Genomic DNA, 72,089 nt, shown 5'->3' with positions numbered 1-72,089 from the left:
ATCTCCTCAAAGATTCCTGTAGAAGCAGTGTGGTGTGATTTGTTAAATAAATATTAAGGTTTCCACTCTATTTCTATCAGCTCACGGTTTTGCCTTAAGGACTTTGTTTCTTTTTCTTTTTAATCTGTGAAATGGGAGTAATGCTGCTCATGCCCTAGATAAGACTGGGATTTTTCTCTTTGAAGACTTAATGTGGTAAAAGCATTCCTTTTCATGTTTATTTTCTACAACTAAAGAGGGCTAGTCTAAAAGAAATTCCTGATGCTTTGATCTTGTTCATTGACAAACTGGTTTTCAAGGCCTACATTGTTTTCTTTTTCTTTGTTTTTGTTCACAAAATTAAATTTGCTTTACTTGGAATTATTTGGGTTCACTGCTATTTTCACGACAGCTGAAGAACTGTGGTTGTGACCTCCCAATTTCACTGTGGCTTTAATAGCTTCCATTCTTTGTTTCCTGGGTCCGTCTCAGCAGTAATGCTGAAAGCAGTTTTAAGACCAGGCAGATTTCATTTCTTGGAAGGATTCCTGGGAACATTGTCGCATGAACTTTACCAAAGTCTGTATCTGATAAACAAGGATCTTATTCAGACTCAGGCAAGAGGGTGAGTAAGCTGGCACAGCTGGAAAACAGGCCAACATCGTACAATACGGTGTCTAGTTATTAGCCCTTCGCACTGGCTGATTAGTTTTCTTCCAGGAGTCATGCCAAATGTATCACTAGACTGAGGGTTAACCACCCAGTGGTGCTTAGATTTGGAGGTTTTTGTCTTTAAAGTAATATGTCTAACTTTTAAAATTGAGCCTAAATTTCAGTCAAAGATAGCTGCCTTTCTTTTATATCTGACAGGAGAGACAAAAACCTTAAAATCGGTAGAGACTCATTACTCTCACATTAATGGTTAGATTTACAACTGATAGTAATCTCAGTAACAGTTGGCTCATGGACATATAATATTATGCATTTTAAAAATCGAAATTTGTTGATGGTTAGGAAATTATACTACTTAAGATGTCAATAATTTACTTTATGTAAATGCCTTTCAAAGATATGTTGGAGAATTTTAGTTAATGCCAATGTTGAATACTAAAGTATTTTGCCAACATTTGTCCCTGGTTCCTGTAATTTCCCTAGTTATAGGAGTATCTTTGTTATTAATGGTGGACACCTGGGACCACAGTTGAGTTTATGCTAACAAGGTGATTCATGGTGGACCCCAGATAGTTTCATATGAGGGCTGGCATGGCTGTGCTAAGACCGACCAATCATGTGAGTAAAAGGTTTTCACCTTTCTTTTTCTTTTCCTTTTTTTTTTTTTTTAGAGACAGGGTCTCACTCTGTCACCCAGGCTGGTATGCAGTGGCACTATCATAGTTCACTGCCACCTTGAAGTTCTGGCCTTAAGTGACCTTCATATTTCAGCCTCCTGAATAGCTAAAACTATAAGCATGCACCACCATATCAGGCTAATATATTTATTTATTTATTTATTTTTTAGGACAGACAGGGTCTCACCATGTTGCCCAGAGTGGTCTCAAACTCCCGACCTCAAGTAATCCTCCTGCCTTGACCTTCCAAATTGTTAGGGTTACAGGCATGAACCACAATATCGAGCCTAAGGATTTGACTCTGAACCAAGTGCTGGAGGCCTGATATCCTTACCTCTGAGGAGTGAAGGGGAGCAGAGCTGGAGTCTGAGTTCAATCTTATGGCCAGTTATTCCATCAGTTATGCTTACATAATGGAACTTCAATAAAATTCTGGACATCTGAAGCTTGGGTCAGCTTCCTCGTTGGTGATATGCATGGTTGTACCAGTAGGATGACATCTCCTGAAGACACTGAAACTTTACATTTTCCATCCTCCTTCCCCTATGCATTACTTCCTTTGCCTGGTCCTGATTTGTATCCATTAGAAGACAACTGTAATCATAAGTATAGTGTTTCCCTGAGTTCTGTGAGTCATACCAGCAAATTATTGAATCTAAAGGCTGTAGTTGGAATCTCCAGATCTATATTCAGTTGGTCAGAAATGAAGGTACCTTGGGAACCCAAGACCTTGTGGCCAGTATCTGAAGTGAGAGATTTGTGGAGGACTGTGCCATTAACCTGTACAATTTGACTTAACTCCAAAAATTTAGTATCATAATTGCATTGTAGCTGATTAGCACTTTCATACATAGAAATCTGTATCTATCCATCTATCTGTCTATCTATATCTGAATCATAGAGTTCATTTTTCTATTTTAATTTATAATTTTCATGCATATTTTTATCCTGTTACATAATATACTGAAGTAACATATTTTAAAATCATTTTCATATCAATGAATTTCAAATATTTCTTCAGTGATAAGCCATATGAAAAGGAATTATCTTAGTCTTTGGATTAAATGAAAATTGTTTGTTCTTTGATTATCATCCAAATGCTCGCTTCCATTCAGTATAAAATTTGACTAAGAAGGCTAGGATGATTGCCTGATAATCCTAATAAAACACTGATATACATAGTATTGCTAGGTTAAGCAACCTACCTGATTATATTTTAGGTCAAATCTATATCTTGGACTCAGGAATTATTATGATGACAAAATTGTTTGTCCTTTGATTATCATTCAAATGCTTGCTACTTTTCATTTTAATAGCAATAATTAAGCACTAAAAATGTGTCTGTGCTCTTTAATTGAGACAAAATGTTCATGATGTAGGCACTAGTATTCCCTTTACTACTGATGAGGAAACTGAGGCATGGAAAGTTCATATAAATTGTGACAATTAGATAAGTAATTGTTGGCAGAGCCGGTAGTAATCCCAGCATTCCTTACCCTTGTACTAAATCACTAAATATAATCCATTCATCAATTGTGATTATGTCTCAATGTGAGGCATCACAGATGATGCTGATTCTCAGACATTGTTGTAATTAGAATACAATTGGATATACTGGATTTGGTATCAATTCATTTATGAGTGATATTTATAGAAGACTTATTATGTGACAAATACTAGGCAAAGTACTGGGGATACACCTCTCAATGAATATAATTGTTTTGCTTCATGTCAGGGCAGGGGCATCTGTTTTTATGGACCAACAAGGGTGAGGACAGATTCCCTGGAGCAGTGCCCAAGGGGCTCTTCTCAGTTCCAGCGTCTTCCAAAACACTCATTCACTGAGAAGACCATCCTGGGCTTGGCTTCTTGTGTGCACTCTGTGTCTGTGGGAAAGAGGCCTCAAGAGCTAAAAAGAGAAGCTGAAAGGAGCAAAATCAATTCAATGGGACTAGAAAAATAAAATAAATGCATAAAGCTGGTAACACTTTTTTGCTGTTTACATTTTCATGTCTTATTATTTTAATCATTTTCATTATAAAAATCTTAGCTATCTAAATTTGTATTTATTTATGTATTTTAGACAGAGTCTCGCTCTGTTGCCCAGGCTGGTTGGAGTGCAGTGGCGCAATCTCGGCTCACTGCAAGCTCTGCCCCCCGGGTTCACGCCATTCTCCTGCCTCAGCCTCCTGAGTAGCTGGGACTGCAGGTGCCCGCCACCACACCCAGCTCATTTATTGTATTTTTTTTTTTTAAAGTAGAGACAGGGTTTCACCATGTTAGCCAGGATGGTCTTGATCTCCTGACCTCAGGATCCACTTGCCTCGGCCTCCCAAACTGCTGGGATTACAGGCGTGAGCCACTGGGACTGGCCTATTTTTTTTAAGAAACAGAGTCTTGTGCTGTCACCCAGGCTGGAGTGTAGTGACGTGATCTCAGCTCACTGCAACCTCCACCTCCTGGGTTCAAGCGATTCTCGTGCCTCAGCTTCCCAGAGCAACTGGGCCTACAGGTATGCACAACCAAGCTGGGCTAATTTTTTGTATTTTAGTAGAGACAGGGTTTCACTATGTTGACCAGGCTAGTCTTGAACTCCTGAGCTCAGGCAATATGCCAGTCTCTGCCTCCCAAAGTGCTAGGATTGCAGGCATAAGCTACCATGCCCGGCTCTAGCTAAATTTAAATGAGATTTTACCACTTTGGGAGGCCGAGGTGGGTGGATCATTTGAGGTCAGGAGTTCGAGACCAGCCTGACCAACATGGTGAAACCCTGTCTCTACTAAAAACTATGAAAAAAAAAAAAATAGCTGAGTGTGGTGGCGTGCACCTGTAATCCCAGCTACTCAGGAGCCTGAGGCAGGAGAATCACTTTAACTCAGGAGCTGGAGGTTGCAGTGAGCTGAGATCACACCACTGTACTCCAGCCTAGGCAACAGAGCAAGACTCCGTCTCAAAATAAATAAATAAATAAATGAAATTTAAAAAATTGGGATTTTACAAATCTGAGATTCTTATCAGAACATTTTCCTATTGAAGATTCCTAAAATGTTAATTGCCTAGATAAAATTATTTCATATCTATTTATGTTTTCTTTCACTTGCCAGTTTAAAATTACTAAGGATCCAAATTCTGTTTTTGCTCTTCTGTCACCCCAAATTCCTTTTTGAATTACTATAATCTACTAGTTTTGACTTACAAACCCACAAACATACACAAAAATACACTGAAGAGAAACTGGTTTTCAGACAAGACAAACATATCTAGTTGCCCTTACTTCTCTACAAGAGCTTAATGTGAAATTTATGACAGAAAAACTTGAAAGTAAAAACCATACTATATTTAAATAATTATATAATAAATTATATGTAAGAATATGGGTCAATGTTATGTACATTCTCAAATTTTGTGCTTTCATATGAGATTAGGGCTTCCTTTCAATGTGAATACAGTAGTCATATGTGTGATAGTGATTATTATAACTATTTGACTAATGAGTTCAGTTTTTTAAATAGTATATTTAGTTAGAATTTGGGCAATTGCTCAGTGTTGGCATTGAGAAATTCGGCCATTAAATGGAGATTTAAAATAAATCACCAATTTTATCTAATGTATGTCAAGAATATCTGAAGATATTTTGTGATTATTAAGCTGGGATTGGCACATGTAAACTGAAGTGAATAATTAAGATAATTACCTGAATAATTTAAGAAAAGTATTTTTTATTATATTGTCTATTTTTTTCCATCCTTTTTACCTGTTTGACCCAATTGTTCTGAATATTTTTATTTATTTATTTATCATCAATCCTTATATATGTAAAAATATTTTTATATTAAATGGTACTGCATTTAACTATTAGTATGAAAAGAAATGAATTAATATTATCTTAAAGCTATAAATCAAATAGAAAGTGCTTTAGAAATATTGTACTTAAGCTTCCTTCTCTATATGTTTAATAGTAAAACTTTAGGAGGGGATTAAAGTGTTAAAACAGAATAAGTAGGAGGCTATTAGCATAAGTTTGTCTTTGTACTTACAGCCCCTTACATAAGCACCCTAAAAGATAGTTTGGAGGCATTTTCTATAACTGATTATAAAAACAAAACAAAACAAAAATTCTTGACCAATCACAAACATCCAGCCAGCTGACTGATCATATAACAAGGGACCTCCCATTGGTCTGTATTCAAATAAGGCAAATACCTAGCTTTTACCAGGAAAGTAGTTTCTTTACTTTACTTCCATTTTCAGCGTATAAAAATCTGCTGCTCATGCTGTTGGAATGCAGCTCTTCCTATTCTGACTGCTGCCTGATTCATGAATCCTTTAATACTCACTGTTAAATCTATTTTGACTAAAGCTTTTCTTTTAAAAATGTAAGATGTATTTCTTATTTCTGCTCCCTTCAACTTTCCTTTCATGTTAATAAAAACCAAGTATCTGTGTCCTGGTGGTGTGGGTGGGATGTGTTCATGGAACCTAGAAGACTTGCTCACTGCCTTGAAGTTAGGTAGCTCAGTCATTTGTGCTAGCAAAACTTACTACAGTGTTGAAAGAAACAATTTGTTTATATTATCTTTTCCTCCTCCCTCCAATTCTTGACTTTGGTCCCCTGAAAATTAAAATTCTTGGCTTTTTAAGCTGACATTGCAACGCTTTTAATACTTTAAACATTCCATGTCCACGATGTTTATATGTAGATACAAAGAATACATTCATTTTTTCCCTCATAACAAAATTATGTCTTTGTATCTTGAAATACGTCTTTCAAGAAACAAACAAAAAACACAAGGAGATATAACTACACAAAAATAACACAATCATCTCCTAGTTACTGACCCCAAAGAAATGGGGATATACAAAATACTTGACAAAATTTAAAATAATTGTTATAAAGGTGCTAAGTGAACTTCAGAAAATACAGAGAGACAATTCAATGAAATCATGAAAACAATACATGACAGAAACTAGAAATTTAACAGAGAGATGGAAATTATATAAAAAGCAAGTAGAAATTCTGAACTCAAAAATACAATGAATGAAATGAAAAGTGCATTAGCGAGCATCAACAGTAGAACTGATCAAGTAGAAGAATCTGTAAACTCAAAGACAGATTATTTGAAAGTATCTAGTCAGAGGAGAAAAAATAAAACAATGAAAAGAAATGAAGAAAGCTTACAAAATTTATGGGTTGGCATCAAAAGAGCAAATGTATGAGTTATAGACATTTGGGAAGGAGAAGAGAAAGACAATGAAGTATTTTTGTTTTTGTTTTTTTTTTTTTTTTTTTTTTTTTGAGACAGAGTCTGGCTCTGTCGCCCAGGCTGGAGTGCAGTGGCCGGATCTCAGCTCACTGCAAGCTCCGCCTCCCGGGTTTACGCCATTCTCCTGCCTCAGCCTCCGGAGTAGCTGGGACTACAGGCGCCCGCCACCTCGCCCGGCTAGTTTTTTGTATTTTTAGTAGAGACGGGCTTTCACCGTGTTCGCCAGGATGGTCTCGATCTCCTGACCTCGTGATCCGCCCGTCTCGGCCTCCCAAAGTGCTGGGATTACAGGCTTGAGCCACCGCGCCCGGCCGAAGTATTTTTATTATTACAAAAAATTGTAAAAATCTTTCCAAATTGGAGAAAGATATACATATCCAGGTATTGCAGGTTCAAAGATCCCTAATCAGATTCAATCCAAACAATACTACAGCAAGCGAAATTATAAGCAAACTCTTAAAAATCAAAGACAAAGAGCAGATCCTGTAACCAGCAAGAGAAATGAAACAAATAGCATATAACAGAGTTCCAATATTAGCAGATTTCTCAGCAAGGACCTTGTAAGAAGAGAGAGGCCAGGAGAGTGGGATGATATATTCAAAGTGCTGAAGGGAAAAAATGGTGATAATAATACTGTATGTGGCAAAGCTATCCTTCAGAAATAGAGAGGAGATATAAACTTTCAGACAAACCAAAACTGAATGAATTCATCAGCAACAAATTCACCTTACAAGGAATGCCAAGGGAGTTCTTCAAGCTTAAAAAAATGATGCTACTTTGTAACACAAAAACATGAACATACAAAACTTACTGGTCAAAGTAAGTACAGGTTCGTATTGAAAATACTTTCATGTTTTAACATTGGTGTGTAAATCATTTATATCTTTATTATGATAAAAGATAAAATTATTAAAATATCATAGCTACAATAATTTTTTAAGGGACATACAATACAAAAAATGTCAGTTGTGACACACAAAAAATAAAATGTGTATGGAGAGTTTGGAGTAAAATCATAGGTTAAGTTTTTATCAGCTTAAAATAGCCTATTATAATTATAAGCTGCTTTTTGTAAGTCTCATGGTAATCACAAAGCAAAATCCTATAGTAGATACACACAAGCTAAAAATTAAGGAATCATACTGCCATAGAAAGCATACCACTGAAGAAAATAATTTAGTCAAAAAAGAAGACAGCAAGAGAGGAAGAAAGGAACAAATAATCTACAAAATAATCAGAAAACAATGAACAAATGACAGTAGCAAGTCTTTATCAATAATTATCTTGAATGTAGATGGATTAAACTCTCCAATCAAAAGACAGAGAGTGGCTGAATGAATAAAACAAACAGACAAACAAACAACAAAAACAAGACCCAACTATATATTGCCCATGAGAGGTTCACTTCACCCGTAAGGGCAGAGCTAAACTGAAAATGAAAGCATGGAAAAATATATCCCATGCAAATGGAAACCAAAAGAGAAAAGTAGTAGCTATATTTATATCAAATAAAATAGACTTTAAGTCAAAAAGTGTAAAATGAGACTAAGAAGGTACAAATATAATGATAAAGGGGTCAATTCAGCAAGAAGATATAACAGTTGTAAATATATAAGCACCTCGGATTATAACACTTAAATATATCAAGCAAATAGTAATATATATGAAGAAAGAGATAGACTGTAATACAATAGTAGTATTTGACTTCAATACTCCACTTCTAGCGATGGAGATAATTCAGACAGAAAATCAGTAAGGAAACACCAGATTTAAACTATGTGTTAGATCAACTGGACCTATCAGACATAAGAGCATTCCATCCAACAGTAGCAGAATACACGTTCTCCTCATGTACACATAGAATGTTCTCCAGGATAGATCATATGTTAGGCCACAAAACAAAACTAAACAAATTAAAAAATATTGAAATGATATCAGGTATCTTTTTTGACCACATTGGGAAATGTGGGGATAAGTAAAAACATCTATTTTTCTAATGTTGAAATTGGTTTCTGACAATGAAAAGGATAGAATCCTCTACATTCAACAAATTGTGGGATTAAAGAAAAGCAAAACTGGCCGGGCGCGGTGGCTCAAGCCTGTAATCCCAGCACTTTGGGAGGCCGAGACGGGTGGATCACGAGGTCAGGAGATCGAGACCATCCTGGCTAACACGGTGCAACCCCCGTCTCTACTAAAAAATACAACAAACTAGCCGGGTGAGTTGGCGGGCGCCTGTAACCCCAGCTACTCGGGTGGCTGAGGGAGGAGAATGGTGTGAACCCGGGAGGCGGAGCTTGCAGTGAGCTGAGATCCGGCCACTGCACTCCAGCCCGGGTGACAGAGCGAGACTCCATCCCAAAAAAATAAATAAATAAAAATAAGAAAAGCAAAACTTTGGTGTGGTTGTTAACTAATTAACATCTAGGGGAAGAAGGAAGGATATGGTTGGAAAGAAACACATTGGAGGGAGAACTTTTATGTAATGGTAGTGTACTGTTTCTTGACCTAAATGGTAGTTACAAAGGTGATGAGGCTTTAGTTATTTATGACATCGTATATTTAAATATTGTTTACTTTTGTCTTCATGTCTTAGTTTTTCTTAATTTAGAAAAGAAAGCAAAATTGTAATCTTAATAAAGGACATAAAACAAGAACCAGCCAAATTGAGAGATGCTGATGGTCCTGGATCAGAAGACTTAGTATCATTAAAATAGCAATCTTTTAAAATTAATTTATATATTTATAGCAATTCCATGGAGAATATCAATGGTTTCAAATACTGAATAAAACTATTGATAAACAAGAAACATTTTTCTAAAGAAAAAAATGTCCTTGAATATTCAAGAAACAAATGAGAAAGGATATTAAATGGACACTTGCCTTGCCCAATACTGAAACTTACTACCAAAACATTGTTATGAAATCAGCATGGCACAGGTACAGGAATAGAAAAGCAGATTAGTTTAACACCTATGAGTCTAGACATAAAACCAGGATGCAAAGATTGTTAAAATAATCAAAACATGGTATTACAATGTAGTAGAGAAAGAATAGTTTATTCAATAAATGTGCTGACATAGTTGGTTATCCATCTGGAAAAGACTTTAACAAAGTTAGGATTTCAGATGATTGAAATTGAATCTAACAAAATAATAAATTGTATAACTGTTACCCCAACTTATAGGAAACCATTTTAAGCAAGATAGAAAACTCTGAGGCATAAAAAATAAGTATATTTGAGAATAAAAAGTAAAAGAGTAAAAAATTTGAATTACAAGACAATAAGCAAAGTTAAAAGACAGACTATTGTCTACAAAAAAATGAATTATCTATGACAGTCTGATAGTTAATATTTGCAATACATAAATAACTGTTGTAAATTGAAAAGATAAAAATCATAATTTTTAAAAAGATGCAATATGTGTATGCAATTTAGAGAAAGAAAATTCAAAGATCAAAAAAGTACAAAAATGTCATTCTTCTTCTTAATAAGAAGAGAAGTTTAATTAAACTATCAATGTGATACTGTTTACCTTCAATCGGATTGACAAAATTTAAAAGAATGTTGACATACCAGAATGTGGAGAAATGGGCTTCCTCATTAATTTTGGGGTACAAGTATGATTTACTGAATACTGTTTTGAGAAGTAAACTTCTCAAGACAATATAAATTACAATTACACAGGGTCTTTGTGCTCACAATCTGACTTTGGGAATCTATCTTCTAAATAAAAATAAACGTATTAGGCTGATAATACTATATGATGAGAGTGTTCAGTATTATTTGCAGTACATAAAAACTGGAACTAACTTAGATGTCAATAGGGAAATGCTGTAGAACTACTATAAAACAAACAATAATGTATGAATTAGACCTGTATCTTCCAACCTGGAAGGTATCTTTTTTGCCTTGTTTTATGTTATCGGAAGAGTGCAGTTTTCAGAGTTATGTGCACTTATGCTTGTATATTATGCTTGTATATTGTATATTGATCATTATCAGGTGTGAGAGGATAACGATAGAGTGTTTGCACCTGAGCACGATGAAAATTGAAGTTGGAGTGGTAGATGATTAACAACAGCAATGTAAAAGACAACTTTTTTAAATGCTTGAAATATTGATACATGTTTCTAGATTTGAGAAGTAGTTAGATTACTGTATTTTTGTTTTTATCAGTATGTTTTAGGATCATGTAGACTTGCAACTGACTTTTTTTTAAAGACAATTTTTTGCAGCAGTTTTGGGCAAAAATAAAGTTGAGAGGAAGGTGCAGCTATTTTCCATATACCCCCTATCTCTACAGTTGCATAGCCTTTCCCATTATCAAAATCTCCTATCAGAACAGTACATTTGTTTCAATTAATGAAACAACATCATCATTGTGACCAAAGTCCTTAATTTACATTAAGGTTCATGTTTGATGTTGTACATTCTATGGGATTAGACAAATGTATAATGATATGTATTCATCGTTATAATATTATGTGAAGCATTTTTACTTCCCCTAAAATCATCTGTGTTCTCTTTGGTCATCTCTCCACAATCTCTTCGCTCTCCCTAGAATCACAGATCTTTTTACCTTTAGTTTTGCTGTTTTAAGGATGTCATAGAGTTGGAATTATGCGCATTCACATACCAGGAAGGTGTCCGTCTCAACTCATGGAGACAGAAGCTCCTGTGCCCTGGGCTCTTCTAAATCTCACCATATATATCTCTTCCTCTGGCCACTCATCTATATCCTTTGTAATAAATGAGAAATAGTAAATAAACTGTTATCTTGGGTTCTGTAAGCTGCTTTAGCAGATTATCAAACCTAAGGAAGGGATCAAGGGAACCTCCAATCTTTAGCCATGTTGGACAAAAATTGTGGGATTTCTGGGATCACTTCAGGTGATTGATACTTGAAGTTGGGGACAGACTTGTGGACTGAGCCCTTAACCTGTGGAATCTGATGCTGTCTCTAGGCAGAGAGAGTCAGAATTGAGTTAAATTGTAGAACACCTAGCTGGTGCTGTAGAACTGGTCCATGTGATAAAAAATTCCACACATCTGGTCAGAGAAGTGTTGAGATTATAGTAGGGGAAACAGATGTTTTCCTAGTATATAGGAGTTTCTGTCAGTTAATGGGCATGGGCTAGGGACAATATATGTCCTATAATGCAGGCCAGAAAAACTATCCATTGTTGGACACAATTATGAACAACCTCAACTTGGTGGATATACTTTTTTTTGGAGTCTTGCCCTGTCACCCAAGCTAGAGTGCAGTGGAACGATCTGGGCTCACTACAACCTCCACCTCCTGAATTCAGGCAATTCTCTGCCTCAGCCTCCTGAGTAGCTGGTATTACAGATGCCTGCCACCATCCACAGCTAATTTTTATATTTTTATTAAAGACAGGGTTTCACCATCTTGGCCAGGCTGGTCTTGAACTCCTGACCTCATGATCTACCCACTTCAGCCTCCCAAAGTGCTGGGATTTCAGGTGTGAGCCACTGCGCCTGGCCTGGATATTCTTATAGATGAAATATTTGTTTATAGTTACCCAAACCTATAGCTAACCTCCATTTTACAAACAGAGCACAAAATATTGCTTGCACTAATTTAATATATGTTTGATTTTCTGAGAATGTGGCCATTTTGTGATTCAAAGAAAAGGTGTGTTTTCTGTTCAGAATCTTCTAAAAATTGTTCATCATATTGGAAGTCACATCATCATTTGATATTGAATTCTTGCATCGTTTTTCTGCCCTTTAAAAATGTTAACACTAGACGCTTTAGGAATTCATTACATTATACTTTGACAACATGTAATCTAAGGAATCAAAGTGCAAGATTCTAAAATAGGGGAAATTCTCAATTACATTTTTAAAATGTATGATTAACCGTTAGTTGATAGATTATTTTACGTACTGTACAATGTTTCATTCTGGACATAGTAGATAGCTCTTTAAAGTAAATCTTAAAAACATTTTAAAGTTTGTTAATACTTTCTGTTTATATTTAATTGATGACAAGAAAGTGAACATCATAATTGCTACTTTGGTGAAATTGTGAAAATAATTAGAAAGTTTTTGAATATATTTGGAAAGCTGCAAGGAAATGAGACTAATTTCTCTAAATGAAGGACATTTTATGACTTATGAAATATTAAGCAAGCAAACAAACTTGCTTACCAAGAATTTTCGATTTTCATATTTCTAGCAATTATGTAAAGATAGATTTAAAGATTTAGATTTGCAGGCCAGGTACAAGGACTCACAGCTGTTATCCCAGCACTTTGAAAGGCCAAGGCAGGCAGATCACCTGAGGTCAGGAGTTGGAAACTAGCCTGGCCAACATGGTGAAACCCCGTCTCTACCAAAACTTCAAAAATTAGCCAGTTGTGGTGGTGGGCGCCTGTAATCCCAGCTACTTGGGAAGCTGAAACACAAAAATCTCTTGAACCCAGGACATGTAGGTTGCAGTAAGCTGAGATCACGCCACTGCACTCCAGCCTGGGTGACAGAGTAAAACTCTGTCTCAGAAAAAAACAAAACAAAACAAAACAAAACAAAAAACAACCCAAAACAGATTTAGATTTGCAAATATATTGCTTTCACTTGCATACTCTTAAAAAGGTATGGTCAGGTTTACAAATCTCCACCTTAGCCTTTCCCAAATCGGTTGGTAACAATTCCACCCTTCCAGTTGCTCAAGCCAATAACTTTGGAGTCATTCTTGACACCTCTCTTCCTTTCAAATCTTATGATTGATACTTCAGGAAATCTTATGAGCTCTATGACTGGAATATGACCACTTCTCATCACCTCCACCACCACTGCTGTTTTGGTTTGTTTGGATTTTTGCAATAGACTTCTACTAGGTTGGTGCAAACTTAATTGTGTTTTTTGTCATTAAAATGAGTTTTGCCATTAAAAGTAATTAATGGATAATAACTGTCATCCCTTCTTTTACCCTGTTGCCTTGTTGACTTTCTCTATTCTTAATATAGGAGTCAAAATTACCCTGTGGTAAGCCATGTAAATCAGATAATACCTCTCTTCTGTGCAAAGCTTTGCAATGGCTTTTAATTTCACGCAAATAAAAATTCAAATTTCACTCAAAGAAAAATCCAAAAATCCGCCTGACCTTGTGTGATCTGGGCCCTCGTGTTAATTCTCTCACCTTCCATCCTATGCCCTCCTCTTGCTCACTCCAGTGCAGCCACACTAGCCTTTCTGCTGTTTCTCTAACAGACCTGATAGTCTCTTATCTTAGTGCCTTTTCTCTAACTATTCATTTTGATTGGGAAAAAAATCTTCCTTCACATACAGCTTCAACTTGTCCCTCATCTTCATCAAGCCTTTGTTCAATAACCTATTCAGACCACCTTATTTATTACAACTATCTCTCTTCCTTTCTGAATTACTTTTATAGTTTTATTTTTTTCCACGTATTTATTGACTTAAGAAACATATAATCATTTATTGTTTATTATTTGCTTTCTGTCTCTGTTTCCTAGAATGTAAGTTCCACCAGGTATGGGATGTTTCCCTGTTTTGTTCATCACAGCTTCAGCAAAATAATAACTGAAAACATGTAAAAAGATATTTGAGTCTTTTAAAAAATAAGATTAAAACAAAATATTAAGTAGAGATACTGGGATCTCATCACACTTGATAAGTAAATGTCATTTTAAAAGTATTTCATATTATTTTTATCTTGGAATATTTAATTTTTATGGTACAATACAACATTCATGTGAAAATTAGATATGGCAAAAATTTAATAATTTTTTAAAATCTTACTTTGATACTGTCCTCAGAGGTCTAACATATACCCTTTTATTTATCGGTTCTTTTTCTAATTCATTCTCTATTAATCTATCATTTATTGAAGCAGGCATTTTCCAAGCTCTTTTTAAGTGCTAGATTATGAGTATATGGGTTCAATTTCAAGGTAAGGATCTGTTTTCTGTGATTCTCAGTTGCTGCCCTTTCTCATGTTGTGTTGGTTTTTCTATTGCTGTGTAATATACTTAGTAGCTTAAAACACATTTATTGCCCCACAATTTACATGGGTGAGGAGTCCGTGTGCAACTTAGCTGGGTCCTCTGCTTAGTGCTTCACAAGACAATCCAAGTATTGGCTAGGGATACGATATTGTATGAAGCTTTGGGTTCTCTTTCAAGCCCATGCAGGTATTAGAAAATTCATTTCCCTGCAGCTCATAAAACTGATCAAGACTTGCTTCTTCAAGACCAGCAGAAGAATCTCTCTAACATCTATATTATTTTTGGAATAGCTCACCTGATTAGGTCAGTCCCACTCAGAGTAATTTTCTTCTCTACTAACTCTAACTAACTAGGGATCTCAGTTACATTTGCACAATTCTTTCTGTCATACAACAGAACAGGAAAGTAATAGCCCATCACCTTTCCTATATACTACTGGTTACAAGTAAATTACAGATATCACTCACACTTATGGAAAGGGAATTATACAAGGGTGTGGGCCATTATAGAATGTAGAATTCTATTTACTGCACATACCACTATATAGAAAATGTTTGGATACAAAACTGATAGATGAGGCCCAGTGACTTGCAATAATTTTATCTTTTCTTCAATCATTTTTCTTGTCACATCACTTCTATTTCTGTTTATTTCTCTGTTATGGTGATCTGTGATCAGTGATCTTTGATGTTACTATTGTAATTTTGGGGGGAAGGGGCACCACAAACTGTCCATGTAATATGACAACTTAATAAATGTTATGTGCTTCTGATTTTTCCAGCAACCAGCCATTCCTCCCATTGGGCCTGTCTATTCCCTGAGACACAGTGATACTGAAACTAGGCCAAATAATAACCCTACAAGGGCCCTTAAGTTTTCAAGTGCAAGGAAGATTTGTGCATCTCTCACTTTATTTATTTTTTGAGACGGAGTTTCACTCTTGTTACCCAGACTGCAGTGTAATGGCACGATCTCGTCTCATCACAACCTCCGCCTCCGGGGTTCAAGCAATTCTCCTGCCTCAGCCTCCCTAGTAGCTGGGATTACAGGTGCCTACCACCACACCCAGCTAATTTTTTTGTATTTTTTCATAGAGATAGAGTTTCACCATGTTGACCAGATTGGTCTCGAGCTCCTGACCTCAGATCTCACTTTAAATTAAAAGCTAGAAGAGACTAAGCTTAGTGAGAAAAGCATGTTGAAAGCTGAGATAGGCTGAAAGCTGAGATAGGCCAAAGCTAGGTCTCTTGTGCCAAATAGTCAAGTTATAAATACAAAGAAAAACTACTACTCTATGAATAATAAGAACGTGAAACAATCTTACTGTTGATATGGAGAAAGTTTTAGTCTTGTGAATAAAATATCAAACCAGCCACAGCATTCCCTTAAGACAAAGCCTAATTCACAACAAGGCCTTAACTCTCTTCAATTCTGTGAAGGTGAAGTGCATAAGAAAAATTGAAAGCTAGAGAGAGAGAGGTTTAAACCTGCTTTAAGTAAGGTTTAAAGAAACAAGTCATCTCCGTAACATGAAAGTGAAAGGTGAAGCAGCAAGTGCTAACATGGAAGCTGTGACAAGTTATCCAGAAGATCTAGATAAGATCATTGATTAAGGTAGCTACACTGAAAACAGGCTTCTACTGGGAGAAGATACCATCTAGGACTTTCATAGCCAGAGGGGAAAAATTAATGCCTGGTTTCAAAGCTTCAAAGGACAGGCTATCTCAGTAGGGGCTAATGAAGCTGATAAATTTAAGTAAAAGCCAATGCTATTGACCATTCTGAAAATCCTAGGGCCCTTAAGAATTATGCTAAATCTACTCCACCTCTGCTCCATAAATGGAAAAACAAAGCCTGGATGACAACACATCTGTTTATAGCATCATTTACTGAATAAGTTAAGCCCACTGTTGAGACCTTTTCAGAAAAAAAAAAAAAAAAATCCTTTTAAAATATTACTATTTCTTGATAATACATCTGTCACCAAAGATTTTTGACAGAGATGTTCCATAAGATTAATATTTTTGTGGCTGCTAACACAATATGCATTCTGCAGCCCATGTGTCAAGGAGCGATTTTGACTTTCAAGTGTTCTTTAAAAAATACCTTTTGTAAGCTGATAGCTCTCATAGATAGTCATTCCTCTGATGGACCTGGGCAAAGTAAATTGAAAACCTGGAAAGGATGTCATTTAGAACTTATTGATTTGTGGAAGGAAGTCAAAACATCAGTGTTAACAGAAGTTAAGAAGTTGATTCTAAGTTGTTACCAGAAATAACAGTAACATCGGCAGTTACTTCCTCCTCCTCTGCAGTTATAGGTGGAAATGACAACAGAACTAGAATTATAAGTGGAGCCTGAAGATGTGACTGAACTGCTTCAGCCTCATGATACAACTTTTACAGATGACGAGTTGCAAAGAAACATGCTCATCTATTGATGAACAAAGAAGGTGGTTTCTTGAGATGGAATCTACTATTCTGAACATTGTTGAGATGACAGCAAAGTGTTTGGAATATTACACAACTGATAAAGGAGTAGCAGGGTTTAAGAGGATTGATTCCAAATGTGAAACAAGCTCTACTGTAGGTAAAATGCTATCAAACAGCATCACATGCTGCTGAGAAATATCTTGTAAAAGAAAGAGTCAATCAATATGTCAAACTTCATTGTTGCCTTATTTTAAGAAATTGTCACAGCCACCCTCTCAGCATGTTTCGCCATCCTAATCAGTCAGCAGTCATCAACATCAAGGCAAAATCTTCCACCAGCCAAAAGATTATAACTCACTAAAGGCTCAGATGATCGTTAGCATTTTTAGCAATAAAGTATTTTTAATATATCCCTTGTTATTCTTAGACATAATGCTATTGCACACTTAATAGACCTCAGTATAGTGTAAACATAACCTTTATGTACATTAGGAAGCTGAAACAGTTGTATGACTTGCTGTACTGCAATATTAACTTTATTGCAGTAGTCTGGAACAGAATCCACACTATCTCTGAGGTATGCATGTACAAATAGATAGAATAATACAATTAATCTTTAGTTTTATTCTACTGTTCATCTATATTAGTGCTCTGTAATTCTTCCTAACTTCTTGTACAGAATGACTTTTCTTTTTCTTCTATTAATTATAATATTATTCACTTTAAGTAGGTGCAAGCACATAACTACTTCATGGTGCTGTCTAATATAGTCATTCTCAAACCTTTTCATATTCATATACTAAATTTATTATATATATTTTGTTTTTATTTCCCCTTTCTATTGCATTATGAGATTATATATGTGGGTAGTTGATATTATCTATTACTTTAATTTCAAAATGGCAAAATAATCATAACATTTAATTTCAGGATAGTGAAGGAGACATTACTATATATTTATAAGAAGAAGCAGGCACCTGGATTAATTTAAAATTTTTTAGGTTGGAGTGTAAATGGGACAGTTGAAAAAAATAGAACCAAGGACTAAACTGAATAAAACATACTAATCTGAAAGAAGCCTAAAAAAACTTCTTTAAAAATCAGAGAGAGATTAAAGAAAAAATATAGGAAATCATTGTAAACCAGGAATAAAATTCTTTCTTTGAGTACAAACAAGACTGAGATATCAGTTTGGATTCCTGATTAAGATAATTATCATATGCATATGCCAAATATGTATTGTAGAATATTGTTCGTCTTCCCCTCCTTTAGCAACCATGAGAATGTTCCATCCAGCTACAGGGAATATAATTGATAGAAGGTGTAGCTGCTCTGCCCTGAAATTTATCAAGGTATTTGCACTGAGGCCACACTTCCTATGGGCTACTTTTAACCTGTAACTGAGTGCAGCAGGAGCGCTAAGGCAGGCCATTTCCTGACAGAAGCACAACTCCTTGGATGAGTGACTGTGGTTCCAGGACTCCCTGACAGTTTTGCTGAAGCTTCCTTGAGCTCCATGGCAGTTGAGCAAGCTTGTAATTTTTTCTGTGTCTCCTGCACTTGGAGTCAGTCCTGTATCAGGTCTTGTTGTCTTTCCCAGCTTTCCCTGGCTCCCTTTCTATTTCCTCACCCAGGCATTTTCCTTAACAGAATTCGAGTATGTTTAATTCTATCTTGGATCTATTTTTAGGAGGACCTGGATGAATATTTCTCCTTACATCAAAGAAATTGCAGATTAGAGTTGTCTCATAAATGTCTAACACAAATAGGATTTTTAAGTATTTTTAATTTCTTTGACCTTTAAAGTAATTATTTCAGCTGGTAGTTTTAAGCCTTTTCTCATTCTCTAAAGGAATCTAATTACATTCCTGGGATGGCAAATATCACTCATGATTACATGTTTTTTTTTGGCTCAGCGTAGTTGATTCTATCTTTGTATCTTTTCTAAAAGTAGGGGGCAATGTCTTTTCCAGTTAACTACTAAGCCATTATCACCATTCATTACATATACTGTAGCTTGCATAGTTTTAAGTTACGTTGAGGGGTATTAGACATTTTTTACAATGATTTCTCTGAAATAATGCTCATTATTCTTTTCAAAGCAATGCCAGCCTAACACTATCTAACGAGATACCAGGAAACACCAATGTGGATTTAGCTATAAACAAAATCCTTGATGAGGTAGACATATTTACAAATAAAAATATTTTATCTTCAATTGGGAAATTAAAATAATTTACATTTGTATTAGCATGTTCAGAGTTCTTAGAAGAATTTCGAGCACATTTTAGAAACCAAATACCCTGTTCCAGTCTTTTTTTTTTTTTTTTTCATGATGATACTTACAAGATTTTCTGCAGTGTCAGTGGGATATACTCATTTCCCCTTTCTTTTTTATTAATATAAATGTCAGAAATACTGGGATGAATCTAAGTGAGAGGGTAAATGGATATTTAAGGGCATGTAAGGTGAGAAAAATCTTTAGAGATTCATTAGATTTAAGAAAGAGAATACCATTAATAAGAATTTATGAAGTCAGTTTTAGTTTTGTAGTTATCTAAAAGCAAATTCTAAGTCTTAACTAAGTAGCTGTTGATAAAGTTAAGCATTATCCAGGAATAGGAATTAGCAAAATGAAAAGTCTACTACATGGTAGAAGAGAAAATGGCAATACTTTCTAAGTCTTACTTTGTAACCACTTAACCTTACCTAAGCAATGAGAGATGGTTAAAGGAAATGAGACAGTGTTTCCACCCACATATTAACAATTGGTCATGTCTTGCTAGAATAACTTTGATTTACTGATTTAATATTCTTCATATTGATTATGAGCAGCCTCCCTGTAGATCTTATAAAATTATGTCCTTCAGAGGATATAAATTTTCATTATGAAAAAGTATGTGATTTTATTATTTCAATGGATGGTACCTATTTTTTTGTAGCTCTTCATTCTGTTTAATGTCCAAGTTAAGGTTCCTACTGTTAAGCCAATGCAGGGTTAGCACCTGAGTTTGACTGCCTCCTTACATTCTGCACGTGGATGTTTTGCTGTGTCTTTCTCTCCGTCATGACTCTATCACACTTATTGGGAGATCAACTTCCTCAAAGATGGCTAATTTAATACTAAGACATCTCAGTTCCTTAACTTGATCCCCTTTCAAATCATCTTTCTCTTCAGCCATTTGTTTCTATGATTACACCATAGATCTTGTTACTACCAAAGACTACACCATTTCCAAGGCATATTAAGCTTCCTACTTTTTAATAACTCTTCTAACTTCACGGCTCAGTCTCTCTTGCACCATCATGTGACCAATTCTTATGCCCACTTGAAAAATTTAATGCTCTTCCCCCATCATGCTCCCTCTTACATTCTTGTTTTTCACTTTACATGTTTAGATCTTGTTTTTCACTTTACATGTTTAGAACCCATTACTACAATCTTTCCCCTGCATGCATCTATATTTCTCTATCATTTAAATTTACCAAAACTCAGATCCCATTTAAACCCAAGTCCTCTGCTGCACACCTGAAACCAACAGATGAATGCACTGAAAAAAACCAACCAGCTGGAAAACAGAAAACACAGTGGGCTTCTCCCATTTTTTATAGGTTTCAAGCTTTCCCCTCAGCTATGTAAAAATATTCCACTAATTTCTCTAGTCAAATTTTTTCCTTATGCTTCAAAACATCGGTATTATACTTTTTCCTTCTCTTCAAACCTTCACCACCATTTCTTATTCTTCACTCTCAGCTAATAAGGCAAGCAGAAGAAAAAACCTCTTCCTATTTATTACAGTTCCCAAATTTATCAGTTCCCCTGAATTTGTGCTCATTTCCTTATTCTTTCAGTATAATGGATAAACTGCCTCTGACTTTACTTAAGACCAACACTTTGTTGGATCCCCCATCTTCTTTCTTAAAGATTTTACTTCTGAATTATCTCCTCTCTGTTCTGCATAATAATTTTCTCATTTTTTTTCTAGACCTATCCCATTAGCATACTGATATGCCTTAATGATTCTTATTTTAAAAATTGAAGAGATCTGTCATTGAATTTATACCACCCTCCAGCTGTTCCATGTTTCTCTCTTTCCCTTTAGAACAAATTTCCTTAACAAGCTTTATACTTGCACCAGTTTTATACTTGTATTCAGGGAAGTAGAACAAGTATAGAATACGAGATTAATTATTGGAAATACAGGGAGAGAATATAGGAAATAAGGCTACAAAAAGGGATTTAAAGGATCAGGGAAAGTCACCAATCACTCTCCAGAAGTGCTGGTGTGGGTGAACAAGTCAGAGCCTATGGGGGATCTGCAAAGCCAGGCATGTCCAGCTGCTAGAGTGGGGACTTGAAAAAGAACAAAAGAAGTCTATAAAAGGCTGTTGCCTCTGCACCTGGTGGTGTGCCTGGAATTGTTGTTGGTCCACAGTGCATTCAGGAAGAAGATCTGCAAGCAGAATGGGAAGAGAATGAGAACAAGCTGGTACAGGCTGACAAATTCTATGTCTGCCTCTCACTATATCTAATTCTGATAACTTTCAGAGAGTAATAACTACTGCTTCAGTTCTGCATGCAGATATATCTTTTGTTCAGCTCTAATCTAGAACCATCCAGAGAACGGTTTTATAACACATAGTTCCAGCTTACTCCAATCACCACAGTGCAAAAGTACCACCATATTCATTGTATCAACTTTCTCACTTTCCATTGTGCTTGAGTTCATTCATGTCAGAATTTTATCCCAATAATGTCATTACATCAATTCTTGTAAAACTGACTTATGAATCCATGTCATAAAATTCAATGATAATTTCTTAAACAATGTGTTGATTAACCTTTCAACTGTATTTGATGCAGCTCTTGAAATAATTTCCCACCTTGTATCAGGGACACAGAGTCTCCTGTATTTTCTACTTCCTCGTGGTCTAGTCCTTTCATTCTCCTTGGCAGACTTCTCTTCTTAACCTCTATATGTTTGAGTGCCTTATAGCTTGTTGAATCCCTGCCGAGACTAGCTCGGTCAGGGAGACCCTAACCCAGCAGCGCTAGAGGAATTAAAGACACACACACAGAAATATAGAGGTGTGAAGTGGGAAATCAGGGGTCTCACAGCCTTCAGAGCTGAGGGCCCCAGAGATTTACCCACGTGTTTATTAACAGCAAACCAGTCATTAGCATTGTTTCTATAGATATTAAATTAACTAAAAGTATCCCTTATGGGAAACGAAGGGATGGACCAAATTAAAGGAATAGGTTGGGCTAGTTAACTGCAGCAGGAGCATGTTCTTAAGGCAGAGATCGCTCATGCTATTGTTTGTGGCCTAAGAATGCTTTTAAGCGGTTTTTCTCCCTGGGTGGGCCAGGTGTTCCTTGCTGTCATTCTGGTAAACCCACAACCTTCCAGTGTGGGCGTTTGGGCCATTATGAACATGTTACAGTGCTGCAGAGATTTTGTTTATGGCCAGTTTTGGGGCCATTTTATGGCCACATTTTGGGGGGCTTGCTCCCAACAAATCCCCATCCTCCATGTTTGTTTTCTACCTAGCTTCATTCTTCAGGTCAACTTACCAATTACTGTTGTTTAAATAATATGAACATACTGAAGACACCCACATTTATATTGTTAGCCATAACCTCTCCTCTAAAATAGACTTGTTTATATTGGTTCTTACTTGACACCACTACCTCAGTGCCTAATAGACATCTCAAACTTGGCCTGTGCAAGAAAACTTCTTCATCACCTTTCTTAAATCCGATACTCCCCAAATTGTCCTCCATAATCAAACAACACCACTGTAACACCAAAAATGTCCACATCGTCTTTAGTTTCTCTACTCCCCTTACCCTTCATAACCAATCCTGCCAGCTCTATTTAAAAAGTATTTATTTTAATCTGAAAATTTCTCATTACCTTTCTTTTACCATCCCAATACAAACCAGTACTTTCAACTAGATCCCTGTAACAGCCTTCTCAAATGTTGTCCTGTTTTCACTCTGCCCCTCATACGCTTCTCTCTATCACACAATAGGAATGTGCTTTTGAAAATGGACAGTAGTTCATTTCATTCTTGTACTCGAAATCTTCCAGTGGATCTTCATCATACTTGTTCTGGCTTGCACAAGAACATAATCTTACATAAGCTTCCCTTTTCCTACCTCTTAGAGAGAATGCTCCTATTACTCTCTTTTTTGCTTGGCTCCTACCATCTTGAACTACTTCTTGCTCCTCAAATACATCAAAGTCATTATTATATTTTGGTTTTTATCTCTCTTGAATTTTGATACTCTTGCTCAACCCATTCTTCTTGAAATTATTTCTTTGTTTGGATTCTGGGATGCCATTTCTTCCAGTTTCCACCTATTGTTTTTGGCCATATTTCTAAAATATCTTCTACTATTCTATTGGGTGTGTCTCTAGTGGGCTAAGTACAAAAGATACTGAAACTGGTTCCCCATTCCACAAGGTAGACCCTTTGTTAGTACTGGAGGCATTACTTTGACATGGTGAGATTGGATTAGGTGAGGAAAGATATAAAAGTAAATGAGATATTAAACTATTTTGATATTGTGAATACTCTGTCCCATCTATATTTGTTTAGTTTGAATTAGCTGGGGTAGAAATAGTATAATATTTAGCAAGCTCAAGAAATCACCAGATCTCTTGGGTGATTTCTTATTCCAGAACCATTTGTAATTGACTATATATAGCCCAAGAAACATATATAGCCCAAGAATATAGCCCAAGAAATATACCTGGAGCTCTTATGATATTCTTATTCTTTCAAATTAGTGCCCCATGCTTCAGGCAAATTCTCTTGTCCTCCCTACTCAATAAAATATATTTTTACTTCTACAAGCTTTCAGAGGCTATATAATTGAGTAAAATAGTTCAAACTAAGATATCACAGGTTCAATCACAGTTAAATATATTAACACTAACTCATCTAACCAGGTAATAATCTTAAAATTTTTATATGCTTTCAGGTATTAGCAACAAGGAAACTTAGCAGCAGGGAGCAGGGAGCAGGGAGCAAACAATGTCAGGATTTAATTCATTGTGGTGAAGGAGGTGGAGGAGATATTTTGTAATTTTTATTTTTTATTCTTTACTATGTGGCCTTTTGAGTCTAAACCTCCTTTTCTTACCATTTTTTTTTCTCTTTTCAGTTTCCCCAAAGCAAGAGAACTACAACAGTTGGCTAGTATATGGAAATAAACTTGACTTTGGAATTTAAAAATGGGAACGTCTATATTTGCAACAACAGTCTTGGCAATCAGACATTCAGGTGTAAATAACATTAATTTTATTTTAAAATAATCCTGGTAAGTATTGTTTCTTATAAAGGAAGACAATATCACGTTTTAAAAGATGAGCTATTATACCGTGAAGAAATGGCTTCCTGTCTTGGCAGTTCATTCAGTAGGCCCTCTATCATAATGCGAACTGTCAGCAAATATATTCTAATCATAGTGCGATTCTTGTCTCTGAAAATGCATCTCCTGCAGCATTCACCTAGCCACTATGAGAGTAGAGGTGGCAGAATCCCTTAAAAACTCGGCCGGGCGCGTGGCTCACGCCTGTAATCCCAGCACTTTGGGAGGCTGAGGTGGGCAGATCATGAGGTCAAGAGATCGAGACCATCCTGGCTAACACTGTGAAACCCCGTCTCTACTAAAAATACAAAAAAAAAAAAAAATTAGCCAGGCGTGGTGGGAGGCGCCTGTAGTCCCATCTACTCGGGAGTCCCAGCTACTCGGGAGGCTGAGACAGGAGAATGGCGTGAACTCGGAAGGCGGAGCTTGCAGTGAGCGGAGATTGGGCCACTGCACTCCAGCCTGGGCAACAGAGCGAGACTCTGTCTCAAAAAAACAAAAACAAAAACAAAAAACAAAGAAAAAAACACTCTACTCATTCCAGAAAGAATATTATACATTTTGTCTACCTGAACTCAAGCTGTTTCTGCACCACATCACTGCTTTGCAAATGAGCAGCATTTTTTTTTTTTTTCTGCTATGGTCTTTGTGGTCTAATATTAATACATTTTTTACAATGGAAACCCAATGGATTAGATCATTTTCCTAGATTTGTATCCCAAGGGATAGCTAACCTATGTTACTGGTTTTAATTAAATTACCACACTTTCCGTGTGATTAAATGAATAATGAAGACTTATGAGACTAAATTTTAATGCACCACACGTTAATATGATCAGTGGAGGAAAACATACGATTTTACTTTTAAGTAAAAGTTTTTTGTAGCAAATGTTTCACCTCTTCTCTCTTTTGGCCTTCCCCCCCCCCCCCGGGGGCAAATGAGAGTTTCAGCATTGCAGAGAACTAAGGAATGGATCCTCCTGCAGTGGCACTCAATGAATAGGAAAGAACGTCTTTGAGATTTTTCTAAAGAAGACTTTGAGATATGGATGGAGATTCTGGGTATGGGCCAATGTTTTTGGAGAAGTAATATTGGCTGACTCCCATTCCTATTCCTACTGGAATAGGAATACTTGCAATTTTTTTTTTTTTCATCCTCACATGTCAGGTATACTTTACATCAGTCAGCTATGTAGACCTAGCAACCTATCAATATGAATAGTCAGGGTCACCTAATAGGAAAATTATGTACAACCATGTTAAATTTCAACACAGAAGAGTTTGTACAACCTTCTTTCTTTCCCTAGCATCATCATGATAGCCTCAAAGTCAGAAATCATTAGGCAAAAAAGAGAAAGAATATATCTTGATTTGTACTTCAGAAACATTCCCTAAACTATGATTAAGAAACTAAAAATATAAAACCTCCAAAACGATAGTAAATATTGTGCATACTTTTGCCAGAAGTTATTATATTTAGTTACATCTGAGATCAGTTAGATGTTTTATTTTCTATTTCATTGTTAAATAATGTAAATCTAAAATAATACATTTTGCTGTCTTAGCCTGAATTTAATTGTGTAGAATATGAGAAGCACTGCAAATATATTGAAGGAGGTTTTTTTGCTTAGTCTGCATTTAAAAAGAAGAAGAAATGCCAGCATCTTTGAAAATTTCTAACACAGTGCTTCTTTTTACCTTGGACTTCTCTCAGAAAAAAAACATTGAAAAGGAAAACAAATCAGGAAAATACCTTTTCCTTTTTTTTGTTTGTTTTTTGTTTTTGAACTGCGAGCATAGTATATGGAAGTAAGTACAGAAATTTGGCTTCAAATTCTGTTACTCGCTAGCTATGTGTGTTGGGGATCTGTTTTTTAATTTGTATAAAGGAGTTATCAGTACTTATCTCACAGGATTACTCTGATTAAGTGAAATATCATTTTTGAAGGATCCCACAAGTGTCGTGTAGTAAATGCTCAGCAAATGTGAGGTTCTCTTTTCTTCTGGAAACTTCCACCATATGTGGGTAAAAGAAAAAAGAAAATTCTTTTATTTATTGTTTTTTGTTGTTATTTTCTACCCCTTTAAAGCTGTAAAGTATTTAGGGAAAATACTACACTAAATTCAGAAATGGATAAAACACTCACATTTAGTTTATTAACTTTCTAGTTAAGAGATTTATTCCCTAACTCGTTTAAATATTTTGAGAAACATACTGTTACATTTAAACAAGAAATCTGTCTCCCCTACACTTCATGAAGCTTTTCCAGTTTCCTGTCTTCAAGTTAGAAAATGAAGAGATTGAACACATTCCGGCCTCAAGACACCAACATTTCTGAGCCGACCACGAACATTCATTCAGCTTCTCACAAATACCTCAGAACCTTCAAATGTAAAGCATTTGGCCACTAGACTTAGTCCGGGACATGATGCCAGCCTTCTTTGTTGTGCCATTTGCCAGATGCCGATTTGTAGAGTACAAACTTTCCAAGTTGGACTTTTCTTCTTGGATGCTGCATGCCATTCAGAGTATCTCATTCCTTGCTGTTTGTGTTCCTTCTTACCATGATTCACTTCCTATCCTGCTCTGCTGCGTATTGTCATAGTTATTTTGCCTGTGGTTTTTCTTCTGCTTTAAGACTTTTTTTCTCTCAGTATTTAGGGTTGTTGAAGGAAATATAAAGTCCAACTCATTTAGAGAGGCTTCAATTTATATTTTTGACAAATATTTGCCCCAGATAGTATCAGTGAAGTACCATTATCTTAGTATATCTCTGGTCGAAAATAGCCTCAGTTTTAACCTCTTAGTATAAATAAATAGGATCTCATAGCTTGTAACCATGGAGAAAGCAAGAGTTTACAAACATTTATACACAGTTATAAAGCTTCCCTAGAGGAAAATGGATGCAACTGAAGGGAAGATAAATTATCTTTAAGTATGTTTCTCAGATTGGATTGTTCTTAATAAATAATTCTGTTCCACACATTTGCTCTCTTTGAGCCAAATTCTGCCTTGGGTTGGTGGCCTGTTCTGTTTGCTCACAGGGGGAGGTCCACATGGGAAAGCATGCAGTTGCCTCAACTTTAAAGAATTTAGAAAAAGCAAAAACATGCTTTGCTGTGAAGATTCATTCATTTCAGTCAACTAGTATTTATTGAGTTCCTACTATGTAATCATCACTGAGTAGGAGGTTATTAGGGAGACAGGCACATGGAAACATTAGATAGTGACAAGGACAACAGATATAATAGTACCAAATGATCAAATATTACTATAGAACAGTGATTCTCAACTGGGTGATTTTTCTCCCCCAGTGGCATTTGGCAATATCTGAAGACATTTTTGATTGTCACAACTAGAGCGGAGGTGCCACTGGCATCTAGTAAGTTGCAGCCTTTGTAAAATGGTTAGTGGTATCCTACAATGCATAGCACAGTCCTCACAATGATGAATGATCTGGTCCCACAATGCTGATTAAAAATAATGCTGAAGTCGTGGGCCATGTGCAGTGTCTCACGCCTATAATCCAAGCACTTTGGAAAGCTGAGATGGGTGGATTGTTTGAGCACAGGAGTTTCAGACCAGCCTGGACAACATGGCAAAACCCCATCTCTACAAAAAATACTAAAAGTAGTGGGGCACAGTGGTGCATGCTGTGGTTCCAGCGACTTGGGAAGCTGAGGTAAGAAGATTACTTGAGCCTAGGAGGCACAGGTTTCAGTGAAGCAAGATCCTGCCACTGCACTCTAGCCTGGGTGACAGAGAAAGACCTTATCTTAAAACAATAATAATAGTAATAATAATAATAGTAATGCTGAGGTTGACAAACACTGATGTAGAAATATCAAGAGAGAGCAAGAGACCCCATCAGGTAAAAAGGCCTTTGTTTTGCAAAATTCTGTCGGAATATGATAATATAAATAACAACTTTAAAAAGTTCTTTATTTTCTTTGAAGAAGTTGGAGTATATCTGTCTGTCACTAATATCCTTGTTCTCGAGTAGTAAACAAGCCTTTTGTTAGCTGGACATCAGAGTGGCTTTTCTTGTGTGCTTCTGAGTGTAAGAGATTTTCAGGAAAGAGCTCCTTGAGCTTCAATTTACAGCCTTTTCTTTCTTTGAGCCCAGATACAAGTCTATGAGCCTTGGTGAAGAACCAATATCCATGACCTACACAATTCTGTATTTTCCCATGGTTTCCTCTACCTATTCCGATACTTTCACATAAATAATCTCTGTCCTCTGGTGGGGTTCCAGTGTGTCTTGGCAGGTACCCCACCAATCCATCATACCTGCTAAGACGCACTGGAACCCCACTAGAGGACAGAATTAAGGCCAAACCTGGAAGCCCTGTCACTTACTTTAGGGTTTTGTAATATAGGAAACATGGAATGTGAGTGAGACAGGGTGGGGTGTGGGGTGATGGAGAGAGAGAGAGAGAGAGAGACAGAGAGAGAGAGAAGAGAAGGCAAAAGTGGCAGCACTCAGGACCTCAGTTTACAATTGTTCTAATGTCCCAGATCCTTTGGAAGGGCTGTGGTTTGGGCCAAGTTGGCCCTCAGCTTTCTTTTTCTTCCTTTTCAGAGAATCCTTCCCAAACCTAAGTTTAGGGGGCCTTCCTTCATCATCCCACACAGTCTCTGCATCCCTCTAACTAAGCATTTATGTTGTAATTATCTCCTTAGGTGTTCATTTTCCTTAGTAGGCTGAAACCAACAAGGTCAAGTGATATGTAAGCTCCCTGTCCCTAGGACAGTGGCTAGTGACAGAGACACAAATATCTGTGAAATTAATTAATAAACCAGTACTTATTCTATTGTGCTTAAACCAAAAATTGGACAGGGAGAACACTTATGAAGCTTTTAGTTTTTTGGGTTGCTGGAGGTCCAGTTCTGCCTGGCACCTTTTCCTTGGTGGAAGACAAAGGGACATTGGGTATATTTTTTTCTTATTTATTCACCTGTCAGCACAATCACAGTGCAAGCTTCACATCTTTCCATGTCTATCTTGCAATTTCTCATTCTCAGGCTCTTTTCACAATTATTTTCTCTACTTATGTTGATTGTATGTTTTATCTCCTCATTGAATTTTTGGCTCTTGGATGATGAAGGTTATGTCAAGTATTTGGTTTTTATATCCAAAGTACTTCATTTCCACTAATGAGTCTATACTCTGCTGCTGTTATTGACAAAAGGTATATGAAAACGTCTAGAGTTGCTGTACACAGAATCTCTCTTTACTCCCTTGGCCTCATGTACTGAATGGTGGATTTTGCCAAGATCGATGTCCTTCTTCATAAATATAAGATTTTTTTCCTTTTAAATTCCAGTTTCTGATGACTAGAAGATGTGAGTTCATATTAGTTACATTTGAGTTTATTCATAAATAATTTATTCTTTCAAATAATTTATGCTATTGAGTAAAAAAATCCCTAGTCTCTGGTTTAAATCCTGATGTAACACTTAGGTAAATGCGTTAAGAAAGATGACAACAGCTGTGGATTCAACCTTTGTTTACCAATACAGAATGCCGTGAACTAATATTTTCCTTTTTTCATTATCTTTAGTTAAAAAGAGAAAAATAAAAATGAGAGGAGTTGGCAATAAAATAAAGTTTTAGTGAAAATGGAAAAAATGATATTTCAATGGGAAGTGAAAGAAAAGAGTTAAAGTTGATAATATAAGTTAGAGATGTAAGCAGAATGGAGGAGGTAGAGAAAGTGAGGGAGAATGGAATATTAAATGGCAGTATACATATGCCCCCATCATGAATTTGTGTATGGAATCTTAGGTTTCCATTCATTTTGCTTGTAACAAAAAGACAAGTCATATATGAAATATGATATATGAAATATGAAATATATATCATATTGAAAGGCAGTTATCTCAAGCCTTTAGTCTTGTTTCTATCCTGATAGAGAAGGATTTCATGTAAAGAAAGAATGCCACTTTTCATACTCAGTTCTATAGTGCTGGGCTATATTTGTTAAGGCAAGATCTGATTTTTCTCAGGTACGATGGGGAATCCCAAGTGTGGGCTTTGTAAATCTGTTGCTCATGTTCTCATTTTATGAGCTTAGGTATCATTAAGTAAAGTTAGACATGACCACTCTTCTCTCTTTCGTTTTCTTTCTTTCTACATATATGATATAAAATTTATCATAAATTATTATACCTTGACAATTAGAGTGAACATACATTGCCTGATTTCAAAATAAAATTTTAAAGATTTGGTAATTGCTTTCTTATAGCTCAAGCTTTGCTTAGGGATTATACAGCAGTAGATATACTCTTTCCTGTTGGAGAATTACTGAATTGTAAAATAAATGCAACATACTTATACAGTTATGATGAGCAACTGACAAGAGGGATTAAATCAGGAGGCAAGGAGCTCTGCAGAAATTGACTGGAGGCACTGCTGTTGAAATGCCAGAGCGCAGTCTGTGCATATTTTCCCCTCTTTTCACTGCCTAATTGAGAGAGGCGTTAATGCAGTGAAGAGTGCCGGAAGCAAAATGCCAGCTTTGTAAAATGGGAAACAGATATATCTAATTATTTTTTTCAGTGGAACTACTATCTCGGATAGAGCTGAACAAATGTGGTTGCTGCTTTGCCTGTACGATAGTTATGAATAAGAGAGAAATCTGGTATAAATTCAGCAGTTGATGTCATCAAAAACCCCAGAAAATTCATGGTTCTAGTTACTCAGATGATAAGAGTATCATTAGATAAGAGTAGACTAAAAATAGTGAATACACACTTGGTCTTCTGCATTGACAGATATATGTTGAAGGAGGATAAATATTGATTCTCACGTTTCACTAGTGCTTTCAAAATTGGGAGAGTGAGTCTTTTGTATTGCCCTGATGTACTCTGGATGAAGCTCTCTCTAAAAAGATAAAATGCAGTTATGGAATAATGTTCAGTATTAACATGAAAGAAGATGGGACAGGCCAAAGTATCATCATTAAATACAATGCACGTAACATACTGGCTCATGTTAATTAGTCCGTCAGTGAAAAGCAAGGAGCTCCAAGTGACTGTGGGAAAATGACTTGGTGATTTGCTATTGCTGGTCAGTCTCACAAAAGGAGAATTGTCTATTGTGAAAAAGTAGAGAATGAGAAATCAAAGAATCTGTTAGAATCGGATATGGTGGTGGTAAGAGAGATGACTGAGAAGAATCTAAAACCTATTCGGTTAATTTTCTGAAAATACAATCTGATTTTACCTCTTTGGGATTCCAAAGGAGTCTCATGGTTAGAAGACTGGTATTTTATCATGTACACTGTTCTTTCATACTTACTCACATTATCCCAGGGAGCAAACTTTGAATTTAATAAATGAAGAAACAACCTACATTTTAGATACTAGAATATATTTTCTTTAGAGCACACAAAAATAGAATGCAGAGCAGAATCACAGGAAACTGTGAACTTATTATACAAATCCTTTATTTGCTTGCTATTTCTAGGTGCCGCTGATGCTGCATGCACATTGCTTCTTTGGTTTGGACACATGTAGACCAGACATCATAAATACAGAATACAAATTGTTAACAAACAGCGAGCATACTCAAATATTATATTCTGACTTTTAGTAATGATGTAAAAGAATTAGGTGTTAAGATAAGATATAAGAATTACCACATTAGGGTCTGCTATTAGACAAAGTTACCCAGATTTTATTTCTAGTACAATCAACTTCCATTCAATGGCTAATGACTAAAATGTAAAGAAGGAAGTAAAGCACACATTTTTGGGGCGAACATGAATATTTTACTACAGAATAGAGGAACAAAGAGCAAAGTACTTTATTCTGCTAATTGCTTTTATTCTATTGTGTGTTTCATGCCCCAAACCGCTTGAAATATGTGAGTTACTGAGTTCGCTAGGGCAAATTACTCCCTCCTTCCCTTGCTGCCTCCCTCCTTCCTTTTTCTTTCTTTTCCTCCCTCCTTCCTTTCTCCTTTCCTATATATTGGGCAGTTAACCAATTCCAGGCACTTCGGTAGATACTAGCAATATAATGGTGATCAAGGCTGAAATCATTTTTACCCATATGGATGTAACATTGATTGAATGATCTTTAACAAAGCCCTCAGATATAAACCTTTGACATTTTGAAGTTTTAGCATGCTGAGATAAGTTTTCTTCTTATTGAGAGAGAAAAGAAGTATTTGAGCACTGAAAGACAAAAAACAAGGCATCAGTCCATTTTCCTCCTTATCTTAACATCTCTAAGATACATAAATATTTTTGATATAAGTGAAGAAGTCTGAATATTGATTGCTATGCAACCAGTTAGCGTGGCAGAGTCAAGGAGCTGGAAGAGACTGTTAGAAAGTTAGTTCTATTCTGCTTTCATGAGATGCATAACATTCAAACTAGCTGAGTGACGTGGGTGGAGAAGCGTGGAGTGGTTAGTGTCCATAACCATATTTATCTATTTAAATGAGTCAAATGTAGCCTTTTTTTTTTTTTAAGCTAGAAATGTTTTGTTCTGATGGGACTGTCTTCTTGGGTTCCAAGTTCTCTAACCGAGCATGACTGGCATAGAACTGTAAACATAACGGAAAATACTAACTATGACTGTGCATCCACAAGCCAAATGCCTTTCAATCACATTGAATTCTTTCTCTTGAATATTGTTGATAATAGAAGAGCCTTCTTTATACACTAAAGAATATAGTATGGCACGCTTGGATGTGATTCTCTTGTTTTTCTTCAGAGAATTTTCTGGGATTATACTGTAAACTATGGACCAATCAAACTAAATATAAATTATTGAATTTGGGATTGAGGTCCATATAATTCTTTTTTTCAAGAGAGCATGTTCCTGTTCTATGACTTGTCTTTTCAGTTACCAGTTCAGAGGGAGTGTGGGGTAGTAGGTAGTGTGTTAGATCATGATTGAGAAAATGTTGTCCTGACTCTTCCACACTCTAAACATGCAAAGTTGCCCAAGTCGCTAAGGCCTTTGAGTTCCAGTTTCCTCATCTTTCTTAACTTCCTCATAGATTGTGAAGTATAAAAGAGATAATCTGTATGAAAGTATCTTGACAATTGTGAAACATTATAAGTATATAAAGTGTTGTGTTGATATAAACATAGACTATATTCCTGACTTTTAAAAAAGTTACTGTATATTTAAAGTAAACAGTAAAAAGAAGATTCAGAAATTCTTATACATAATGGAAATGCAGATATATAGTACTAGCTACTCCTGAAATTAGTGTTAATGCGTTTATCTTTTCTCATAATTATAGATCGTTATTAGGCAGAATGAAGCCTTGGCTGAAGTCAAAGTTCCGTCTAGAAAGGTTAATGTTTTTGAGTTCATTTATTCACTAGCAGTAAGCTAGAGGGTATACAGGTTAATAGGACAAGAAATCTGTTATTTGAGATCTCAAAACCTAGTCGGCATCAGCCATATAAACAAATAATTTCACTTTGATATAATAAGACCTATAGAATAAAGAGCAAATTATTTGAGTTAGAACAAAAGGGAAAGACAATAAAACACACATTTTAAACAAATGTTTTCTTCATTATATTTTCTCTAAAGAACAGTTATTCCAGCATTAAAACAAAATTATTTAAGAAGAAATAAAAGAGTACTTACCTTGTCTAAACGGCAGAACCCACATTTTGTCCTGAGAGAGATTGCATCTGCCTAATTCGATAACTGAATAGACTGTGTTTCAGACATTGCGGTGCTTTGTTTGTAATAATGAATAATATTCAGCAGGACACAATGCTTGAGATGAATGAGAATGGGAGAAGATAACTTTTTTTTTTTTTTTTTTTTTGCTATTTTACTACCTTCCTGTGTGAAAGCTCTAAACGTTTTTTTTTTTTTTTCCAAAATATTCCCAATGCTTTCTTTCCATTCCACTCTCTTATCATTCTTTTCCCTTTAAAAAATATATCCATCTATTCCTCACATTTTGCCTTCCTTCCTTGCAATTCTCAGATTCCAACCAGATATAACCCTGGAGTACTGAATAAATTGGGCCTAATCTAGATAGAAACCATTTTTTCTTCTTTCTTAAAAACTATCTTCCAAAACAAAGTGTCAGTGTCTCCTTAGCTTAGAATCTCTTCACTTCTTTTTATATATGTCTGGGATATATTAAATGTCTAAAGAATCAGAATTTTTGTCTATAGGCCTAATATGGACTCTTCACCTAAAATCATCATCAACAACAACAACAAGCACAACAACCTCAGGCTGATAACAATAATAAAGAAAAAGACAACTACCACCACACTCAAAAGATGGGGTTTGTCGCTGTCCCTATTGGGAATTACTGTGACTGTTTCTAGGAGGAAATAACAATTTTATGAATTGGGCTTCCATCTTTCAAATAGTCTGTCTTTAGTTGAAATGGTTTTCTAATACTATATTTAAGAACTTAAGCATGCAAACTGCGGAAAGTAAAGGGGATACTGTGAATGTGCTTGAGTAAAGATAAATGATATGAATGTTTGACTCTAGGCCTCTGTCTGTTCTCAGGAACAAAACTGTAGTGAAGAGCATAGATACAGTCTTATTCTTTTTCCTACTTACAATCTGAGAATTGAAATGAGTCTTTCAAGTACTACCCTGTGAAGTTTGTGCTAATTTGGGTGGGTGTGAGGAAAGTGGGGACGTTGTTCCTTACTATGTAAGAACTAGCAAAGTGAGCAACTGGGTGGGGCTTTATGAGTGGAGGCTTGGATTTTCCTGGAGTTCAGTTTGGCACATGTATAATCATATGAAGTTGTCCTTGCATGTTTGCGACTTTTTTTTTGTTGTAGCAACAACGGGAAGACGAGTATATGCACTTGCTTAAGGAAGTGTGACAGCTCTCAAACATAGGATAGGGCTGGAAGAGAGAATTATTATTTATAGGTCACATCTTCAGGGGCAAAGCATAGAGTACACTTCAGATACAGGTTTACTCTGTGAATTTCCTGCCATGATACTGTGGTTGCCTTGAATTTATGAACTTGTGAAGGACTTGCATTGATTTTGAAAATTAAAGATTGGCTTAGGCAGAAGAAGCTATCCAAGTCATGAGATGTTTTTCTCTGTGATAATTAGATGAATATATTCTAGATATTCTCAAAAGAATCAGTAGAATTATAATAGCAGAACCAAAAATAATGTTCTTTATTGAGAGTCTTCATTCGAAGGAGTTGAAATACATTGACATCTTTTCCCTCCCTTCATCTTTTATAAAAGAGATAGTGTAAGTGGAGGTAATTTAGAAAAAAATACTTGAAAACTAGTGTAAGCAGTAGAAAATAACCTAAAACTAGACTAATCTGGAATAGCATGGGCTCTACCCCAAACTAAGAGGGAGGAAGCTTCCTTTGGGACATCTTTGTCCTATTCATGGCTTCCCTGTGTCTTTCAATATTTCTTACTCCAAGGCAGAGTTCTCCTGCAGTCTCTTGAATGTCCAGGGAATCCTGTAGCTCCTTTCTGGCTGTTTGATAACTTTATGAACTCTCCTGCCCTTGGTTATTCCATTTCCCCTGCAACTTGATGTTTGACTGGCTGAATAAGGTGCTTGCTTTCTGAAAAGGTGCTTGCTTTCTTCAAAATAAGACTTTCTTTTCTCCTTCCTTCCTTCCTTCCTTCCTTCCTTCCTTCCTTCCTTCCTTCTTCCTTCCTTCCTTCTTCCTCTCTCTCTCTTTTCCTTCCTTCCTTCCTTCCCTCCTCTCCTTCCTTCCTTCCTTCCTTCCTTCCTTCCTTCCTTCCTTCCTTCCTTCCTTCCTTCTTTCTTCTTTTTCTTTCTTTCTTTCTTTCTTTCTTTCTTTCTTTCTTTCTTCTTTCTTTCTTCTTTCTTTCTTTCTTTCTTTCTTTCTTTCTCTTTCTTTCTCCTTCCTTCCTTCCTTCCCTTCTTCCTTCCTTTCTTTCTTTTCTTTCTTTCTTTCTTTCTTTCTTTCTTTCTTTCTTTCTTTCTTTCTTTCTTTCTTTCTTTCTTTCTCTTTCTTTCTCTTTCTTTCTTTCTCCTTCCTTCCTTCCTCTTCTTTCTTTCTTTCTCTCTCTCTCTTTCTTTCTTTCTTTCTTTCTTTCTCGCTTTTCTTTTTTCTTTCTTTTTCTTTCTTTCATCACTCTTTCTTTCTTTTCCTCCTTTCCTTTCCTTTTTCCTTTCCCTTCCATCCTTTCTTTTATTTTTTCCTTTTTTTTTCTTTTTTTTGAGACAGAGTCTTGCTCTGTCCCCCAGGTTGGATTGCAATAGCGAGATCTCCACTCACTGCAACCTCTGCCTCCTGGGTTTCAGCTATTTTCCCACCTCAGCCTCCTGAGTAGCTGAGGGATTACAGGCACCCACCACACACCCAGCTATTTTTGTATTTTTCGTAGAGACGGTGTTTCACCATGTTGGCCAGGCTGGTGTCGAACTCCCCGACATCAGGTGACCTGCTACCTCAGCCTCCAAAGTATAAATAAGGCCTTTTCATGCAGAAGGCATGAGGCCAGCAAAATTTTGTATAATCCAACATCATTATTTTTCTTTTTATAGTGGAGTCGAGCTATATTATGTCAAGAAATATCTGCAGATATATCTCAAATCTACTTCAGCTTACTCTGGTTTATCTGTTTGGAGGGTAAGAATTGGTTTTGACTGCAGTGTTTATTAAATTATATCTAATTCTCATAGTGTATGTTGGTTTAGTATATTTCTTTAGTTGAACTAAAGAGATTCTTTGGGTAATGGGAAGTACAGATATTACTGTTTGGAGGACCATGTTAATCACCCATGTCACATTTTACTTATAAAATAACTGGTTCCATTTACTATTGTGTGGTAGCTTGATAAACAATTAATTAGTTTTGAAACAGTATGTTGATTTTTTTTTTAATTTTTTGGTCATTTTTCTGTTTTAAAGGTATTTCTGACAATTATATCAAAGAACACATACTGTTCAAGCCATCATTTTGTTTCTTGTTTCTATGGCACAGGATAATGTCAATAATATAGGGGCTCTGATATTATAGGAGGGATTCAAGTACATGTTATTCTTATCAAGCCTATTCAGAAGAATAAATGATATGTAATATATCATACCTGTTAATACTTGTTTGAACATATTTTTCAGGTACACATAATCTATGCTTTGTGCAGTGGTGATTTATGTGGTCGGCTTAAGAAAAGGAGGTTGTTCAGGGCTTAAATGCTCCTGTGGGTTTATTATGCATAAAATCCGGAGATTTAAACATTTTATTGAAGTGGTTCCATGATCATGCAGAGCAAGTTATTCTTGGCTGCCTGTAAAGAAAGTAAAAACACATTTTTGGTCTTATTTCTGTCTTTTATTCCTACGTGATGTCATCCTCAAATAGCACAATATCCTCAAACCAGGAGGTTACAACTAATTCCAAACAAACTTTATTGGGGACTTTCCCTTCCTGCAGACATTTCCTAACAGAATATACTATAAACATTCTTAGAGCTCCCAGACAAGAGACAGTCCTAATGTTTGGTTCTCACTACAAACCTTCAGCCTTGGTCTACTACACATGATTGTCAGTGAGAACCCTTCCTTTCACAGCAAAACCTTGCATGGAATACTGAAAGACTTCCATGAAAGCAGACTCACACAGATGAATGCTGATAGATACACCAGAGAAATAAACAGAAGGAAAAATGGCACATTTTCTGGGAGGCAGTCAAAAGCAGTTGGGTTGCTAAGGAGGAGGAAAGCACATAAACATTTTTAGATCCTAAATTCTATTTAGATATCTGAATGAATACAGTTGAATTCATGGAGTAAATGTAAAATAAAAGAGGAAAAATTTTATAGGCAAAAAAGAAATTATTGATGCGTGTCAATTCTCACCCTTCAGGTTTTGCTTTCTTTTGGTTTCCAAGTTTCCATTCTCCTAAATCAAACTATATAATCGCTTGAGATAGTTTGCATTTGAGATTTGTTTTCAGTCTTTGTCAATCGTTATAATTTACATGAAAATAAGCTGCAGTTGCACTATATCTTTCAAATAAGGATTTAATTTAGCTTTAATAGGACAGTTATCATATGTTAATTAAATACTGATGGATTATGAAAAACATATTTATTGAGGTTTACCAACAAGGTACAAAAATATGTTTTTAATCTAAGTTTGGCCTTTAGCTCGTTTGCAGATTCTTTTGTAGAGAGATATAGCTCTTCAGATTTAATATTATGACTATTTTACTGAGATAAAATTGTATGTGGCAGTTAAAGTATTTGTATTTGCAACTGAGGTTTATAGTTATGTTGCAGAGATGTGTGTGATATGTTTTTGATCAGCAAACACTGAATCTTCCAACATCAATTATATATTTAGAAATAAATTGCTCCTTATTTATAGCTACATTTATACTTTTGGAATTTGACTGGTATCAGGTAGTTAAAAACTCTGACCCTAATGGAATCCTTTCCTTTCCTTTTTTTGAATCAGTTTTTCAATATACTGTTTAACAAGAAATGATATAGTTTAAGAATGTTTTCTTCAAATCAACGCTTGTCATCTACAGGACTGATTGTATTCCCTTGAATTGAGCTCATTTTCCCTCACTATGGTTTTAAATACACTTGATTGAATCCACCTTTTATTTTGAGAGCCAATACTTCTCCTCATTTCTCTTTTTTGTATGAGTGCTTATAACCCCCCCCTTTTTTTTTTCTGTCTCCTCTTCTATCATTTTATCCCTAAAGCCTGCCCTAAGGACTTAAAACCTGGCTTTCCACCAAAATACATTGTCTGGAGTCAGAGATCTTAAGAGTGCTGAGTTAACTTATCTCCTGAGTTTCTAGGCACTTTATAAAGACTACAGAGTTAAACAATGGGAGCCAGTAAAAGTGGAGTTGAGGAATTATTTGAAAAATGTGACCAATATGCACAGCAAATCTGGATCATTTCATCTCTATTTTTCCCCTTCAATAACAGGATTATTTGGGTCTTGACACTTGCATTAAATTTCTATTTCTTTGTACATACTGAGATGCAGCCAAAGGCAAGAAGTAATTTTTGAGTTTTCTTTTTATTAAAGCAAAATATCTGAAATCCTTGATTCATAAGCTGTCTCATTAGAAAAATAAGAAGATGAAGAAGCTGAAATTTCTTGTGTGCTTAAGAAGAGAACACAAGGTGGCAGGGCCACAGCAGAAATCATGTTACTTCTAATTGTAATTTCTGGTGTTTATTGCACAGTAATATGATGGTGGTTAACAGTAAAGTGTTGTATATTACAAAATAGAGAGGGAGAAGCTTTTGAATATTCTCACCACAAAGAAATGATAAATGCAAGAGGTGATGGATATACTACCATAATTAGATCATTACACAACAGATACGTGTATCAAACCCTCAAATTGGACTCTATATGTACAATGTGTCAATTAAAAAATATAATTTCTATTGTCAAGGTATGCATTCAAGATAGTTTAAGATATGAATAACCTTAAATTCCCTGTGAAGTACATTTTTTGTCATTCAAATTTTACATACTATATTATTTTCTTCACCGATAGCAAATCACTAATTCCTCTTGAAACACAACAGATCTTAGATTTATTAGGCTAAAGTACATAAGGACAGTAAGCAGACATTCCTGACATGGTAAATTATCTGAAGTCGGTTGCATTATTTTTCTTAGCTCTGTATGGCATAAGCTGCACTTTAATTAAAAAAATGTTTTAAAAACAATTCTGTAGGATAAAATTATGTATTTTTCAAGAATCTAGATTATTTCAATATTCTTGGTCTTCGCTACATTTCAGAGTGTTTTGGTTCTTTGAAAATTATTGGCATTTTGGTAAGTAATAAGATAGGGTAAATATCATTGAACTTATCTTTACACTATTCAGTCAAAAGATACATAAAACGGTGATGCATACTTCAAGCTTTTGTTGGTAATAAGCTGGAATATTCATATTATGGGAAAAAATGTAAATTGCTTGTGTTAGTTAAGGTAATAGAACTTATATAAAATATAAACACCACAATTTTAGTGACTTAACACAATGGAAGTGTCACGGGATCCTTGGGGTGTCGCTTCGCCAGCCTGAAACCTCTGTGGACAGCGGTGCCTTCTGCCTGAGTATTGCTTCAGCCCACTGGGTTCATTCCGCCCACTCGCACCGGTCGGCTGCGCTCAGCTCACACTACCAGCCTGGATCCCATACCAGTCAAGGGCGAGCCGGATGCAGAGCGGCAGAGGTGTGTGGGTGAGTGACAGCAGGGTCTAGCCACTGCGCACAGCCAGGCATGCTGGCTGCTGTGGCCGGTGGGCAGCGCCCAGCGCAGGCACACGTGCCGGTTCCACGCAAGGCTGCGGCTGGACTAGATATACAACACATGGCTTCCTCTGCGGAAGACGTCTGTGTCTAGATGAGGGCAACGTGGTGACGCAGTGGTGCCTGGAAGCTTGGAGATGCCAGGAACCGCAGAGCCCCAAAGAGGGTGTCACAGTCCTGGCTTGGGGAGCCCCTGTGTCTGAGATCTCTGAAGGCTCGCATATCTTCTCCTTGCCCACAACATGACGAATAAGTGGAGGGGGGCGGTGTTTCAGCTTTGTTTGTGTTACAGCTCTTTCAGTCGTGCCGGTTGGCATGTCCTGAGTTCTTGTCCCTGGTTCCAGGAAGAATGAAGTGTGCAGACAATTGGAGGGTGAGCAAGGCGGAGAGGAGCTTCATTGAGTGACAGAACAGTTCTCGGGAGACGCGAAGTAAGTAGTTCCTTTCCACAGGCACGTCTTCCGATGTCTGTGCCCCACTGCGCAGAGAGGAGACTCAGAGTGTGTAACTGCTACCCACAGGCAGGTTGTCCGGACATCTGTTGTAGTCTGGCAGAGTCAGGGTTTTTATGGGTTCAGAGGGGAGGAAGTGTGTGCTGATTGGTCCATGGGAAGCCATGGATGGGCCTGGAAAAAACGCCGTCAATTCTCGCTCTGGTCTGTGAATTCCACCCTGAACTGATAGCCCAGCCCTCAGGCTTTGGACCGTCCCTGGCTTGAAGGTAAGGCTTCACTGAGGACCCACCCCTTTCTGCCCAGAAGCCTGTCTGCCTCTTGCCACCATCAATCATATTCATGGTGCCCAGGCTGTTTGTGCTGAGGAGCGCCTGAAGGACTGCACGGAGCTGGCTCAGTGCCCCCATGCTCTTTGGCACCCAAAGTCCAGAGGGGGCCACAGCGGCAGGGGGCTGACATGTCAGTGCCACCCCAAGAGCTCACACACCCAGCTGGGTTGCGACAGCACGTGGGCTTGGCCTCAGCTTCGCTCTGAAACTGGAGCTGGCACGGGGAGCAGAGAGAAGTCAGTCAGTGGGAGCAGGCACTTTGAAACCTGCTGGGGCAGGGGAGCTTTCTCTGGCTCCCCAGAGCGCAGGAATGCCTGGGTCTGCAGCTACACCTGTGCATAGTAGGGAGGGGCTTCCATCCTACCAACACGGAAGGAACTGGGGCTCCTTCCTGTTCCTGGCTCCTGCCCACTCTATGGAGCACGCAGCCCTGGTCTTGCCTCCCCTGCTGCAGCCAGCGTCTTCAGAGCAGCTGCTCAAGATGGGCAGCCACTACCATCAGAAGTCCAAAACAAGAATTCCTGAGTGGCAAGTAACTTTCTTGAAAATACTGATTCAGTAACCAATTTCCTAATATCAAATCTGCCTCTCAACACCTGGCTTGTAAAATTACAACAGAAGGGGAAAGAAAGTGGGAATTACAAATGTTAGATTGTATAGGCAAAGCCTGGAAGTAGTGGCTACCACTTTTATTCACATTCCATTGGCCAGAACTAAGTCACGTGGCCACATCTAACTTCAGAGGCTGCTGGAAAATGTGGTCTATATGTGTGTCCAGGAGGAAGAGTAAATGAGTTTGGTGATCATCTAGCTAGTGTCTGACGGCATTTAAAGTAAATTATTACTAAGGCAATATTAAGAAGCTTAGCTGCTAATAGTTACTGGAGGAGATTAATGTATCAGTCTGGCTTCAACCAGAGAAACAGAACAGGTAGGAGGGATGTACTAAGTGAGCCTTTGCAAGGAATTGGTTTGCATGATTTTGAGGGCTGGTCGCCAAGTCCCAAATCCTTAGAGCAGGCCATCAGAAAGGGAAGTCTGAATTCTCAGGTTCAGGCTGACGCATCAATCCACAGCAGAATTTCTTCCTCATTAGAGAAGCCGCAGCCCTGCTCTTAAGGCCTTACAGCTGACTGAATCAGGCCCATCAAGATTCTCTAGGATAATCTCCTTGTTTAAACATCAACTGATTACAGACTTTAATCACATGTCCTAAATACCTTTGTAACAATGCTTAATGTTTATTGAATAACTGGGAACTATAGCCTAGCCAAGCCTGGCCTAGCCTATAAAACTGTCCATGACAATGTTTGTATGTGTATGCATGTATAGTTATAATATGTGATAATATAACTCAAAATTCCTTTGCATTTTTTGGTCTTTTGATACTGTGACTACACATTACTATATATGCTATATTTTGGAAGCCAAAAGTGTTTTTCCTCTTTGCACTTATAATTAGAAAATTAATAAGATGCAGCATGGAATAAGCAGGATAACCAGACTTGAGTTTGAAACTTTGTTCCACTATTTACTAGTAATTTTGTAACTTTGGAAAATGTTATTCAGTAACTCTAAGGCCAGTTTCTTTGCTGTTGCATGAGGTAATAATCACTGTATCTGGATATAATATACTATAGCAGTCCTTGGTTCAAGGTTACCACTCAATAAATGATGGTTATTACTAAATAAGATGGGTTTTAGCCTACAGGTGAGGATGGATGGTCTCTTCAAGATCTGACAAGACTCAGAGGCCTGGAAAAATTCCCATAACCTTGTCTCATACAGTGGAAGTGGCAGGTACATCATGCCTGATCCTGTGATCCTTCCCCTCAGGTTGGATATTAGGAGAGGCATCATTAGGGACAATGCCAAGGTCATAGAGAGTAGCTTCCAAGACTATAAAATTCTTGCCTCAAATCTAGGTCTTTGTGACAAAAATAGTACCTCTTCTCAACTCTTGAAGAACAGTATGTATATGATAATTTTGATTATTGTATTCGTTGTTTTTCTTCAGCAGATATTTATTGAGTTGCTCCTATCTCCCTGGCACTGTTTTAGATGAGAGGATGAGAGTAACATAAACATATTAAAACTTGTAAAGAGGTAGACTTCAGAGGAATAATTTAAAAATGGGAAGAATTGGGCTAGTAATTAAATGTTTCTATTAGTGATGTCCCTGGTCAGTGTGGAATCACTTTCTTCTGTCACAATAAAGGGTGTTTTAAACAGTTTGAGTTTTATTGATGTTAATAATAATTCTAAATTTAGGATATTAATTTTTTTTCTTAAAACTGTCTGGGAAATTTAAACTTTTCTACTTGATACTTATGTAATATACTAATTTCCTTACAGAAAAGTCATCAAACTGGTTGCTATTTTCTGCATGTATTTGGTAAAATGTCAATAACTTGGAGCCAAACTATAGAAATCTAGGTCCTAAAAAATCTGAAAATGCACAGTATACAAAAGTGGCCATTGATTGTTTGAATTATTAGGATATTGATAGTTTTCTTAGATATAACAAATTGAAGATAACTCTTTACTCTCTGTTTGGGATAGTTTATATAGTTTATGAGTTCAGCAGTCAAATTTTCAAAGGTCATGAAGTACCTTAGAAAGACAATGACTGTCTAAGGCAACGTCCACCAATAGTTGGAAGGGAAAAGCTGGGAAACCACTTCCACAATGGTATATAATCTGGCAAACTCTGTTTTAGAATGTTAATAATAATGTGTAGTTGTGTGTGATATATAAAAGCTTACTTTAGATTATATACTATTATATTTTCAGCATAAAGTTTATATTATCCATAGGCAGAATTTCTGATTTTCCCATTTAGTAAGTACCATGTACTGTTTGATTAACTCTACATTAATTTTCAAAAAGGCACAACTTGTCAAAACACATGTTCTTATATTACATATTTCATGTTTGGATTAGGAACTGAATGTTTATTACATGTAAACTGAAACATAAAGATGCATTTTATAGTATCAAGAATAGACTACAGGGCAATAATTCCATAAAGTATTTGACTTTAAAAAATATTTTGGGCCGGGCGTGGTGGCTCACGCCTGTAATTCTAGCATTTTGGGAGGCTGAGGCGGGTGGATCATGAGGTCAGGAGATCGAGACCATCCTGGCTAACATGGTGAAATCCCGTGTCTACTAAAAATACAAAAAATTAGCCAGGTGTGATGGCATGTGCCTGTAGTCTCAGCTACTCGGGAGGCTGAGGCAGGAGAATGGTGTGAACCCAGGAGGAGGAGCTTGCAGTGAGCAGAGATTGCACCACTGCACTCCAGCCTGGGCGAGAGAGTGAGACTCTGTCTCAAAAAAAAAAAAAAAAAAAAAAAAAATTAGTATTTGCCTCTTAATAAAGACTATTAATATGTCGTAAAAGAAGATAAATCTTTTTTTCTGATAAAAAGACAAAATTGTTTTCTTTTTTTATTATTTTTCCACATTCTAAAGATTTCTTGATGTGCTATATTAAAATATTGATTAGTTATACACAATTTATAAATAAACAAGTTTTGTATCAAAGAAACCTAAAGTTTACAGGTGTTTATCATTGCAGAAAGTCAAATATGAACTTGGCATTTGTGGATGAATCAAAATGAATATGGTTGTGTGTTACAGAAAGATTCAATCACTACATCCTTCCTTACTTTTTTCCTTCCTTCTTTTCGTCCTTTCTTCCGTCCTTCCTTCTTTCTTTCCTCCCTTCCTTCTCTCCATTTTTCTGAACAATTAGTTTTTGTTAAAGTTGCTAGAAATTTGTATGGTTTTTAATATACTTGCACCAGCTTCCTTTCTTTTACCAAGTTATAAGTGGCATCCACTTTGGATTTTCAGTGACTGTTTCACATTGGATTTTGATCAACAGTAACAATGTTATTTTTATTTAGGGAACACAGTGACAGAAAATAGATAAAAATAGTAACCTTTTAACTTAGTCTTGCAACGTTTATCATGGCTGTGTCTCCTAAGAACGTTTGTACTAGTATTATTATTTCATTCTTCTTATTACTGACTGCTTTTAGCTCTACTCTTGACCCCCAGAAAGCACCCTCGTTCCCACTGCTGGTACTTGAAAACAGTTTTTTTCTCATTTATTTTTATAATTTTAAGATGCCCAGAAGCGTTTTGTTTCTTTTAGGTATAACGATGTTAAAGTTAACTTAGTGGGACCGGGCGCGGTGTCTCATGCTGGTAATCCCAGCACTTTGGGAGGCCTAGGTGGGCGGATCACGAGGTCAGGAGATCCAGACCAGCCTGGCTAACAGGGTGAAACCCCGTATCTACTAAAAATACAAAAACAAAATTGGTCGGGCGTGGTGGCAGGCACCTGTAGTCCCAGCTACTCGGGAGGCTGAGGCGGGAGAATGGCGTGAACCCGGGAGGCGGAGCTTGCAGTAAGCCCAGATCACGCCACTGCCCTCCAGCCTGGGCGACAGAGAGAGACTCCATCTCAAAAAAAAAAAAAAAAAAAAAAAAAAAAGTTAGTGGTATTAAATTTCACCGAATGCTACTTTATAAGGTATTGAAAGGTGTTTTGAATACATTAATGTAAAAGAATAACACCTGTAAACTGTAACACATTATGGAAGAGATAGCTCAGAAACGGATATAGTTACAACAGTGATTTGTAAAATTGTAGGAGTTGAAGAGCTGCAGTGAACTTTTAGTAATTAGTAGTGGTGTATAATAATGAATAAATACTATTTTGAAATAATTTTTGCCACAGTGTCACTTTTATTATCAGGAGCAGTTTGGGTAATTTTAGACTAGCTTTTCTGACAACATAGAGCTCTTATTGATTTTCTGACATTTGGGATAATCTGAGGTCCTGAGAACTCTCTCCATGTTAATTTTCATAATGCATATACCAAAAATATGCTAAATGCCTCCAGTTTTCCAAACCTAAAATCACATTTTGCAGCCAGATGATCCTTATAAATTTGTTTCCCAGAAGATCATAATCCAGTATTGAAAAATATATATTTTAATATCAGATGTTTTCTTAGTTAGCATCTGTTTTGTAAGGCTCATAATTTAGTAAAATGTCATGTTTCAAAGTACAGAGTATTTTTAAGTAATTAGGAGTGGGTAATCCCAGTTTGGAAGTGTGACAAATTTTAATACTATGAATGTTAGGAATGTATTGGTAGAAACAGGAGAAAAAAGGTCTGGAATAGGGTCTGTGCTGATATCATAGGTAAGAACAAATAATTTCAACAGAAGGAATCAAATGAGATGTATAGTTATGCGTAAATCAATACACAGCTGCGTAGCAGGCACTTCATGTTGAATTCATCAGACTGTTGGCCAAAAAAAAAAAAAAAAAAGATTCGGAAAGTAGGGGAGGGTCATGAAATAATCAAGAGCAGGTAAAAGTCACATTATAATGAATTCCATGAGACAGCTAAATTGTTTGGTAGTGACTAGGTACATTGCCATAAACATTTCCATCCTGCAGGAGATGAGAAGGAGCTTAGGCATAGCTTACCCAAAGCAAATTAAGAAGAAAAATAAAAGCATTGCTTTGAACATGAAATTAAAAATGGAGTGGTGAGTACTGTTCTTACCATATCCTCCTGGCTCAGTAGTTTGTTTTTGTTGTTCTGTTTTGAAAGTCTACATATTTTTAGGGGATAGGGTGTTGGTATACTTAAAGACAGGAGATTTTAGAGACATTTAACCTAGTGTCTTTGATAGAGTAAGTTCACAGAATATGTTGAATAAATGAATACAACTTGAAAGTTAATTTCTGCTTGAGCCGGAGCTATGGTGACAATGTGAACCTCCACCTTGGCCTGACTCAACTTCAGTATTCCCTTTCTTGGCCATTATTGTAGATGGAGTGCCCTTAGGACTGTGGTAATCTTCTCTTCCTCAAGTTTCCTTTGAACTATTCACAGCAACTTGATGATCAAAGGCATCTTGGATATTGAATTTACTCAAGAGGCATCCAAGTAGTGTAAGTGACTTTCACCATGGATCCAGCAAAATCTTAAAGTAAATTGCTTCTCTCCTAGAAGTTAGAGACCCTTGTCATACATGCAAACATGGTGGAACATTTGGAACATTATGGTAGTGAGAACAATTAAAATATCTTTTGCTTGGGTAGCATTTTGTACTCTATAAATTGATGTCAGATAGAATACATCTGAGCAGTTATGGGTCCTCGACTATATTCCTCCTATGGTAAACACAATTACCCCTTAATATACTGACTGCACTGATAAAATAAGAGATCATAGCCCTCCAAAATTACCCATCACAAACAGTCACCGTCCAATGTCTTGAAAACACAGAATTTTGGACTCAGAAGGGTCAGTTGGGGTTATTTTACAGATGAAGCAAATGAAGATCTGCTCAAATATTGTTTGATCAGGTATTAGATCTCAGGCATCCTGACTGTCTGTGTGGGTTTTCCTCCTCTCTCTATAGTTTTTCTACTTCCCAGTTCTCAAAATGCAAGATTCATACCCTGTCTTCCTTTGGATTACCGGGTCCTTTCAATCAATATTAATTAAGCACTTACTAAGTCCAGGAGATTAGACTAGGTAAGCCTGGTTTTTCTCATCAGAAATAATTTAGAAGCTCTGGAGAAATATAAATTATCTGGTCCCACATTAGTCCTCATGAAAAAATATGTGTGTTGGTCCTAGAACATTATATTAAAAAAATATTCCAAGGTAAGTAAAATGATGAGACAGGTTTGGCATTATTGAGTACGGTATATGTGCACATAGCGTGTGATACTATTATTATTATTTAGAACTGTACCATGATCTTCCCCTGTAACCCTTTCCTCCTCTAGTTCTCCCTGTCTCAGTCAATAACAATTGCCACCTACTTAGGTGTTCAACCCAAAAAGCCTGGAGATGTCTTTGATGAGTCTTGCTCTATCATCTGTTCCATTAGTATATTCTACCTCCACAACTTGTAGGATTTCCTTCCAGAATTCTCTGAGAATATAGCCAGAGTGATGAATTTTCAAAGTACACACATTTATGCTTCTGTCCTATGTAAAGCCTTTTGGAAGCCTATATTAATATTGCCGAAATATGTTCTCTGTTAATATGTAATAGGCATTATGTGGGGAAAAAAAGCCCAGTCTTAGTCTACTCAGGCTACTATATCAAAACACCATAGACTGGATGGCTTAAATAACAGATATTTGTTCTTCAAATTCTAGAGGCAGGAGTTTCAAGATCAAGGTGCTGCATGGTCCAGTTCTGATGAGGATCCTCTTTCTTGGCTTGTAGACTGCTACCTTCTTGCTTTTTCCTCAAATAGTGGAGAGGGGAAGCTCTGGCATCTCTTCCTCATCTTATAAAGGCACTAATCCCATAATGGGGGCTCCCACCCTCATAATCTAAACCTAAGTACCTTCTGAAGGCCCTACCTCCTAACACCATCACTTTGAAGGACAGGAATACAACATATGAATTTCAGAGGGTCACAAGCAGTGTCCATAACAAGCCCCATAGTCAAATGAGTTTTGGAAATCTCAGGTTAGCTAGATGAGCATTTGAAACACTGCTGTATTTAAAGCAGTATTTTGGCTTTTATATGCATTGTATGATAGGCACCGTTTTCCTGAGTGACTCAATTGTAGAACTCCTTTTTCTAGAAAGTATCCAGAGGATCTGATGTCCAGGAAACACTCTAATGGGTAGCTTTTTGAAAATGGGCATCTCTAGATGTCTTCTGAAAGAAAAAAAATCCTTTCTTTACTTCTTTGTATGTTGAAATTAAAGCACCACTGCTTCCTATTTTCTCTCTCAGTTATTCCCATTATTGATGTAGAAGTGCTTTTTAGAAATATTTCTCTTGCTCTTTTGTTCTGCAGTTATTTGTAAAGAAAGAGATGGTTTCACCAAACTTGGAAGAGGCAGTTTCAAGTTTCTAGGTACAGACATAGAGATCTAAGTAGATTGCAGGTAGGGAGAGTATAAAGGAAACAGACAGCACCTGACAGAGTACTGTAGCAGTCTTCATCCTGAGCCCATTACTAGATCAGCAGAAGTATAGAGGCCATTGATTAAAAGGGTCAGTCGTGTATTACTGTTTCTTATGGGGTAAAGAGACAAGACATGTTACATGTTTTCTCTTGCCATGTCTTCTGCTTTTGGGAGACTGAATTTTTTAGAAGTTAGAAACCTTCAAATGTTATGAATATTTTGAAAAATGTCTTAAGTGCTATATGTGTGAATGGGCCCAGTGCCTCACAGTCACCAATACAGCCAAGTAGATTCTAACTTTATGATAAGAGCCAAAGCTTCTGTGACAAAAAAGCAATGATACAGTTGATTCCCTGTAGAGAAAAGAATCAGAATACTAAACTAAATTCTTTAATTTTATCACTAGATCATTGACTGATTATATATATAGTTACTACTTATAGTTTCCAGTTATTGATAAGTAAAGTCAATAAATTCAGTTATACAAATTGGAATCTTATTTAATCACCCAATTAATCCATTTATATAAGTTATCATCAAAACTTTTAATTAAATACAATTATTTTAATAACTATTATCTCCTAGGTGAAAATATGTAGTTTTCATAAAATGAAAATAAAAGTTTTAGACTTTTCATTTACTTAATGTATAATAATGGAAAAATATAATTTTGAAATAATAATGTATAAAATATAAGTATAATACTTTTTAACAATAATTTAAAAATAATAATAAATATATTTAATAATGATGAAAACATAGATTTTTCCATTTATTTAATACATGTTTTTAAACTGTCAGTACTAAATATTTGCATATTTTGAAAAGCAACGTGCCTTTGTTTTACCAAATAACATTTTAAATTGTTTCTTATTTATAGCCAGGAATGAAAAAAGACACAGACTGTGGTGTTACACATTTGCATGTAATATTGAAATAGGTCATCTTTCAAAGAAGTCTAGTATGCATAGCTACTTATTCACTCTGCTGCTGCTAATGGTGACAGTGCTCTCTGGGGCTCAGGTAAAGGAGATGTGGAGAAAAATCAATAATTATAACCCAAGAATTTAAAAGTAGTCTTCAGGATATATACAGCTTTCATTTGTCAATTATACCTCACTAAAGCAAGAAAAAGTGTCTGATGTTGGGAAACATGCATAAACTTTTTTTTTTTTTTTTTTTTTTTTTGAGACAGTCTCTTTGTGTCACTCAGGCTGGAGTGTAGTGGCGTGATCTCAACTCACTACAGCCTCTGCCTCCTGGGTTCAAATGATTCTCGTGCCTCAGCTTCCTGAGTAGCTAGGATTACAGGCATGCACCACCATGCTGGGCTAATTTTTGTATTTTTAGTAGAGACGGGGTTTCACCATGTTGGCCAGGCTGGTCTGGAACTCCTGACCTCAAGTGATCTGCCTGTCTCTGTGCCCCAAAATGCTGGGATTACGAGCAGCATAAACTTATTTTTTAATGCATATTCATTACATTTTCAGTGATATGCTCAATATGGTTTTTGTTCAAGCTCTAGACACTTTTCTAAGGTGAAGTACCTCTAAGTTTGAAGCCGTGGGTTCAACTGTTAATCTAAGAAAACACAAACATAATACTTTCTCCATTGTTCAATATTTTTTGATACTTTGTAGTGTATTCATTGTATTTTTTTACACAAATGCTCTTGCTTACATTTTGTTATGTGTAAAAATTTATAAATTCCAGGTTAGGCAAAAGATAGCTAGCTTCCAGTGAGACAAGCTTAGGGAAAAATGAAAGTATATTAAGGCACTTCTCATTTTATTAATAACATGGGAATTTTGTGTTAGACTTAGAAAAATTTACATGGAGAGATGAAATATATTACATTGCAAGGAAAAATTGATTAAACCTTTTGACAAAAATCAAGGTGATTTCATATACTTGATTTATTATAAAATATGAATGAAAAAGTTACATTAAGTCAAAAAGATAGTATTATCTGTTGCAAAGCAAAGTTTCACTGAATTTACCTGCACTGTAGTCTCAATACATAGCACTGTTTGTATTAGGTTGATTTTATGTTCTTATTTGGAGGAGTGTATTTCGAAAAACTAATTATCTCTTGTGTGTTTTTTTAAAATGAAATTCAGTGTAGAAATAGTGTAGGCATTTTACTGTCACCTTATATATTAATTTTAAAATATTATTTCTTTCAAAGTAGAAAACAACTGTTGCTAGAGAGAAGTTACAGCAGCAAAGATCCTTCGGGGAATTCTAAATAATATACATCTGTACATTTAAAACAAGTACATGTGCCTAAATGAAACTCAAATCTCACTACTCTTGTTTTTAATGCATAACTAAAGCACATTGTCTTTAGAGCTGAATATTTCATTAAATTCAGCAAATATTTATTAGCACTTAACTCTTATACCTGCAGTATCTTTCCTATTGCCTATTGCATACTTGGCACTCCATTGACCTCAGTATTTGGAGAATGAGTGAGGAGATGGGAGCATTTTGTTAACTGAAGCAAGGTATCTACCAGCATATGTACAAAAGCTTGAATTTCTCAAGCATTTGTTTCTGTTGCTGGCTACATAGCTTGGAGTTTGAGGAGGTTTAGAAATGGGAACTAAGCCTAGAAGTGTGAGTTGATGTCTCATTTTAAAAGATTTTAATACAAACTACATTTTTATTTCAATTGTTATAAAGTGGGCACACCTTGGAAATGCTTTGATTGGAAACAATATGCAATTAGAAAGCGTAATCGGATGGCAGTGTTTACCAAGTCAACTGCAGGTTTTCAAAAGGGAGTCTGCCTGAAGATGCATACCAGGTCATTCAAGTAAAGTCTGTGCCGTGTGTCTCAAATTATCATTATTTTTATTTTCTGGATTCTCATCGGCTAGCTTTACATTTGCTGAAAAATCTAGAACACTCTTTCTCTTAATTTTGCTAATGGTCTCTTATATCATAATGCCTTTCCTCTCTTTCTTAAGTAAAATATTTAGCTATCATGAATTTCTCAAAATACTGTTATTATCTTACCCATCTCTCAGAAGAATACATTGAGGTTTAGAGACAGTAAATATTTTCCATATGCTAGACAGCTAATAAGTGATAAAGTGAGTACCATAACTGTATTAGTCTCAAATAATGCTACTGCATAAATTAATATCATTGAATTATGGCAAAAATACCTTTATGCAGTCTATATTATTATTTCCATTTAGTTTCAGATTAGGAAACAGACTCATTCATCCAGATAGAAAGGGACTAAGCTAAGATTTAAACCCATAGTTTTCAGCTCCATATTTGATAAACTTCATGTTATACTACCTTCCTCACAAACTTTAGGACTAAGAAACAAAGTAAAATACAGAAGGTTTGTGGCCCCAAACCCCTGTTAATGAGTGACTTTTCCATATTATTACAGCATTTTTGTTTTAATCATTCATACACTCAGCTTTAGTTCTGATCATTGATCACAGTCTCAGATTCAATGGTTTTTAGTATCAATTTTATCTGCGCATCTATGTTTTTAGCATTTTTTGCTTCTATTAGTTTCTAGAGTTGAGACCTTAAAGCTCTATATTCTTCCCCAGATCTTTATTTTACATTGTCTCTAGTTATCTAGTGGAAATGGTATGCATGACCGTAGGCATCTTCATGGTAGATTTTCCTGCCACTTCTTTTCTGTGTATTCTATGCAGCTGCCTAATGAGTCAATTCAATTTCCACTTCATATTCCCCAGATGCATTTCCTTTATTTATCCAATATGCTACGATGCATGAAAAAACATGAAAGAACCTCATAAGGTTCTTGTTCAAGAATGCCTTAGATTAGTAGGTGGCTTGGAGAAGACAGGGGGAGGATGACAGAAAGAAATTAATGGATTCCCCACGGAAAGGTAATTCTTTAAAATGTACAACAAATAATTTCTCATAACCCAAATCACCCTGACAAAATGCATAACACAGTTTGAACACACACCCGTCTTAACTGTTGAATCAGCTCTTAATTTATTAAGGTGGAGGTACTTAGCATTTTCTTCAGCTCACACAGAGAGGTAAATTATTGGTTTTAAAATATTTGATAATACAAAGTTAATTAATGGGTCTTAGGGGCTTAAGATTCTTATGCATAGTATTTTAAAATCTATATTACAAGTTTTAAAGCACCACCTGCAAAATGAAAAAGTGCTCTGGTATTTGAACTATATCAGTATGAATCACCAGAAGTTACTAGAGTGAAGGTTATAAATTTTATTCTGTTTCTTTTCTCAACAAACACAGATTAGGTTTGTATAACGTGTGCCTGGGGTGGTCTTGGTCATTGTGCTGTCAGATAGAAGTAAGCTATGTTGTTCCAGAAACAGAGATGTGATATGCTGTGTTTTGGGAAAAGTTGTTTGTAGCATTCAATCATCATTTGACTTGCCTTTTAGATATAATTTTACTTTAATATAGAATAAGCAAAATATCAATATATTAACAAAAGAGCTGTCCTGAAAAATTACCTTAAAAAGCTACGAGCACTTCAAACTAATTATACCATGTTAGATTTAAGTGAAATCATTGAATGTCAAATAGAATTCCCTTTAGAAATTGCAAATGGTAGCCCAAAGGCTGGATTTGGCCCACAGATGTTTGGCCCACACTCTATTTTTAAATAATTGAATTTGTTTCCAACATTCAAATATGGAAACACTTTACCTAAAATACCAGATTTCTGGCTTCTTTTTAAGAGTTTAAAGATCTGGCATCATTGAGCAAGCCTTCCCACATGGCCATGGTTGACAAGAGCTATGGAGATTGCCTTCTATATACATTTGCTAAAATATAAATTCCATGAAGATTCATGAAGAATCATTTTGTTGCTTGATGCAACCTGAACACCTGGAAGAGCTGATGCTCAATAAATATTTATCACATGAATCAACCTGTAGTCTCTCAGAAAATATTTGTTAAATTAACAAGGCATAGGTTCTCCAGTTTGATACCCAGTAGTCCTTATTTTATTATACTCAAATTACCTCTCTCATTTATGTTATTTCCCTGGCCTCATAGGCATTTAAAATTTTTATTTAAAAAGTTGTGGTAAAATATACATAAAGTTTATCATTTTTAGCATTTTTAATGTATAATACAGTGAGACTAAGTATACTTACAATGTTGTGCAGTCATCACCACTATCCATCTCCAGAACTTTTTCATCTTTCCAAACTGAAACTCAGCACTCGTTAACAAATAACTCTCCATTGCCCTTTCCCACCAGACTCTGTCAATCACCTCTCTTTGTTCTGTCTCTATGGATATAATTTCTCTAGGTACCTCATATAAGTAGAATCATATAATAATTGTCCTTTTAGGTGCTGCAAGAATTTAATCTAATGTATGAAACCTGTTTAATTTACAGCCTTCATATGTTAGAGTTGGAAAGAACTAAGGCTCAGAAGGGTGAAAGAGAGTGTACATGGACACGTAACTAACTGATGGTCCCCCTACTCTGGAAAGAAAGACTGTTTCTTTCTTCCTAGATCTGTGTTCTTTGTACCACAACATGCTGAATTACCTATTTTACCACTTACAGAAGGAAGTGTTCTAGACTTTTTTTTTAAAATTATACTTTAAGTTCTAGGGTACATGTGCACAATGTGCAGGTTTGTTACATATGTATACATGTACCATGTTGGTGTGCTGCACCCATTATATCATCATTTACATTAGGTATATCTCCTAATGCTATCCTTCTCCCCTCACCCCACCCCACAACAGGCCCTAGCGTGTGATGTTCCCCTTCCTGTGTCCAAGTGTTCTCATTGTTCACTTCCCACCTATGAGTGAGAACATGCGGTGTCTGGTTTTTTTGTCCTTGTGATAGTTTGCTGAGAATGATGGCTTCCAGCTGCATCCATGTCCCTAGAAAGGACATGAACTCATCCTTTGTTATGGCTGCATAGTATTCCATGGTGTATATATGCCACATTTTCTTAATCCAGTCTATCATTGATGGACATTTGGGTTGGTTCCAAGTCTTCACTATTGTGAATAGTGCCACAATAAACAAACGTGTGCATGGGTCTTTATAGCAGCATGATTTATAATCCTCTGGGTATATACCTAGTAATGGGATGGCTGGGTCAAATGGTATTTCTAGTTCTAGATCCTTGAGGAATCACCACACTGTTTTCCACAATGGTTGAACTAGTTTACAGTCCCACCAACAGTGTAAAAGTGTTCCTGTTTCTCCACATCCTCTCCAGCATCTGTTGTCTCCTGACTTTTTAATGATCGCCATTCTAACTGGTGTGAGATGGTATCTCATTGTGGTTTTGATTTGCATCTCTCTGATGACCAGTGATGACAAGCATTTTTTCGTGTGTCTGTTGCCTGCATAGATGTCTTCTTTTGAGAAGTGTCTGTTCATATCCTTCGCCCACTTTTTGATGGGGTTGTTTGTTTTTTTCTTGTAAATTTGTTTGAGTTCATTGTAGATTCTGGATATTAGCCCTTTGTCAGATGAGTAGATTGCAAAAATATTTTCCCATTCTGTAGGTTGCCTGTTCACTCTGATGGTGGTTTTGCTGTACAGAAGATCTTTAGTTTAGACCCATTTGTCAATTTTGGCTTTTATTGTCACTGCTTTTGGTGTTTTAGATTGATCTAATTGACACATTAGATCTCATTTGTCAATTTTGGCTTTGTTGCCATTGCTTTTGGTGTTTTAGACATGAAGTCCCTGCCAATGCCTATGTCCTGAATGGTATTACCTAGGTTTTCTTCTAGGGTTTTTACGGTTTTAGGTCTAACATTTAAGTCTCTAATCCATCTTGAATTGATTTTTGTATAAGTTGTAAGGAAGAGATCCAGTTTCAGCTTTCTATATATGGCTAGCCAATTTTCCCAGCACCATTTGTTAAATAGGGAATCCTTTCCCCAAATTTCTTGTTTTTGTCAGGTTTGTCAGAGATCAGATGGCTGTAGATGTGTGGTATTATTTCTGAGGATTCTGTTCTGTTTCATTGGTTTATATCTCTGTTTTGGTACCAGTACCATGCTGTTTTGGTTACTGTAGCCTTGTAGTATAGTTTGAAGTCAGGTGGTGTGACACCTCCAGTTTTGTTCTTTTTGCTTAGGATTGTCTTGACAATGCAGGCTCTTTTTTGGTTCCGTATGAACTTTAAAGCAGTTTTTTCCAATTCTGTGAAGAAAGTCATTGGTAGCTTAATGGGGATGGCATTGAATCTATAAATTACCTTGGGCAGTATGGCCATTTTCACGATATTGATTCTTCCTATCCATGAGCATGGTATGTTCTTCCATTTGTTTATGTCCTCTTTTATTTCACTGAGCAGTGGTTTGTAGTTCTCCTTGAAGAGGTCCTTCACATCCCTTGTAAGTTGGATTCCTAGGTATTTCATTATCTTTGAAGCAATTGTGAATGGGAGTTCACTCATGATTTGGCTCTCTTTTTGTCTGTTACTGGTGTATAAGAATGCTTGTGGATTTTGCACATTGATTTTGTATCCTGAGACTTTGCTGAAGTTGCTTATCAGCTTAAGGAGATTTTGGGCTGAGACAATGGAGTTTTCTAAATATACAATCATGTCATCTGCAAACAGGGACAATTTGAATTCCTCTTTTCCTAATTGAATACCCTTTATTTCTTTCTTCTGCCTGATTGCCCTGGCCAGAACTTCCAATACTATATTGAATAGGAGTGGTGAGAAAGGGCATCCCTGTCTTGTGCCAGTTTTCAAAGGGAATGCTTCCAGTTTTTGCCCATTCAGTATGATATTGGCTGTGGATTTGTCATAAATAGCTCTTATTATTTTGAGATATGTTCCATCAATACCGAATTTATTGAGAGTTTTTAGCATGAAGAGCTGTTGAATTTTGTCAAAGGCCTTTTCTGCATCTATTGAGAAAATCATGTGGTTTTTGTCTTTGGTTCTGTTTATATGCTGGATTACATTTATTGATTTGCATATGTTGAACCAGACTTGCATCACAGGGATGAAGGCCACTTGATCATGGTGGATAATCTTTTTGATGTGCTGCTGGATTTGGTTTGCCCATATTTTATTGAGGATTTTTGCATTGATGTTCATCAGGGTTATTATTCTAAAATTCTCTTTTTTTGTTGTGTCTCTGCCAGGCTTTGGTATCAGGACGATGCTGGCCTCATAAAATGAGTTAGGGAGGATTCCCTCTTTTTCTGTTGATTGGAATAGTTTCAGAAGGAATGGTACCGGCTCCTCCTTGTACCTCTGGTAGAATTCAGCTGTGAATCCATCTGGACTTGGACTTTTTTTGGTTGGTAGGCTATTAATTATTGCCTCAATTTCAGAGCCTGTTATTGGTCTATTCAGAGCTTCTAAGTCAAGAATGAGACAAAGCATCATAATTAGACTAAATTTAGCCCAAAGTTATGTCATGGCATGGAATTTGAAAAAAATCCTTAATCATATGGTAATGTACAAAAAGCTACACTCACAAACTTATAAGTAAATTGTAATTATTTAAAATCTATGTATATTCTGTATTGAATTATCTGATTGCATATATCTCTGTTTTTGGCAACCTACTGAAAGAACTTACATTAGCATAAGCATACAAACAAATACGCGAATATTCCAAATACATGCTTTAAATCCCTCCATTGGCCTCAACTGGATTGGAAGTGTCATCAGAACACCATTCTGGGAACTGATTGTTTTTTTTTTGGTCTATGCATTTATCCTTAGAAGGGGTCAAAAGTGAATTTTTTTTTTTTTTTTTTTTTTTAGAAAGTCACTTTCAGCTTGGACTAATTTAAAGTGTTTTTAACTGAATCCTTTTTCTTTTGGTAAAAACTGAAGACCTGCCTAACAGCCCTTTTCAGGTTGACCTTAGCCTGTGAAGGGGTAAAATCTATTCAGGATACTCTGGCTGTAGCAAGCACACATGATATTCCTGCAGAAGCCCTGAACTTGTCAGTCGAGGAGAGTTATAAATCAAAAATGTTTCCAATGTCCGTTTTCTGAAGCACAGGAATCCAAGGTCAGTCCTCATCCTCAAAGTCGTCCTTGATCATAGGTGGTCTGCCTTTCCAGAGTGCCTCATTTTGTTCCAGATTTCATAGAGCTCTCTATTGTTCCTAATGTTTTTTCCGACATGTGCTGTAAATCAGATTAAAGATGTGTTTCTCCCTCTCTTGCTCTCTCCAGAGATTTGTATGAACTCCATAGATTTTTATACATTAAGTAAAAATTTCCCAAAATTTCTTTCTTAAAGCACTAGACTAGAGGATGTTAGTTGCTTTTCATAAAAAATTTTGTAGTTAAATAAGTTTAGGAAAAACTAAGTTAAGAACAGTTGGTAATTTTTTTCTTTAGCTTGTTTCACAGTTTTAATATGCCAAAATGTGAACTGTATATTTACAAAAATAATATATAGCATATTTCCCAAACTTTTTTGAGTAACAAGTCCCATTTTAATAGTTCTTGAGGCTAGAATTCATCCTAGAGAACATTCTCTGGAAAACACTGCTTAGACAATTTTCCTGAGTCATTCATTCGAAAAACATTTCAGATAGCAAATAATATTCAGTGTTGTTTTATGTGGTGTAGAAACATTTGTACCTCTGTTATGGAGGACCTCCTGGCCTGGAGAGGAAAGAGTCTAATCAGGCACACTGTGAAAAGTTCTGTGATAGAACCACAACAGGTTATGGGAAGACATTGGGGGACACCTACCACTGGGAGATAGGGAAGACACTTGGAGGAGAGGTGGTGCCTGAATAAGGACTTGAAAGATGAATGAGTGAGAAGACAAAGGGCATTGTTCTAGGAAGGTGGAGGTTAAATAGATAGAAGATGATTTTGATGATTGTTAATGTACTTATCTGTGGACAAAATTATTCAAAATCGTATTCAAAGAGATTGCATTGAGTGAATAGAAGTGGTCTGTAAATGGGAGTAAGACCATGACAGTATAGCAAAATGGAGGGGAAGCATCTTAAACAGAGAGGTTTCAAGTCTCTAGAAGTTAGAAAGTGAGTATGAGCTGGGAGGAGTGAATTCAACAATGTATAAAAGACTATTTAAGGCTAGGTGCAGGGGATCACTCCTGTAATCTCAGCACTTTGGGAGGCCAAGGTGGGCGGATCATGAGGTCAGGAGTTTGAGACCAGCCTGACCAACATGGTGAAACCTTGTCTGTACTAAAAATACAAAATTAGCTGGGCATGGTGGCGTGCACCTATAATCTCAGCTACTCAGGTGACTGAGACAGGAGAATCGCTTGAACCTGGGAGGTGGAGGTTGCAGTGAGCTGAGATTGTGCCACTGCACTGCAGCCTGGGCAACAGAATGAGACTCTCTCTCAAAAAGGAAAAAAAAAAAAAAAAGACTATTTAAGGGGCGTAAGTTCCTGAGAAGTTTACAGAAATGTTAGCATATGGCTGTCAAGTGGGATCCAGATAGGCAGGTACAAAGGGGAGATGTGACAAGAGAAGTAGGGATAGGGCTGATGAAAAATTTGTCAAGGAACCCCTGTGCCAGACTTTCCCCATCCCCATCCCCTTGCACTCTAAACACAGAAGGACTTTTTGGTGTTTACTTTCAGGTAAGAAAATCATGGCTCTTCTATGAAGAAAATTAATAACATTCCTAGGGAGAGCCAAGGCTTCTAAAGTGGATATTGGCATTCCAAAATAAAATTGTCTGTATCCTGACAATTGTGGAGCCTCCACCGGGGCTGTATCCTCAAACAGGTCAGTCAGTACCTTCAAGTCATGGATATAGAGTTCCCCGTAAATGTCCCAGTTGAGAAGAAGGCGTGGTGGGAATGATTGCCTGCCATAGAGCAAAGAGGCCAGATCCCTCCACAATTAACACAATCCTTTTCGCAAACATAAAAAGGGAATCACAGTCACCAGCCCTGTAGGTGAATTTGCATCATGAGTCAGAAAGACCAAGATACACAAAAGTAACAACTGACTCCAGGAAATAGACAGTAAAGGAATGAGACAGTAACTTAAACATTTTTGTTAATAACATCACAAGTACAAGAAGAATTGTGTCCATAAAGAAAGAAAATTCATGAGGGGAAAAGAAACATTAAGAGGACAAAGTTATTTATTTTAGAAAATCTAGTATATAAATTTGAGAATAACATCTAGAACATAGAATGGAAAAGCAAGAAGATGAAAACAGTAGAGAAACATTTACAAAGGAGGACCAACAAGCTACTAATTAGTAGGGAACTTGTATACATTGCCTAAATAACAGAACCAGGAAGGAACCTCATACTTAGTTGTGGAAGCAACAAACAAAAGCACATAAACAGGAAATATTTAAGAGTTCTTACCTCTTGCTAGTGGGACTTGGCCTTGTATTGGGGTATGGAAGAAGTGTGTAGAGTGGGGGAGAAGCTGTTGCTTTTCACTACAAATTTTATGTTAACTTGTACATGTATTATTTGTGTTAAAAATAAAGTAAGGAAAATATTCCGTTCAACATTGGAAACAATTCCGAAGATAGAATTACTATGTCATTGTTGAATTCTCCACTGATTGTATATATATTTTCCCTTCACAGGAGATTTATCCATAATTCCAAAAATTTGAGACTTCTTTATCCTTTTGACTTAAAAATTTTTCCAAAATTTTTCCTGAAATACCACTTCAGAAATTATACTTACTTTGTGATATTTCAGATTTATAATGGCAGAATTTCATATTTGGGATATGGGTTCATATATGGAGGACCTTTCCAAAGACAGTCTTCTAAGTCATTGTGGAGATTTTATTTAATTTTAAATGATGTTTGGAAAAGGAGTTTGGGCACTTTACTCTGATGAATATTTAAGCACCACTTGAGCAAGTATAGATAGAAAAATCTTTTATATCTTAAAATGAGGAAGAAAATGAGGTTGGGGTTGGAGCAAGATAGTTGAATAGGAAAAGCTCCAGTCTCCAGCTCCCAGTGCCAGCGACACAGAAGACAGGTGATTTCTGCATTTTCAACTGAGGTACCGGGTTCATCTCACTAGGGAGTGCTGGACAATCAGTCCTGGTCAGCTGCTGCAGCCTGACCAGCGAGAGCTGAAGCAGGACTAGGCATACCCTCACCTGGGAAGCGCAAGGGGGAAGAGAATCCCTTTTCCTAGCCAGGGGAACTGAGACACACAACACCTGGAAAATTGGGTAACTCCACCCCAATACTGTAGTTTACCAAGGGTCTTAGCAAAGGGCACACCAGGAGATTATATCCCACACCTGGCCGGGAGGGTCCCACGCCCACGGAGCCTCCCTCATTGCTAGCACAGCAGTCTGCGATCTAACCGCAAGGCAGCAGCAGGGCTGGGGGAGGGGTGCCTGCCATTACTGAGGCTTAAGTAGGTAAACAAAGCTGCTGGGAAGCTCGAACTGGGTGGAGCCCACAGCAACTCAAGGAGGCCTACCTGTCTCCGTAGACTCCACCTCTGGGGACAGGGCACAGCTAAACAAACAAACAAAAAGGAGCAGAAACCTCCGCAGACACAAATGACCCTGTCTGACAGCTTTGAAGAGAGCAGTGGATCTCCCAACATGGAGGCTGAGATCTGAGAGTGGACAGACTGCCTGCTCAAGTGGGTCGCTGACCCCTGAGTAGCCTAACTGGGAGACATCCCCCACTAGGGGCAGACGGACACCCCACACCTCACACAGCAGGGTACAGCCCTGAGACAAAGCTTCCAAAGCAAGAATCAGACAGGTATACTTGCTGTTCAGAAATATTTCATCTTCTGCAGCCTCTGCTGCTGATACCCAGGCAAACAGGGTCTGGAGTGGACCTCAAGCAATCTCCAACACACCTACAGCTGAGGGTCTTGACTGTTAGAAGGAAAACTAACAAACAGGAAGGACAGCCACACCAAAACCCCATCAGTACATCACCATCATCAAAGACCAAAGGCAGATAAAACCACAAAGATGGGGAAAAAGCAGGGCAGAAAAGCTGGAAATTCAAAAAATAAGAGCGCATCTCCCCCTCCAAAGGAACGCAGCTCATTGCTAGCAACGGATCAAAGCTGGACGGAGAATGACTTTGATGAGTTGAGAGAAGAAGGCTTCAGTCCATCAAACTTCTCAGAGCTAAAGGAGGAATTGTATACCCAGCGCAAAGAAACTAAAAATCTTGAAAAAAGAATGGAAGAATGGATAAATAGAATAATCAATGCAGAGAAGGCCATAAACGAACTGACAGAGATAAAAACCATGACACAAGAAATACGTGACAAATGCACAAGCTTCATTAACTGACTTGATCAACTGGAAGAAAGAGTATCAGTGATTGAGGATCAAATGAATGAAATGAAGCGAGAAGAGAAGCCTAAAGAAAAAAGAGGAAAAAGAAATGAACAAAGCCTGCAAGAAGTATGGGATTATGTGAAAACACCAAATCTACATCTGATTGGGGTGCCTGAAAGTCAGGGGGAAAATGGAACCAAGTTGGAAAACACTCTTCAGGATATCATCCAGGAGAACTTCCCCAACCTATTAAGGCAGGCCAACATTCAAATTTAGAAAATACAGAGAATGCCACAAAGATACTCCTCGAGAAGAGCAACTCCAAGACACATAATTATTGGATTCACCAAAGTTGAAATGAAGGAAAAACTGTTAAGGGCAGCCAGAGAGAAAGGTCGGGTTACCCACAAAGGGAAGCCCATCAGACTAACAGCAGATCTCTCGGCAGAAACTCTACAAGCCAGAAGAGAATGGGGGCCAATATTCAACATTCTTAAAGAAAAGAATTTTCAACCCAGAATTTCATATCCAGTCAAACTAAGTTTCATAAGTGAAGGAGAAATAAAATCCTTTACAGATAAGCAAATGCTTAGAGATTTTGTCACCACTAGGCCTGCCTTACAAGAGACCCTGAAGGAAGCACTAAACATGGAAAGGAACAACCGGTACCAGCCTTTGCAAAAACATGCCAAAATGTAAAGACCATTGATGCTAGGAAGAAACTGCATCAACTAACGAGCAAAATAACTGGTTAATATCATAATGACAGGATCAAGTTCACACATAACAATCTTAACCTTAAATGTAAATGGACTAAATGCTCCAATTAAAAGACACAGACTGGCAAACTGGATAAAGAGTCAAGACCCATCAGTCTGCTGTATTCAGGAGACCCATCTCACATGCAGAGACATACATAGGCTCAAAATAAAGGGATGGAGGAAGATCTACCAAGCAAATGGAAAACAAAAAAAAGCAGGGGTTGCAATCCTAGTCTCTGATAAAACAGACTTTAAACCATCAAAGATCAAAAGAGACAACGAAGGCCATTACATAATGGTAAAAGGATCAATTCAACAGGAAGAGCTAACTATCCTAAATATATATGCACCCAATACAGGAGCACCCAGATTCATAAAGCAAGTCCTTAGAGACTTACAAAGAGACTTAGACTCCCATACAATAATAACGGGAGACTTCAACACCCCACTGTCAACATTAGACAGATCAACGAGACAGAAAGTTAACAAGGATATCCAGGAATTGAACTCATCTCTGCACCAAGTGGACCTAATAGACATCTACAGAACTCTCTGCCCCAAATCAACAGAATATACATTCTTCTCAGCACCACATCACACTTATTCAAAAATTGACCACATAATTGGAAGTAAAACACTCCTCAGCAAATGTACAAGAACAGAAATTATAGCAAACTGTTTCTCAGACCACAGTGCAATCAAACTAGAACTCAGGACTAAGAAACTCAATCAAAACTGCTTAACTACATGGAAACTGAATAACTACTCCTAAATGACAACTGGGTACATAACGAAATGAATGCAGAAATAAAGATGTTCTTTGAAACCAATGAGAACAAAGACACAACATACCAGAATCTCTGGGACACATTTAAAGCTGTGTGTAGAGGGAAATTTATAGCACTAAATGCACACAAGAGAAAGCTGGAAAGATCTAAAATTGACACTCTAACATCACAATTAAAAGAACTAGAGAAGCAAGAGCAAACACATTCAAAAACTAAGATCAGAGCAGAACTGAAGGAGATAGAAACACAAAGAACCTCCAAAAAATCAATTAATCCAGGAGTTGGTTTTTTGAAAAGATCAACAAAATTGATAGACCACTAGCAAGACTAATAAAGAAGAAAAGAGAGAAGAATCAAATAGACGCAATAAAAAATGATAAAGGGGATATCACCACCGACCCCACAGAAATACAAACTACCATCAGAGAATACTATAAACACCTCTATGCAAATAAACTAGAAAATCTAGAAGAAATGGATAATTTCCTGGACACTTACACTCTCTCAAGACTAAACCAGGAAGAAGTTGAATCCCTGAATAGATCAATAGCAGGCTCTGAAATTGAGGCAATAATTAATAGCCTACCAACCAAAAAAAGTCCAGGACCAGATGGATTCACAGCTGAATTCTACCAGAGGTACAAGGAGGAGCTGGTACCATTCCTTCTGAAACTATTCCAACCAATAGAGAAAGAGGGAATCCTCCTTAACTCATTTTATGAGGCCAGCATCGTCCTGATACCAAAGCCTGGCAGAGACACAACAAAAAAAGAGAATTTTAGACCAATATCCCTGATGAACATTGATGCAAAAATCCTCAATAAAATACTGGCAAACCGAAAAGGCCTTTGACAAAATTCAACATCTCTTCATGCTAAAAACTCTCAATAAATTCGGTATTGATGGAACGTATCTCAAAATAATAAGAGCTATTTATGACAAATCCACAGCCAATATCATACTGATTGGACAAAAACTGGAAGCATTCCCTTTGAAAACTGGCACAAGACAGGGATGCCCTCTCTCACCACTCCTATTCAACATAGTGTTGGAAGTTCTGGCTAGGGCAATCAGGCAAGAGAAAGAAATAAAGTGTATTCAGTTAGGAAAAGAAGAAGTCAAATTGTCCCTCTTTGCAGATGACATGATTGTATATTTAGAAAACCCCATCATCTCAGCCCAAAATCTCCTTAAGCTCCTTAAGCTGATAAGCAACTTCAGCAAAGTCTCAGGATACAAAATTAATGTGCAAAAATCACAAGCATTCTTATACACCAGTAACAGTCAAACAGAGAGCCAAATCACGAATGAATTCACAATTGCTTCAAAGAGAATAAAATACCTAGGAATCCAACCTTCAAGGGATGTAAAGGACCTCTTCAAGGAGAGCTACAAACCATTCCTCAGTGAAATAAAAGAGGACACAAACAAATGGAAGAACATTCCATGCTCATGGATAGGAAGAATCAATATCATGAAAATGGCCAAACTGCCCAAGGTAATTTATAGATTCAATGCCATCCCCATCAGGCTACCAATGAGCTTCTTTACAGAATTGGAAAAAACTGCTTTAAAGTTCATATGGAACCAAAAAAGAGCCCGCATCTCCAAGACAAAGGATCCTAAGTCAAAAGAACAAAGCCTGAGGCATCACGCTACCTGACTTCAAACTATACTACAAGGCTACAGTAACCAAAAGAGCATGGTACTGGTACCAAAACAGAGATATAGACCAATGAAACAGAACAGAGTCCTCAGAAATAATACCACACATCTACAGCCATCTGATCTTTGACAAACCTGAGAGAAACAAGAAATGGGGAAAGGATTCCCTATTTAATAAATGGTGCTGGGAAAATTATCTAGCCATAAGTAAAAAGCTGAAACTGGATCCTTCCCTTACTCCTTATACGAAAATTAATTCAAGATGGATTAGAGACTTAAATGTTAGACCTAAAACCATAAAAACCCTAGAAGAAAACCTAGGTAATACCGTTCAGGACAGAGGCATGGACAAGCACTTCATGTCTAAAACACCAAAAGCAATGGCAACAAAAGCCAAAATTGACAAATGGGATCTCATTAAACTAAAGAGCTTCTGCACAGCAAAAGAAACTGCCATCAGAGTGTACAGGTAACCTACAGAGTGGGAGAAAATTTTTGCAATCTACTCATCTGACAAAGGGCTAATATCTAGAACCTACAAAGAACTCAAACAAATTTAAAAGAAAAAAACAAACAACCCCATCAAAAAGTGGGCAAATGATATGAACAGACATTTCTCAAAAGAAGACATACATACAGCCAACAGACACATGAAAAAATGCTCATCATCACTGTCCATCAGAGAAATGCAAATCAAAACCACAATGAGATACCATCCACACCAGTTAGAATGGCGATCATTAAAAAGTCAGGAAACAATAGGTGCTGGAGAGGATGTGGAGAAATAGGAACACTTTTACACTGTTGGTGGGATTGTCAACTAGTTCAACCATTATGGAAAACAGTATGGCGATTCCTCAAGGATCTAGAACTAGATGTACCATATGACCCAGCCATCCCATTACTGGGTATATACCCAAAGGATTATAAATCATGCTGCTATAAAGACACATGCACATGTATGTTCATTGTGGCACTATTCACAATAGCAAAGACTTGGAATCAACCCAAATGTCCATCAGTGACAGACTGGATTAAGAAAATGTGGCACATATACACCATGGAATACTATGCAGCCATAAAAAAGGATGAGTTTGTGTCCTTTGTAGGGACATGGATGCAGCTGGAAACAATCATTCTCAGCAAACTATCACAAGAACAGAAAAGCAAACACTGCATGTTCTCAGTCATAGGTGGGAACTGAACAATGAGATCACTTGGACTTGGGAAGGGGAACATCACACACCAGGGCCTATTATGGGAGGTGGGGGAGGGATTGCGTTGGGAGTTATACCTGATGTAAATGATGAGTTGATGGGTGCTGACAAGTTGATGGGTGCAGCACACCAACATGGCACAAGTATACATATGTAACAAACGTGCACGTTATGCACATGTACCCTAGCACTTAAAGTATAATAATAATAATAATAATAAAAGAAAATGAGGAAAAAATAAAATGAATTTTTGAGATACGCTAACCTAATGCAACCTACTTAAACTGAGAGTTTATCTTTACAAAGCAATTTCTTCTTGCCCACTCATTCTGTTTGAAAATTCATGTTCTCCTGACAATCTAAGGATGTAGGTCATTTGCTTATTTTAAGAATCTGTGGCTATGAGGTTAGGTGACTGACTTGGATTTTAGGTCAAGGTTCGTAATCAGTTCAGTGCTTTTCTCACTGCACCAGTGATTCGTGACTGTGGGGATCTTGCAAAATCACCCAAAATACATATTAAAATAGTCTGGAGAAATTTATATGTTGTACATTTATTTTCTTCTCAATGATGAACAAACTTGATAATAATCTTAACATTTTAGCCCAGTCTTGGTAACACACAAACCTCTTGCTATGGGAATTCTTTGGATTTGTGTTTAATTAGCGAACGGCACATGTAAGACAGCTGTTTTATAATGGAAAAGGCTCATAAACCTTGTTAAAGAATAAACCGATCAGAAACAACAAAGATTTTGTATCAAGGACATTATATTTGCAAAGCCAAGATTTTCTTTAAAAATTAGGTGTTTTGCTTTGACAGTGAAATTTAATTAAGTTCTGCAGACTGCATATTTTGCAGTTGAGAGCCAATGAGGTAATCTAATATTCTTTTCTCTTCTCACTCTATCAATGCGTCCCCCATCCTCGTTTTATAAACTCCCCTAAAACCATATAATAGGTTCAAATGGCAAAGAATGTTATACTAAAAGTATTTAAATTACTCATTTTTATGTTTCATTTCAAACAAATTAATAATTTTTTTTGTTATAATACTTAATGGGTCCAGTGATTCATCTCTTGAGAAACTAACACATAATTAATAATAAAGATATAAGATTTTGACAAAAATCATCCCTCTGACTTTATAATGATATTTGAGAGGTCCAGATGTATATGTATATATTCCAAATTGTTTTGTGGTAAGGCATCTTTATGTCAGACATAATTAGTGATGAAGTACTTAAGTTTATTGCATCCTCACAATTATGACATACATTTCCTAAGCTCTGACCTTTTATCTTGATTGCAGCTGGCTTATTATTTACTGTTATTTTATCTGATTAGCCCTGTGGAATTTTAATCTTTGTGTGCTCTGAATTTTCTCTAATATGTTATTAGGTTTTCATTGAGTCCTTAGATTACTTTAATCTTTAATTAACTTTTTACATTTATTAAAACATTTAAAAGTTTTACAAGGTAAATAAATGCTTAAAGTGCATATGTTTGCTTGATAAACCCATAGAACAATGTTTTGTATAGTGTAAATGACCCCAAAAGTGGATAATTGTAGAATACTCCCTTCTCTATACGACAACTTTTTTTTGGTAATAATAATTGAAATGAAATAAATACTAACAGTAATAATAACAGAAAAAAGAAATGCAGAAAACTTTCTTTTATTAAATTTTGTATATTTAATCACACCAGTAAAACAATTAATACTTTTCAATTTCATTAATATATTTTGAAAAATAAGAAAAATGATAAAATGCATCCAAGGGAATAAAGTCTGCAAGATTCAGAGAATAACTTTTACCTAGAAGGACAATACTAAAGTAACTCCAGTACTGTTTCTTCATCTTTACTATCACTGTGTTATTATTGTTTATTTTGAATTTACAAATGCAGTAATATGTTGAGCCACAAGGGCTGGAGTTGTGAATTGTACCCAAACTGAGCTCACATTTTTTCAAACCATTATAAATTTACTATTGAAATGAAGGCAGAGAACAGAGGTAGCTGATTTGGTTTGTGCCAGGGCCAACTGGGTAACTCAGTTCTTTATATTAACTTGCCCATAGAGTACTATTTTTGCTAAAGGTAAGAAATGAACATATGCTAATTTGGAACATACATATGTATTATTAAAACTCAACAGTTACAAGAACAATGTTTAGAACTTAGAGCAGGAATTTGCAAACGGTAGCTATTGGGCCAAATCTAGTCTTGAACCTGTTTTTCTGACTTGCCAGCCAGCTAAACAATAGTTTTATATTTTTCAAGGGTGGGCAAACACCAAAAGAGGACTATTTATTAACACATAAAATCATATGAAATTTAAGATTCAGTGTCCACAAAAAACCTTTTGTTGGAACACATAAACATCCATTCATTTGTGTATATCCATGGCTGCTAAGAGCAGAATTGATTAGTCTGACAGAGACTGTATGGCTCGTGTGTTAGTTATCGTGGGCAGCCATGACCAAGTACCACAAACTGGGTGGCTTCACACAGTAGAAATTCATTCTTTCATAGTTCTGGAGACTTGAATCTGAAATCAAGTTGTCAGCAGGGATGGTTCCTTCTGGAAAAGTCCGGGGAGCCTTGGTTTCATGCTTTCCTCTCAGCTTCTGGTTGCTGCCATCAATCTTTGGCATTCCTTACCTTGTAGATGCATCAGTGCAATCTCTGCCTGCAGCAGTGCATGGTGCTTTCCCTCTGTGTCTTCATATCATCATCTTATATGGATGCCAGTCATAATGAATTAAAGTCTCACTCTATCCCAGTATGATATCATCTTAACTAATTACATGTGCAATGGCGCTATTTCCAAATAAGGTTACATTTTGAGACACTGGGAGTTAGGACTTCAACGTTTCTTATTTTGGTGAAACAATTCAACCCATAACAGTCTGCAAAATTAAAAATATTTATTTTCTTGAACTTTGCAGAAAAAGTTTGCCAATCCATGACTTAGACCAACAACATTTTGCAGGGGATGGGAGATGGAGAGAAGAATTTTATCATTTACATCGTTTTTAATTGCTGATATATGAACATCATAATAGAAAACTTCCTGAGTTTTAGTTGTCCTCATTGTCATTTTTAATTCCTCTACCTGCAATCCACTCCCTTGTAGCCTGCACCAGCAGCACACAGCCTCTCACCCCTCTTTGTTTCATGCTGCAAGAGAAATGCTTACAAATTACTACCTCTTGTTATCCTCCTGGTCAGCTTTCTTATGATGATTAAAGGCTTCCTCTTTTTTTCTTTTTTTTTTTTTTTTTTTTTTGAGACTGAGTCTCACACTACTGCCCAGGATAGAGGGCAGTGGCATGACCTTGGCTCACTGCAATCTCTTCCTCCCAGGTTCAAGTGATTCTCCTGCCTCAGCCTCCTGAGTAGCTGGGCTTAAAGTGCCCACCATACCACCATGCCCAGCTATTTTTTGTATTTTTAGTAGAGATGAGGTTTCACCATGTTGGCCAGGCTGGTCTTGAATTCCTGACCTCAAGTGATCCGCCCACCTCAGCTTCTCAAAGTGCTGGGATTACAGGTGTGAGCCACTGGGCCAGGCTTGTCTTCCTCTTTCTTTGAGTAAAATGATCACATCATCCCAGCTGAACTATTTTTGAGGAGATTGAGAGGGAGAGCAGGAAAAGACTCAAGCACCTATACTGAACATGTACATCTACAATGGGGCTAAATTGTTGGGTATGCGAGTGTCCCTCTTAGCAGGTTGTACTTTAATTCCCCAGTTGCTATTATCTTAGGTGTTAACTTTCTAGTAGTAAGTGTGGTTACTTGAGTGTGGTTGAGAGCCTCATGTGTCTGAACCTCTGGTTCTTTTTTTGGGAGCTATTTCAAGGTACAGAATTAAATCAAGGCTGTCAGGGAATTATATTTCTTCAAGGTATTTGATCTTGATATAGTTTGTTATCTCTTACATTTTCATTAAAGATAGTTTAATGACTGGAACTGTTTTTACATAAATATCTGCAAGCTACATCTTTGAAATAATTTCTCCTCTTTTGATCTAACCTTTTTCAAATAAATGTTGTTAATTGTGTAATTAAATTTCCTTGACTTATTCTTCAAAGTGCATTACTTTATTTATAGCATCTCATTAAAAGTTTTCATGTATTTAAAAAATTTTAGCCCTGTCATATGTTTGCAGGCAAGAAAACTAACTTGTAAATAAAATCCCTTTGTACTACCCTTTGTTTTAGCTGTATAGACCATCATATTATTACTTTCTCTGAGGAATAGTCTGTGTTGCCCTTTTTGGAGATTATAGATCAATATTTCTAAATTTATGCTGCATCGACTGCAAACTTTGCAGGGCAGTTTGTTTGACCATAGTATTTTAATTATGCTTGTTCTTTAGTGATTTTTATCCATTTTGTTTATATAATACTAAAATAACACACACACTGAAGATGCCAACTTTATAGCTTAAACTGTGTTATTGTATGTATAGTTAATAAAGATATATGACAATATAATCAGTACATTGTAAGTTTCCAAAGCTTCAAGAATGTGTATTTTAAAAAAACTTCTTACGATGTCATCTAGCTGCATAATTTAGAAGAGTAAAGGCCGAAGGGCTGGCTTGTGTATTCTCTTAGACGTAAGACCAACAAGGCAGCCATGGGGCTACCATCTGTATGTTGCATCCATCTTCAATGTAAGTATAACCTGTCAACCCCTTTAAAAGAATTAGGAGGCTGAGGTGGGTGGATCACCTGAGGTCAAGAGTTCGAGACCAGTCTGCCCCACATTGTGAAACCCCGTCTCTACTAAAAATACAAAAAAAAAAAAAAATACAAAAAGTTAGCTGAGCGTGGTGGTGGGCACCTGTAATCCCACCTACTTGGGAGGCTGAGGCAGGAGAATTGCTTGAAACTGGTAGGCGGAGGTTGCAGTGAGACGAGATCGCACCACTACATTCCAGTCTGGGTG

The sequence above is a fragment of the Chlorocebus sabaeus genome, chromosome 7 (genome assembly GCF_047675955.1).
Source record: "Chlorocebus sabaeus isolate Y175 chromosome 7, mChlSab1.0.hap1, whole genome shotgun sequence".
NCBI classification, from domain to species: domain Eukaryota; kingdom Metazoa; phylum Chordata; class Mammalia; order Primates; family Cercopithecidae; genus Chlorocebus; species Chlorocebus sabaeus.
This window is presented reverse-complemented; position numbering follows the sequence as displayed.